Genomic DNA, 60,948 nt, shown 5'->3' with positions numbered 1-60,948 from the left:
CTGAGAAAGAGGCTGGGTGTTTCTTACCCCCATTTTACAGATATGAAAGCTGAGGTTGTGAGTAGGTGAGAGTAGCTGAAGCGCAGGGCTTTGTCCCTGCGTCCATCCCTTGGGCCAGTCCGGTGCCCCCACCCTCCTGCTGCTCAGTGATGTCCAAGTCTGGAGACCCCCTTACAGACACCCAGAAGGAAACGCTGGCTTGGGAATCAAATAGTGAGATTAAAAGAAAAGCAGGGGTTGTGTGTGGGAAGAATGTTCTGGGTGGAGGGTGAAGCTAGTGCTCCAGTTTCCAAAGACTCCAAGCAAACCAGTGTGACAGACAGTGGCCGGGACAGGTGATGGGAGGGGCCCGGCCATGATAAATGTTGTAGGTCATTAACAGGAAACCAGAGTTGAGCATGGCGGATGGGCTCTAAACTCCACAGGGCAGGGGCAGCGTGTACCCCCAGACCCGTGTGTCCAAACTTTACAAAAAGTAAACTACAGTTTAGTTCCTCAGCCACATGTGTATCTAGAGGACAGCACACACTTGGGACACTCGCCCCGACACAGAAAGGGTCGCGAGCGCGCACTGTGCTAGAGACAGCGCTCAAGGCTTACATGGAAAATGTTTTGGAGAGAAAAAAGGAAGCCAGTGGGGACGAGCCCCAGTGACTCAGTGATGTGGTCAGTGGCCACCATGGGGCCTGGTGCCACCATGGGGACTGGTGCCAGCACGGGGCCTGGCGGTCAGCCAGTGTCCTGAGAGACGGAAGATGATGATTCCCGAGATATTTCCAGGTACTCACCCCTCAAATAGTCCCACCCTGATGCCATCTTCCTCCATGAACCCTGGCTGCACGAGAGGTCAATAGAATATGATCAAGGGGGTAGTGGGACTTTCAAGGCCGGGTCAGGAAGGCACAGCAGGTTCTGCCTCCGTCTCTCCCCCGTGGCAGAGGCTGAAGTTGGTGGTCTGGGTCTCGCGCCTGTCCTGCGCGCATGCGCAGTTCTGCCCTCAGCGCCCTCTCTGGAGTCCGCCTGCTTTCCTGGGAAGGTTCCATGTGCTCTTGATGTAGATTCTCCTGTTGCTCACTGCAGGGCTGTGTGGATGGTGACGGTGAAGGGTGGCGGGTGAGGGAGGCTCTGCCTGTCTATGAGGTTCTCCTGCCTTTCTGTCTTCTTCGTCTATCAGTAAGAGGGGAGGGCTGAGTCTCCAATTGCAGTAGAGAACTTATCCGCTTCTTCTGCAAATATACCTGGGTTTGCCTCCTCCGCACTCTCCTCAGCGGTGTAGACTTGGGGGCGCTATGGCTTTGAGCCAAAGGGGAAGCCTGTTTGTCCACGGTCTTTTGCCTCGCTGTGATGGCTGCTTTGCTTGATGCGTCTTTAGCTGCTTGGCTTTTGATTCGTGTGAGCAAACCCGGCGCCTTTCTCCACCCCTTTTCCTTTAGCTTGTGTTTCCCTATTGAAAGTCGGCCTTTTTGTACACAACACGTGGTTAGGTCTTACTGCATTTTAATCCATGGTGCTAGTCTCTGACCTGTGACTGGTACCTTTAGGCCACTCCCGTTTAGAGTTCTGAAATTGAAGGGGGAGACACAATTTGTCAGGACAAACTGCCCGCGGCCACAGTCCACGCGTACACCGTTTTGAAAAGCAGGACAGGCTCAGAATGACAGAAAGATACACAGGGACCCCACTGGAGGAAGATGACGTTTAAGCTGAGTTTTGAAGGCTATGACGAACCTTCCCTGCTGAGTGAACCATAGTCTCTAAGAAGAGCCGTGGGAACCGTCTAAGCCACCATTTTAGGTGACCAGGTTGCTTTTGCGATGAAAAGCAGTTCCGTATTGTTTTATGAGTTGGTGGTGTGAGACTGGGCCTGAGGGCAGGGAGTGGGTCACTATGGAGTAAGTTGGAGAACTCTGAGGGGAGAGAACTCACAAGTGGGGGTCAGGTGCCACTGTCAGGTGGAAGGGAGACGTGGACATGCGCTGTGGCTGAGCCCCCCCCCCCAGATGCCAAGTGTCTTTGTCCTTCCCTGCAGAGAGAGGCTTGTTCTTTTACAAGAGTTGGGAGGAGGCGCCCACTAAGGGCAGGTGAGGCTGGTGTGGGTCCTGTGATGCAGGCCTTACTACGAGCAGACTGGGCAGAGTCAGGGTGAGGGCAGGGAGTATGCAGATGGACTGGAAGGGGCAGCATGGGGAAGGAGAGGGCAGGACAGCCATGCCTGCTTCCAGACATGGGGTGCAGCAGCTGTACACGACCCCTAGAATGGGTGTCCCCTCCCTCCAGTGCCCCTGCTGTGCTTATGATGGCACTGGAGAGGGGGCCTGAGAGCCTGGGCAGGCAGAGGGGAGAGCAGGAACACATGAGACAAGGGGTCCTGGCATGTCTGGGGCTAGGGTGCTGACTTTAAGACACCGTCTCAGGTGATAGCAAGAAGCAGAATCCATGTGTGAGCATAGGAATCTCCCATTCTCATCCCCAGATCTCTCCCCTATGTGTGATGCATGGTGTCTGCTAGCGTCTGACACCAGAGAAACCAACCCAACAGGTAGACGGGGTATCCCGCCTCCCTTCCTAGAGGACATTGGGTGGCAGCCTGGAGAGGGACACCGCACCTCCCTTCTCTGACGTGGCTGGAAACCTTGGGTTGAGTTGTGTGGCTCTGGATGGTAGTGCACTGGGGGCCAGGGCTCACGGACAAGGTCTGGAACTCTGGTTAGAGCTGTCTTCAGAGCTTTCCTATGGGGCCCCTGCCCTGGGCAGGAAAGACCATCCGCAGACTTAACAGATGCAAGGACGTGACTGGCGAGTTGTGTCCCTGTTGAGCTGGAAACTCCTGCTCTGCTCACTGCTCCTCTACTAGCAGTGGTGTCCAAATGCTTGCCCATCCTCTCTGACCCTTGCCGAGTTCTCCCAGGGCCCGGAATGCAGTCTTTTTTATGCAAGGGTCTTGGACACATCTGGGTGTTCACGGCGCAAGTCTGCAAACTCTCTCACCTCTACCAGAGGTAACGAAATCAGTAAACAGTAAACTGGGCCGTTGGGGGTGGGGCGCTCACCCAGGGGGAGGCCTGCAGAATCCAGCAGGGACCCAGAAAGGAACCCGGGTGCTGGGTCACAGAGTGGTGTCTAGTGTGTACTAACGAACCACCCATGCAATGTCACTGGATCCTTGAGATGTCCTGTAAGCTGGAGCAGGGGCAGCTGTGGGATTGCAGCCATCTAGGAGAAGCTGGGGGTCTGGGCGGGGGCGGGGGCGGGGGTGGGGGCGGGGGCGGGGGCGGGGGTGGGTGCAGTCTGTACATATGCTCAGGGCAGCTAGCTCTTTCTACATACCCTAGAGCCCGGGCAGCCATAAGGACACAGGGTGCCCAGGACACAAGCAGGTAGTTTGGAAGTTTGGGGTAAAGAACTGACTTCTGCCTTCTCTTTCACTTGTGTGCCATTGGTCTTGGCCATGTGTGGCCCACGGTTGGCACAAATACTTGGAAGGTGTGAGTAAAGAAGCTGGAGGTGGGCTCAGAATGAATGTGTTGCCCAGGCCCATGTGACAGATGCCTGAGGAAATTCAAGTGTGAGCACACACTCAGGTTGCTGGAATGAGAGGCTGAGGTCTGGAGTGCCCAGAGGCTGCAGATCTTCCCTCTGAGCCTTGGAGGGTGGAGGGCACCTCCCTGAGGGCTCTGAGCTAGAGCAGGACTGGTCCCCTCTTCCCTGCTCCAGCCCCAGAGCTGTCACCCCCCACCCCACCCCGGGAGCAGTATGACCTGCACGGGGGCAGCTGCTGGCTGGGCAGCTCCTGCAGGAGGCAGAAGCCTTGGGAACAGTGCCTGGGTGTCCTCCTGCCCTCACCCTGAGAAGCCTCTGCAGGGGTGGGGGCGGGGCATGGAGACCAAGACAGTGGACACCACTCAGAGACTCTGAGGCAGCTGAACTGTGGACCAGGGCGGGCTGAGGAGGAAACACTAACCCTGTGAGTCTGCCCATCCCTGCCTGGGTGTCTGACCTAAGGCAATAAAGCCTCACGCTCCACACAGCTCTGTGGAGGCTCTAGTTCCGTTACCTCCTAGACAGAGGAGCACCGCGCACCCAGTCGTTGTCCACCGAGCGCGCCGCTGTGCTCAGGCTGTTCTGGGAATAAGTACATGCTGCTCTCAGCTCTCAGCCGATGCCCCCCCCCCCCCCGGTGGGAAGAAGTGAGCTTCAAATCTCCACTTCACATTCTTCTGGGGCATGAAGAGTTAATGGAGCACACACATCATTCTAAGATACCCCTTCTGCAACCCCTTCTCTCTGCCCAGCTCTCTCTGCAGCTGTCTGCGTGCTCACAAAGCCCAGGCTGGCACATGGCCGATGAGGCTCATCCGAGTCTTGGCTGTGCCCTGCCTGGGTCACTGAGTGCCTTATGCTGTTTCCAATAAATCCCCGTACCTATACTTCAAATATCCATTCCACACAAGAGGATCCTCCAGTCAACCCCTGGGGTCTCTCTGGCCTCTCGGGTTTGAGAGTTGGACTCTGTGTGCACTGGCGTGATTCTGTGAGCTCTCGCTCACTTCAGGAACAGGAGGCGGAGGCCGATACTCAATGCCGCCTTCTCATGCTCCAGAATAACCACCATTTACTCAGGTTTTCTGGTGCACAGGGTCAAAGCAGACATGCTTGCAGCACCTGCTGGGGGAATTGGACATGAGCTCCCCCAATCCCTTACCAAATTACAAAAAAAGGGGGTCTGAGTGGAGAAATGAGTTTCCTCCAGTCTCTCTGGGTATATAAACTACATTTAAGGATTGGTCCAATGCCTAGCACCATATGGCCACCAGAAAAGGAACTCAATGGCATCCTTGTAGATTTTTTTGTCTCATGTTTCTTGGCTTGAGATTTGTGTTGTGTTCTCTCTCTCTCCCTCCCCCTCCCTCTCCCCTCCTCTCCCTCCCCCCTCCCTCCTCCTCTCACCTCCCTCTCCTTTCCCCCTCCCTCTCCCCTCCATCCCCCTCTTTTTCTCTCTCTCCTGTTCTCTTCCTCTCTCTGTGTTACTAGTCTTGTTTGCCTATCATGTTTTCTTGTTGCCTTTTTATGTTTGTTTGCTTTTCATTTGTACTTGCCTCTTTGTGAAAAGAAAGAGAAAGGGGGCCTGGTGTTGGAAGAGTCAGGGAGGCAGGGAAGACCTGGGGGGAGATGCCGGAGCAGAAACCACCATCAGCACTTACGGTATAATTTTTGAACTCTGTTGAGAGCCTCACATGACCACCGGGCACACACCCATGCATGCTGCCCTTAGTTGTGGGTATCCTCTCACGGATGCCTCTTGGGACAGGTTACTGCAGGACGTGGAACCAGGGACCCTGTCCGGGAACTCTGCTACTGGGTGTAAGACTTACCCGCTGGCTCCCGACATTGGTCTGAAACTAGAACCGTTGCACAGGGAGGCTTCCCGGCTCGCTCTGACAGGGTGGCTGCCTCTTCGAGGTGGCTGTGGGTGAGTGGAGTTCCCCAAGGCGTGTGGGTTGGGATTGTAATTTGCAGTACCTCATTAGGCCGAGACGTGGGGTGTTTCCGGGGAGTTCTCTCTGACAGTGCGGCTGTCACAAAGGGATGCTGTGGCGGTGGGTTGATGTGAGGTAGAGTGAGCCTGCTCTCTCTCACCTGGAGGCGCTATGGGATGATAGTCTGGGCCAGACTGGTTACCACTGCACCCTCGATGTCAGACGTTCCAGATTCTAGAGATAGTAAGTGTTTTTCACATAAATTCTCCAGCCTCTGGGTTGTGTCACAGTGGGACAGGATGGGCTAAAAAAAACCAGGGGAAGAAGATAGTTCTGAGGACATCACGTGAGGTGCTGTCCCAGAGCTTAAACATGGGCCTTCCCCTTTGGAATGGTTTTTCATTGATGTAGCAGTCTATCAGTGGAACAAACTTGCACACCGATAACTATTATTTCAGGGCCTTCCTTTGTATCATGAGACAGCAACATGATATCAATGTCATGGCTCCACCAATGGCAATATCTGGTGCCTTTTCATGACTTTTTACTTTATGTCCTGAAGTTATTTGTATCCACTTCAGACTGACGCTCTAAGAAGCAGGCACCCTGCTCTGCTTAGGCATCTGTTGGGGAGGGAGCCTGCTGTCATGGCTTCAGTCATGGATGAAGCTCTAACAGTGCTGAAAGGCTAAGGTGATGCTAAGTGCATAGCGGATTGCTTGTTTCAACTATGAAGTATAGTGCAGTATTAATACATTTTATGAATCCTTCAGGAAACTGTATGTGAACATATTCGACCCACACCTCCCACTGACTTCCCAGAGCTGTCCTCTGTCATCTCTGTGTCCCTCTTTCTCTCTCTCTCTCTCTCTTTCTCTCTTTCTGTTTTGAGACAGGGTCTCTATGATGTTGTCTTGGCTGTCCTGGAACATGCTATGTATAGACTGGGCTAGCTTTGAACTGAGAGATCCACCTGCCTCTGCTTTGCGAGTGCTGGAATTAAAGATGCTGCCACCATGCCCAGCTGACAGGATCCAGCTGCCCTTATACTCGTGTGTGAGATCATCCATTGGCTCACAGTTGACGGGCCGGAGATTGCACCCTATGGCTTCTCTGCCTGGTGGGGGCTTGAGAGCCACTCCACACCAGATGGCTTTAGCTTGTGGCGGCAACTGAGGCTGTTTTGGGTTCCGATGGTGCAGTGGTTTCCTCTGCTGCAATCCTCCCCACCCTTCTGTCCTTACAGTGTCTTCCCCTCTCCCCCTTGCCCTCCGCTCTACAACACTGTCTGAACCTCAGCTGCCTGGGAGGGAATGTAACAAGTGTGTGCATGTGAGTGTGAGCCAGCCCTCCACTGGCTGCTGCTCTGATCAATAACGTTAGTCACCATGCATGGCAAAAGGCCTAGCTGTGTGCGAACGGCAACCGGTTCTCTTACCTCGTTGTCTGCCCTCCTCCCGGTTTGCAGCCCAGGCCCTTCTCCAGAGCTTTCTCCCAGGTGTTCCTCCCTCGGTTTCCCAACGGTCTGCTTAAATGGTCCCTTCTCCCCATTTTCCCACTAACAGCAGCTCCAAGGCTATACCAACCATTGCACCCTCCTCAGCTGTGATTCTCCCAGCTCCACTCTCTCCTAACAACATCTTTTGCCCCAGATGCTTTCTCTTCTCTTCTGCTGGCCCAATCCCTTCTTTCTCAGCCTCAAAGGGCCTTTACTTTTTAAATCAATCCCGTTTCCATAAATGTATGGCTATTTCAGGCCAGAAGGTCCTATAACTTTCCCAGTTGACCTTCTGGTCCCACGCTGACCCTGAAATACAGTTATCAATGTGGAACCCACCACGCATCCCATTTTATCTGAGATTTCCAACTCCTAGAAACTGGGTATAAACCTTCTGAAGCACCTGCTCTGAATACTGAGGTGTTTGTGGAGTGATAGTCACGACAGCTCCTGCATCCGCCAAACTCTATTTCAATGTCATTCACTGGCAACTTTAATTTTGGCCTCTGATCATTAACAACTGTTTGCTGGAATGCACGTTTTCCAGGACTTCCACATACCTTCCTGATGGTTCTATGGAGGCAGCTCAGCTCAGCCTTTGATGGAGGAAAATGAATGGTAAGAGCTGAGAGATCCCATCACCTGTGTTCAAATGCAGTGTTTTGGTTGTTTGTTTGTTTGTTTTGGTTTTTTTTTTTTTTGGTTTTTTTTTAAGTAAGCCATTATTTTCATCCCCCCCTTCAGATCTTCTTCCATTATTCCTGGCTTAACAATGGATCCTTGGGAAGTCGAACTTCTCCTCCCCAAGGTCATCCCCACATAAACTCCAACAGTTATTCTACAAAGCTGCATTTCAGGAGATAGTGTAAGACGTTTCTCTGTGGCCAAGTTGAGAGCAGGACTGCCTAGTAGATGTGCGACGCTTCTTAGTTGAGCCTTTTCTGCTTGCTTGTTATTTTCTGGCTGACACGGGGCAAACGGCTTGTACTTTGGCTGTGGGGCCTCAAGCTAGGCCCCCATCTTGTTTCCCAAATGGCAAGAGATTGCCTTGGATCTCTCTTGGACCTACACTCATTGGTCCAATGGTAACCCCTGCCACGTTGCCGGCTCACCCACGGGAGCCTTGGCCTTCTTTATGATTCCGATTTAGAGAAAATGTTGTCCTTGTACACAATTTTGTTGCACGCTGCCATATATACCCTGCGGCTAAAGCACTCTGCATTTTGATGTCTAGAGCCTTTAGTTATGGTTTGCCCAGTTATCAACAGCATAGTGTGTGCTAGAACCCCTATCTGTCGTCTCCCCGATCCACTCTTCCATAGGGGCTACCTTCCCCCCTTAATAGACTAGTAACTTTTTTCCCATTCCATATTTGCATTTTCAAATACCGAGGCACTAGTCTCAGATCAGGGTCTGATGTGGCTTTGTTTGCAGCTGAGCCTAATTTTTGTAAAAAAAAAAAAAAAAAAAAAAAAGTCAGTGAAAACTTACCGAGCCTTGTATAATTTTTGTAGATGGTGCGGACTTCTCCTCAAGTCTGTCCCAAGCTCTCCTTAAAGGTGCTGAACGATGTTGTTGTTCTATGATTGCCTCTTCAAACGGAACCCCCTTCTTACACGACAGCCTACCGACCTTCAGCTATCAACTGACCCCTCGTTTTATTGCTTGCCCTCTCTCTTTTGTGCTCTTACAAATTGCTGGCTGCTTCTCTCCAACATGACAATTGTCATTGAGGATTGGCCTCTTAGTACAGCTGTTTCCAATCCACCCCCACCCCCAGCATTGGGGAATAATTCTATTTTGAGAAGCCTCCTTATTTAGAGTTTGTTTCACACTGGGCAAGTGAGACATCATTGCCTCTTTAAAGCACCTTGGGTCCGCCATTTCTACAGGATGCTGCCCTATCTTGTCATAGCCGTGTGGATCATCCCCGTCGGCAGGCATGCGAGGTGCAACTGCAGGGAATGCTGTAGGTGATTTTCGTGACCCTGGGGCTGCCTGTCCTCCAGGCGTGCTGTGGATTTAACCCTGTCTCCTGAAAAAGGCTGTCTCACCTGACCATACTCTTGCTTTTCCATTTCTTCGACTAGGCTGCCCTCTGACACAGTTCCTTGCCCTCTTTCACCTGGGGGTGGGGTGGGGTGGGGGTGGGGAGGTGGGGACTCCATCTCTCTGGTTCCATCCCTGGGAATTAACCTGTTTGTTCTCCAAGTTTGTCTACCTCTACTTTCGGTTTCTCTAGCTGCACAACCAATGGTTGTTGCTTTTTCAGAAAGGAGAGGAACCGACCCTCTTACTTTCCTTCCATTTCCTTCCAGATTTGATTCCCAACCTTCTCCATTTTCACCTGTTTTTTCCAGTTGTCAGCCACTCTTTCAGCCTTTTTATAAACAAAATAGCCCAGAATGAGGAAAAGGAGGGGAAAAATGCTGCTGAAAACCACTTGGGGCGTGTCCCAATCCCAGCCTTCAGCAAAGGCTTTGGGCTTTTTGAAACAAAGTATCCATCTCTCCTTTTCCTGCCTATGTTAGAATAGTAACCAGTTCTCTTGACTCCTTGCCAGTGATCCGGGTTTGGTTTCCAGCCAAACCCTTCTTCAGACGTTTCTTCCAGCCATTCCCCAACAGTGTGCTTTTATAGTCCCTTCACCCAGTTTTCCCAATACCAGCAGCTCCAAACTATATACCAACTGTTGTAGCCTATCTGCTCAGCTCCGCTCCCCCGGCTCCACTGTCTCCTGATGAAATCTTCTGCACCAGTTGGCCATACAAAGAGGCTCCTCTGATGATGTCTTGAGTGACCCATCCTGTGGGTACAGAGATAAAAACCTACATAGGCTGCTTCTGTATATCAGAATAATAGTGGTATCTTCACCCCTGGGGCCACATTTACAGTACCAGGTATGTGTTTCTTCCTGTGGCCCAGGCCTTAAATCCAATCAGAATGGTTGCCCACTGACGTCTGTGTAACCAATGAACTTAATGGCCATCTCTTGCCTCTTGGCTCACTGCTGTAGTTCATGGGGTTTATGGTTGGCTGAGACTTGATGACATTTTCCTTTCGCTAGTCAACACAGTACCTTCCAGTCCTGTGGAAGCTAGCTTTGGCGATGATTCCTCTGTTAGGATTATTCTAATTTAGCTTTCCAAGCCCTCCCCTATCATTAAAATCTTGTTCTCAGCCAATCCCAGATCCCTGGCACTTGTGTCTCCTGTGCCAAGGGAACTTTGAACCCTGAACCGACCTCTCCCTGTTTCTTAAGATCGTAGGCCCTGGCCAAGACCGTTCTGTTCTCTATCACAAGGAACGTAGTGGCTTTAGATCCCAAATGTGATCACGTCTGCGCAGACGAGTGAGCCCGGCACCCCTGCACCTCATCAGTTCATCTGGCATGACATGCTCCGGGCTCACAGACACTGTGGAAATGAAGGGGCCCCTGCCAATAGCAAGGAGTGGAACCTCAGCATTTGGGGCTAATGTGGTCCCCCCCACACACTGCAATATACAGACATGAATTTTGAAAATCAGCCAATATAGTGGCCTCTTACTCCACCTTTTCCTCAGAGGGCTTTTCTGTGATGTGGGTAAGGGTTTAGGGATGAGTCTGAGGCACTGTGGCCATCAAGGTAAGCCACTGTCTATGCCTAAAACCCATTTGCTACTGCAACTGTATGCCCAGGAAGACATGGCAGTGTTCACAAGTGTCTGGGAGCCCGAAGAAGTTAAAACAAGATGCAAACATGAGTATGGCCCAAAAGCTCAAACCAGATCAATCTGCACAAGGAGCGTCTCTAGGTAAGGTGGAAATAAGTCTTAAAATCAAACTATTACCAATACTTTCAAAGACCAAAGGATCTTGAGACTAAATTAAATGAGAGGCAGCTGAAAACCTGAGGTTGTAAGGATGAAACACATATCAAATAAGTGTAATAAAAACTTGGGGGCTGGAGAAATGGCTCAGTGGTTAAGAGCACTGATTGCTCTTCCAGAGGCCCTGAGTTCAATTCCCAGAAACCACATGGTGGCTCACAACCATCTGTAGGGATCCAATGCCCTCTTCTGGTGTCTGAAGACAGCAACAGTGTACTCATATAAATAAAATCTTTAAAAAACAACTTGGGGAAAAGATCTTTTTTTTAATGTATACTAGGCTATCACGAATGATAAAACGGACCCTGACAAAGATGTCCACTGCAGCAACGGGAAATCCTGGGCTCCAGGGTAAAGGAATAAGCCATTCTTCCACGGTGATAATGGGAGAGAGGAGAGAGCAGCAGCAGAGCTTTCCGGAACAGAATCAGAGCAGCACACAGATGAGGCTCAGGGAGGGGCACAGGGAGTGTGGACTCGAAACCAGCATGCTGGCCTGGAGGTGTGAAGGGTCGACATCCAAGTGGCCATGACCTTGGGTCATATTGCCACAATGATGCCTTCCAGAGGGAGGAACAGGCTGACTCTAGTCACCAAAGTCCCTAGAGCAACAGTGACATGAGACAAGTGACAAGTGCCTACCTGGTAGTTATGTCCAGTAGAGACCCGGCGTGGGGACTGAGTCAAGGGCGTGAAGGCAGGTGACTAAGGGGACAACCGTGCGATCCATGAAGTTCTACCTGTTCGAAGAGTTGAAAAGTTGTCCTCAGATGTGTTTACGCTACAAAAAGGTTCTGCTAGCAGTTGGTGGTAAGCGACTATATTAACTATGTATGAGAGAGCAAATGTATTTGCGTGAAATATATATTCAAATAGAAAAACCTAATGCTCTCGCTCGAGTGCACACGCGCACACACAAAATTGGAACCCAGCTGCAGAGGCCCTCGGGGTGGAACCATCTGTGCTGCAGCCCACCAGTCTTATGCTGTGGCTGTCATACATCCATCCTGTGTGGGTGGATGATTCCAGGTCGCCGTTTGTCCTTTGCGGCTTCTTGTCTGTCACCCACGTGCTCTGCTGCCTTCTCTGGGACCACAGAAGCTGAAGATGTGGACCCGTGAGCTTAGCCATCTTTCCAAATATCTGTGTGGCATATGGCTTCTCGCAATGGCTGTCAAGAACTCCCCGCTAAGGTGTGCTTCCCTCTCCTTTAAGATGAAAGAAAAGATGCAGAGACCCAGAAGGTGACCTCGAAGATCCAAAAGTCACTTTGGAAAAGCACTGGCTCTGAGACACCCATGGAGGTCAGAATACAAAGGGAGTGGAAAATACAAGAGTGGAAATCTTAGTCCTGAAACATTCCTTATCCAATGTTCTAGACACAGTCTCACCCAGTTTATTTAATGTCTAGTGCATGTCTGGTTTCCCCAAAAGGTTTTTTAATAAAAATGTTTGAGAATTTCGTGTATTTACATCATTTCCACCTCTCCCCCTTCCTCATGTTCCCTCCACGCCTCGAATTCATGGCCTCTTTTTTTTTTAATTGACACACATTCATGCACACACCTGCTGAGTCCACGCAGTATCGCTTCCATGCACACGTGTTTAGAGCTAGTTACACATACGCGCTGCCACACCCAGCTATTCCACGGACTCTGGAGAGCCAGACTCAGCTCTCTGCACTCACACAGCAGGCGCTTTACCTGCTGAGCCAGAGCTGCCTCCATGGCCCCTCTCCATGGCTTCACACCAGCATCCAAGCCTTAAAAAGGACATCCACTTCCCCTTCTGACCACTAGATGTCACCCTGTACCCGGTCATGACACTGTGCTTCCTGGTTCCTAGAAACTCAAGGTGGAAAGAATGGGCGGGTTCTGGTAAGCCCACTCCCACCCCCTGTCCAAGAAGGAGCCTGTTCTATGGGTTCTCACGTCGAGGTGGCACAGTAACTCCGAGGCCAGCTCTCAGGATGCTCAAGGCTATTCCACTAACTGGCTCTGACAGCTCCCATAGGCCCCAGGGATTAACTTTCCACCGGGTGTGTAAACACAAACACTACTTGGGTAACATTAACACTACTTGGGTAAAAGTCCTCTCTTGTTCAACAAGTGTGAGGTTCCCTGCTCAACCCTGCAGGAACCCCGCTCCCCAAAGCCAGTGTGTGCACTCCTGAGCGTGTGCAATCCCAGCTCTCAGACTTCTTGGATAGCCAGCTAGCCTGGCATACAAGGTGGCAAAAGAGACACTGGGGCCTCCAAAGAGAGAGCAGCACCGACTTACACCCAAGATCGTCCTCTGACCTCCACATGTGCTGTGTGGCATATGCATGCCTGGACTCATGCAACATCACACATTCGTGTGCACACACGTGCTCTCACGCACTCACAAGCATGTGTGCACTCGAGTGTGGACACACACATGCATGCTCACATGCATGCTCGCACACATGTGTGCGCACACACACCCACACCCACATACACTTACACAGATGCTTATTTTGAAAAAAGTGGGAAGTTATGACCCACACGTACACAGGGTGATCAGTCGTAAGGTTTTATGGGACTCCAAATGCCTGTGATGCCCAGTTATCCTGTGGCCTAGCTATGTGGTTGTTTACTGAGCTGCTAGTCCATGCTGAGCACGCTCCGAGAACGTGAGGTAGAATTGTCCTATAAGGCTGTCCCCCCTGAGACCACGGGACCCAAGCAGGTTGGCGGCAGTCCTCACAATGCCTGTATTCCAGCCACCTTAGTGTGACCATCGCCGACCTTGCTAGCACACGTGTAGGTAGCCATGTTGGCGGGAATGTTTTTGTTGTCGGTAGCAAAGCGTTTAGCCAGGTATGGTGACGCACTCCTGGGGTGTGGGCAGCTGGGCTTCAGAAGTGCCACAGCCTTGTCGACTACACTGGGAGATATACACGAACTGAAATCATAGTGTTCGGTTTGAAAGCGAGTACCGGGAATTAGAGAAGGGATCATGGCCACAGGGGATTTAGGGGGCCAGAGAAACAACATTCCAAACTGTAGGAGATTCCATCTTGTTAACCGGTGGCAACCGGTGTTGGGATTCGTGCACAGTCTGCTCCCCCTTGCAACTCCTTCACAAAAAGACTGCAAACACCCAGGCCACTTTGCCTGCCCCACGCAGGATACATGCGTGCTCTTCCTTAACCAGGAAGAAGGGAAAACTGGCCACCGCTCTGCAACTATACACGTTAAAACTTGGTGGCATGCCCAGATCAGACACCAGCCATCCAGTGATGCCACCAGAAGCCGGCTTGGTGGACCTGGGTGAGGTCCATCACCTAAGTGTCCCACCCCAACTTGAGCAGCAAGCTCGCAGACAAACGGAGTCCCATCCTTCAATGTCTGCTCCCTAGACTCTCTCAAACCCCAGGACCACACGTAGCTGGGGACAGTGGGGAGTGGATAGCTGGGATCTCACCCGAGGTCTCCCCTCTTCTACAGGGACACTCACTTCCCACCATCACCGTGGACAGGGAGGTACCGTCTGTTTATTTCACCATGGTGACCGCAAGGCCAATGTGGCCTGTAGGTCACACAGCAAGCTCTGCTAAGTGGTAGCTGGTGGTCACGCCCCAGCAGGAGATGGCAGTGCTGCTACGGGGGACTGCTGATTGTTCCAAACTTGGGCAGGCCTTTGTGAAGATTCCTTCAGGCAAGCTATCTGGTAACTGCACTGCAACTTCACATGTAGCGTGCACACTCGTGGTTGCGTGCATGCGTGTGTGTTTGTGTGTGTGTGTGTGTGTGTGTGTGTGTGTGTGTGTGTGTGCGCGTGTGTGATTGAACCCAAGTCCATGCCCCATCAGGGGTACAAATCTGTCGAGTTTCCTAGCACCCTCATTTCTTGTCAAGTCAGTCAGAACTCTGAGGCATTGTGCACAGTGCAAGTAAGATTCATCTCTCTCCATTACCTAGATTTCCCAAAAGCTTAATCTTTGGCTCTGTTTGAATCTTAACTTTTCCTCTTCATGGATCCCTGCCTTCAGCAAGATGTGAGACCATTACAACTCTCAGGGTTCGGGGCATCGATAATCACACACACCGTATGCTCAGGTGGCCCAGCAAAGGAAGATCAGCCACGGTGACTTGCCGTGGATGGGACCAGAACTTGCATCCCGCACCCCAGCACAGGGCCAAAACCAAAACCTCCACTGCCATTCATTTCAAAGCCCGTGTACCCTCCACTTCCCACGACCCTGCGGAGCCTGCACAAGACGGTGCGTTCTGGTCAGGAGGCAACCCCTGGGCTGGGCCTTTGTGTCATGACACAGCCTGATGAACTAAAGCGGCAGCCTCACAAGTTATGCCTACCTCAGTGACCAAATGCACAGCGACCAAAGAGCTACCACAGTAGCGGAGCTGATACAAACCGGCAGAATACGGTCCCGCCTCAGCTTCCGCTCACCCAAGCAACCCGGGGAGATGGACCAAGGGACAGCCAATGGGCAGAGAAAATTGTGACGCCTGGCGACCTGCCTTACTCTTGCGACTAAAGGGAAGGAGGCAAAAACAAATCGGGCTGCGCGGTTCGGCAAATGGCTCGGAGACCATTTCATCCTCAGAGCCCTAAAGCTCCCAGACTCATGGTGGAGGCAAGCACGGAACAACCCGCTCGCAGAAGAAGATGGAGACATCTTTTGCAGCTTCCAGGATGGGCAGAGACTGCCCAGTCAGGGTCAGCGGTGCCAGGCAGGTAGGCAGGCTGGAAGGATCAGATCGACTGCTGGAAACCCCTGCTCCCCACTTAAACACCCGTGAGGGCGTACACTTGGGCACTGTGTGAAGGAAGACGGCCATGCCGCCAAGAAAAACCGTATCCACCATCTCTTCAGTCTCTGTGAAATGGAAGTTGAGCATTGAGCACCTGACGCCACGCAGCCATGGTGGCCACCGTTAGATTCCGTGTTGCCGAGGGGTGAGAGGCACTTGAGACAGGAGGGGAAACTGCCTCATCGGCCCCAGAAGGCAAAAGCCCCCGTCTCCCCAGGTGTCGTTCCTCTCTTCGGGGCCCTGACAGAGGCACACACGCCTGGCAGCCCGGGGCTTCCAGTGCAAGTTCTGGGGTGAAGTTCAGCCATTCACACAACAGATGTCTTAGCCAGTGTTCTACTGCCTGGAGGGGAAGCCATGACCACGGCAACTCTTATCAAGTAAACCATTTAACCCGTGAGTGTGTCTGTGTGTCTGTATGTCTGTGTGTGTGGTGTGTGTGTGTCTGTGTGTGTGTACATGTGTGTGTTACAGTTTCGGACGCTTAGTCTGCTACTATCATGTCAGGGCCCATGGTGCAACGGAGCAGTGGCTGGGAGCTACGTCCTGACCTGTAGTCAGAGAGAGACACCCTGTGATTGGCATTCACCCTTCAAAACCTCAAAGCCTAACCCCAGTGACAGACTCCCTCCAACCAGCAACACCCCCGAACCCTTCTAACCCTTTCAAACAGCTCCAGTCTGAGCTACCCAGCGTTCAGATATAGAAGCCCATGGATGACGTTCTTGTCAAGGCCAGCACGCCGCCTCACGTCCAGGTGACTGTGAGCCACCGCACAGGGTGCCGGTAACCGCACGCAGGCAGGCACCCCTAACCATTGAGCCACCCAGCAGTGAGGGACCGGTTTAAGGTCTGCATTCCGAGGTAGCTGTGTGCCCTTGGGCGAAGCCGCTCCCATGGCTGGCGGTTTTCTCTCCTTCCTGAGGTACAGGTAGAAATGCACCAAGGCTCCCTCTATGTAGAGATGAAGAAACTGGTTTGAGGAAGCTGAACAACAGGCTGCATGAGGTGCCCAGGCCCCAGAGCCATGGGGCACCACGCTATCGTAGTAACATCGCCGTTGGTAATTACAGAAGTGACTCAAGGTCAATCGATTGGTGGCCAAGGCAGTTTCTTAGGCTCCGCAGAGACCCCGGATCGTTCTAGATCTCTGCCCCACCCCCACCCCCCACGTAGCCCTGGGCTGTTTAACTGTTCTCTTCCGCACAGGCATTGAGCAGCTCTGCCAATGGTTTTCCTGGGACGATAATTAGATTTAAGCCCCCGGTCCAGTCAATAGATTCTCATCTCAGGGTTACCAAGCCGATCGCGGCCAGTAATTTACAGCTTGAGTTGTTCTGAAATCAATACAGATTCCGCTCTTCAACAAGAGGGCTGTAAAACACGGTGACAGGCAGGCCCTGAAAGCCTTCGGCTCAGCAGCAGCGGGGCATTTACCGAGTCCGCCGAGGGGCCTGGTGATTAGAGCAGAGTGAAGCAGCTGGCCTCTGTCCGTCCGTATGTCCATCTGTCTGCCCATTCACCCATCTGTCCATCCAGTGGGCTGTGGCCAGAGCCAGCAGAAGCTCCCTTGAGGGGGCCCCACCTGCTCTCAGCACTGGAGCTCCGAGTGAGTCCACTTGTTTGACAGGTATGGTGGGAAGGAAACAGGTTCCCAGTCAGGTGGAGTGGCATTTGAACGTGACTGTGCAGCTTTCTACACTGGGGATTGGCCTGAGTTCCTCGACGCTTGGGCCTCTCATCTGTAAAACGGGCAGAGAACAGAGAGACGGTAGCCCAGATGGTGAGAGGAAGCCATGTTTGGCAGCACTTGGGTTACCACAGTGGAGGGAGCTGAGGCCTGCTGCGGGAGGGAGCACACAGGGCTGCGGGGCCCAGTAGAGTCGTGGGTGCCGAGGTCCGTTCCTGCTTCACTACTTGGCTGAGTGACCTTGGGTCTGTCACTTACCCACTGGGCGCCGCCTCCTTCTACTGAAGGAAAGATGGAGCACCCATCCAGGGCTGCTGTGATGGTCTCATGAGGTAATTCACACAGCGATCAAATAGCCCAGAGCCATGTGAGGCCTCTGCAGTGCCCAGTCCTCACAGTCCAAGACAATAGCCAGAGGAGAGCAGGACTTTAAAAAAAATCGTCCTTTCCAGATGTGTCAACTTATGCCTGTAATTTCAGCACTGGGAAGACAGAGGCAGGAGTCTGAGGCCAGCCTGGGCCACACAGTGAGCTGCAGGCCTGCAAATACTCCAAGTCTGGCGCTGTCTCCTTGGGTGCAAGTATTGGCCCCATTTTCCTGATGGGAAAATCAAAGGAAGAAAGGCAGAGGGTTTTTTGCCCAAGCACAGGCAGCCATCAGAGTGGTGTTGTGGTCTGGATGTGAAATGTTCCCCCGGGGATTTTAAAGTGTGCAGAAGCTGGGCCCCTGGCCAGCTGTGCTCTTTGAAACATCATGGGGCAGAGCCTCTGTGGGAGAAAAATGAACAGGCCTGGGTGCTTTGCTGAGGAAACAACATGGGGAGAGGAGAGGGAGGTGTCACTCCCCAGAGCCTCAGGGCACAGGAGAGGACCCTATGGCTAGCACACTCAGAATTGGTTGGCATGTGTTGGCTTCATATTTTCATTCACTCACTCATTCATTCATTCATTCACCCATCCATTTACCAGGACAAACACAGCACGGCAGAGAGCCAGGGTGGGTCTCAGAAGGGCACCCAAGTGAGGAAGCCAGGCTGCAGAGTCACTGGGAGATGGGACAGGACAGGGCTCAGGACAGGACAGGGTGAGAAAAATGGTGGCCCACACGTAGAGACAGAATACAGCTGAGGAGGAAGCTGAGTACACGTGTGGAGCCTCAGCCTCTCCATCTTGGGCACCAGGAAGCTAGAAGAGTCAGCGGGCTCAACAGGGGTCAACAGGAGTCAGCAGGGGTCAGCAGGGGTCAGCAGGGCACTTTAGAACAAGACAGAGAGCTGGGACTTTGTGCCAATGGCAGAAGGGAGCCATGAACAGAATCCCCACTGTGGGGAGAACAGAACAGAAGGTCCAGGGTAGAAGAAAGAACATGCAAGTGGCCACCATGGGGCTCCAAGCCCAGGGCAGCATAGGACTTCACTTTGTCTGACCCCCTGTAGCTCACCACGATTTTTGTTGGCCTAGTGTTCCTCATATACGCTCCCCCTGTGATCCTTTCTTAGCCCGGTCCTCTGTGTTAAAATTTCCTCGACCCTTGAGTATTTCACACGCATGTGCAATGGACAGTGAACATACCAACTACCTCCGTTCCTCCCTCCACCCCTCCTCACGGCCCTCTCAACACAGCCCACTCCCAACTCCATGTTGTTTTTTTAAATAACCCACTAGGTCCAGTTCCTGCTGCCTCCATGTATATGAGTGTAGGGCATCCACAGGAGCACGGGGAGCACGGGGAGCACGGGGAGCCTACCAGTGACCACACCCTCAGGAAAGAGTAACATTGCCCACAACTATCCACTCCCAACAGCTCCTCAGCATGGTTGGGGCCTGGAGCTCATCTGCTTCATCTAGAATCTCACCCAGCCCGGTCTGTTCAGGTCCTAACAGCGGCTGTGGGTTCCCGGCTACTGAAGCAGAGTCACAGTACTCCCTGCCTTCTAACTCCTTTCTTCTCTCACCTTCTCTTGTTCAGTGACTCCTGGGTGATGCAGATGTCCCATTTGGGGCTGAGCATGGTGTCTGTCGTCCTTAGCATCCATTTCTTTCAAAAAAAGAAAAGAATGAAAATCTTATCCAGTTTCTAGTCATGACGCACACACACCCCTTCCCAGCACCCACAGAACTTCCTCACAAGCAAAGCCTCCCTTCCCCATGAGCCCCACGAACGGAAGACTCATCCTACCAAGCCCGTGTGGGAAGCAGTCAGGAGGCTCCTGGCAAACCTTCACTGGCTGACGGTCATTGCGACTTAAGCTTCAGGCTGCTGACCTAAAAGATTTTTCAAACAGTTGAATCATCTGAGGCAATGGTGGGCGCTGGGAACAGCACAGAGCAGGTAAAATTCACGCAGAACCTCTATGAAACAGAGGAACACTCACCCACCCTCCAGATGGGAAACTGAGGCAACTTGCTCAAGATGTTCTGAGCTTGTGATGGGGTGAAGCTTCGTGGCGCGCCCACTGGGGCATCAGACCCCAGGCTCTTCGCACTGCCTCCTCAGGCAGAATCTTCCTCCAACTGAGTGTTCAGGACGCACCAGAGGACTATGGGTAGTTATCTTTCCAGAGAATAGCGCAGTGCCGGAAGCCGAGTGCTGGTGAGGAGGGTCCGTGGGATGCCTAGCACAGAGATCAAAAGAACACAAAAGAACGGTGTAAACACGGGAGGATGAGTCTCAAGTACCTCATGCTCACCCACACGCTCACGCCCCCACCGTGTGAAGCTGTCTTGGTCTGTGAGAGTCTCTTAAGTAGCTCATCACAGACTTCAGGCCCCTGAGCCCACCCTCACCTCCAACCGCCTACTCTAACCCGTACACCCCATTCCCTCTTCCTTTATTCTGGAACACTCTAACGCTTTCAAATGGTTGACGTCATCAGACTAACTCCTCAGACATCTGAAGAGCAGCACAGCCCTTGCTCCAGAGAATCACACATGAGCACGCGGCTACACCCATCTGGCTTTGCCTGGTCCGCACCTATTCCTCTGAGCAGCTGCCACCCTTCGTAAGAGTATCACAGTGGGGCCCTTGGACTGTTGACATCTCCCCACAGAAGGAGGGGTGGGGCAGGTCATGGAACCTTAGACAGAATGTGGAGCTTGACCCCGATTGTGCTCGGGGTCTCAGGGAGGTGCTAGAGGACACAGGTAAGAAAGCTAACAGGAAGGAGCTCCATGCAGGTGGTATGGGTAGGGGGGGCGGGGGCCGGGGGCCGGGGGCTGGGGGCGGGGAACAGGGAGCGGGGGTGGGGGCAGAGGACAAGGAGCGGCGGTGGGGGCGGGGTCAGGGTCCTCCATGCTGGACGAAGACCTCCCAGTGCTTTAGGGTTACCCAGAGTCCTTTCTATGACCCTCTACTCTCGACCTGTAAGCGACCTAAGAAACAGGCTCTCCAGGGTGAACCTGGGTGAGGCTGTGCTTTGCCCCTGGGAACTCAGGAAGTAAATGACGGTTCTATCTCCCTAGGGAGGGCTTTTTGAATCTATCGCGGTCAAGGCAACCACAGAACCTCTCAGTGTTACCCACAGTTTCTGGGGCAACAGCCCTGTTTCGGTCCCTTGAACAGTGGTCACCTCCCCAGCATTTGCTCAAGGTGTATAACTCTCCCTCTTCACTCGTGCAGGAGAATTTCAGAAACTATAAAAAGAGACAGCCCCCACTCTGCCACACACACACACACACACACACACACACACACACACACACACACACACAATCACCAACCGCAGACCACACTGAATGCTTCAGACGCTAGCCTTTCTGCATGGCTCGCAACCTGAAGGGCCTTTTATCTTCCAGGGAGCAGAGAAAGCCCGCCATCAGGGAGCAGCCAACAAAGGCCAGTCACTAGCTGCTGCCCTGCTTACTGAAGCAGCCGGGGGAGAGGGATTGCTCTGGCCCCCTTGTTGCCAGACTGGGCTCAGGTTCTCAGTCCTCTGGGGTTGCTTTAATCTACTTCCACACAGGCCAGCAGTTCCCAGCCACCGCGGAGTCACTTAAGGGTGGCCGCCGCTCGTCAGGAGTGTGAAGAAATAGTGTCAGCCACGTACTCCCCCTTCATCCATGGGAGATGAGTTCCAAGACCACCAGAGGATGGCTGATGGCGAGATTGCCTGCTGTCTCTCTGTAAGCATGGTGAAGCCCTGTTCACACTCTGGGAAGAGGTAAAAGCCAACACCACAGTGATTACAAGACACCAGCTAACACGCTATGCTGTGAGAAAGGGGGCGACTGTGGTCCCTCTGTGTCTCAGAGTATCTGACTTCACTATCGAGAGGGCTCTCCCTGTGTCTCCTGAGGCGACATTGAGGCATGAGGTAAATCGAGCAGGTCGTTGACAGCCATACTGTGACTGTGGGGTGGTTAGCTGAGAACCTGCCACAGTTGCTACCACGCGGGTCCCACAGACATTGTGGACTCTGCGAAGGGATGGCTATCTGCTTTCATTTTAAGATTTATTTATTTTTACTTTATGGGTAATGGGTGTCTTGCCTGCATGCATAGCTGGTCTCCTTGTGCATGCAGTACCTCATGGGACCAAAAGAGGGCGCTGCATCCCTTGGAACCGGAGCTACAGAGAGCTGAGCGCCACCTTCCCTGTGCTGGATTTTGAACCTGGGTCTTCTGGAAGAGCAGCCAGAGCTCTTAACCAGTCTTACCAGCCTCCAGAGGAATGATTCCAGCCGTAAGCTTTTACTCATTCTACTAGAATTGTGTACACTGTGTGTAAATTATTGTTGAAACTTCCCATGTGATATCCTCAGCCCACTGTTGACCAAGGGCCAGTGAAACTATAGTACAGAGAAGGTTCCGAGAGGGACGCAGCGCACCAGGTAAAAAACTGGAGTCAGAGAAATTATTCAACTAATAAACGAGTTCACCTTGGAGGGTATTATTTCCAGTGCACAAGTGACTAGGGGTATTGCCTAGGTCACATACAGCCTATTACCCCCAGGGGACAGGACCAGGATTCTATCTCAGGGACACTGACTGATCTCACCTATCCCAGCACTGAGGCCTCAAAAGTGGCCTTGGCTCCTCTAAGCCACCCAGGAGGAGACATCTTCCTGTAAAAGATCTCACAAGCAGCCCAGATCTTTTCCAAGGGTTCCTCAAAATCCAACAGAATACACATCTGAATTTTTACTGCCCATCCCATAATAGGAATATAACTTATGATTGCTGGCAAGCCAGGCTTCAGCCGCCTCCATAAATCTGGCCCTCTGATCAAATCCACATGCATTTCAGCAGAGCCGGGCCCTCGGAGGGGAGCAGGGAAGGAACTGGAGCGAGGGCTGAGGCTTTTTTGGGTTAATCACAGCCGGAATATTAACCGCGAGTCCTGCTGATTTCCTCATGAATAGATTCAGACGTCCCAGCATGCAGGCCTGACTCGGTTCACGCAGTCAGAACCTCAGAACCGCAAGTGTCCAGAACACAGGCTTCCAGAACGGGGTGAGCTTCAGCTGAAGGCCAAGATTCATTTCCCCTGAGAAAAACAATGTCTCAACCACTCCAGGGGAGGTTGGGGTGGTAGTGGGGAGCTTGAATCATGGCGGAAGCCTCCCTGTGCGGTTGGAGGCAAAGGGGAGCAAACCACCGTTTGGTTGGAGGCAAGGGGGAGCAAACCACAGTTTGGTTTCTCACTTCCAAAACAGGCCCACAATTTTCAATGAACACTTGAAGGATTTTTTTTTTGCCTTATAACTTCATTTCTTCCTTCCTCTTTGTTTCTTTTTAAAATGCAACATGCCAGTCTGTGATTGGCTTTACTGGGTAAAGGAGGGCAGACAGGAACGGAGAAGGAAATAGAAATTGTTCAAATGAAGACTAAGATCTAGAGAGGAAAGTCCCATGTAGCGCCCGGGCATTCCAAGGTCATTTTCCACGAGAACGGACACCATCTTGCCCCAGAACTGCTGCTGTCCTTCACAGAGCCAAGCTTGCCTTCTTGTGCCTCCTGAAACATGACAGCTCTGAGGGGGCACCAAGGGTCCCCATTTCTCAGATGTGGAGATAGAGCCCAACCCCATTCCCTTTCCTTTCCCTCTTTTTAATGTGGCTTCAAACTCACAGTTCTTCCTCTTCAGTCTCTAAGTAGCTGGGATTATAGGTGTGCCCTTCTGGCATAGGTATTTCCCTCAGGACTGAGGAGCCCAGAGGGCCAGATCTTTTTAATTGTTGTTGGTGCATCTTCATACCTTGCAAAGAGCTTTGTGGATACTAAGTGACCAACGAACTGCCAAGCAAACACAACAGGCGCTGAGTTGAAGCCTTCTTGAGCCCGATATGCAGCCTATGCCTCAGAGTTCACCAGTGAACAGTGTCTCTGAGCTCTGAGCTCCTTGCAAGGGGAGGAGACGTGGCTTGGGCAGTGGACTGGGTGAACGTCCATTTATCTCCACATGGCTCCCCTGTCAGTGAACAGAACACCCACGGTTCACACAAGATGATGCCAGGCATCTCTGCCTCTCCCCTCCCTCAGCACCTCAGCGCTCAACTGTGTGAAGGGATCCCTTCTTCCCAAGTCTATCTCCATCTTCCCAATCAGGGATTGAATTCAGTAAGCGCCCCCTACAGACTCCTGTATAATACAACCAGTCGCCAGCAGGTGGGGCTGTTTGGAGGACGATGTGGGAACTGTAGGATTTAGTCTGGCTGAAAGAAGTCACATGGGGGTGGGGCAGCTCTTGCCCGGTACATTATCCCGGGTCCCTTCCTGTCTACCATGATGGTCACATTCCTCCAATCACAGTGGCCACCAGCTTTCTCCCGGATTCCTCTAACCCTGTCGTCCCTCACAGCTCTGCCTGCTTCTAGCCCTTCAAGCCCTTCAGGTCTGACTCTTCCCCACTTCGGCCTGTGTCGTAGTTCTGCTGACCTCTCTCAGTAGCATCCCAAGTGGGGTGCCCCAAATGGGAAGCACACAACGGGGCCCCGGAACGTGAAAGGAAGCTGGAAGGTTTCCATCCCCACCTTACCCTTTAAAGGTTGCATTATGTGTACTCCCTAAGGTAGTGTCTCAGACCATGGTTTGCAGAGCCCTAGGCAGGGATCGAGTGTGTGTGGGGGAATCAGTTGGGGGGTCTGACACCAGGGAGACATCAGTGAGAGAGGAAGGGAAGTAGATCACGAAGAGGAAAAAACACAAAAAAGGTGAACGTAGACAGCACCTGTGGTGTCTGACACAGGATAACTGAACATCATTCTCCATAGCCGCTACTACCCCCTCAGGTGATTGTAGCTCGATTCAAGTTAGCATTAAAGGAGCGAGGCTGTGTGTCAGCTGGTCCACACAAGATGCTCTTCTTTGAGACAAGGCTTCTCATTGGTCTGGGCTTGCTGGGTTCACTAGGTTGACTGCCTGGCAGGCAAACTCCAGGGATTGCCCTCCCTGCCTCCCCAGCAGCTAAAAACGACAAGAGCACATCGCAGTGCGTGCCAGCTCTCTTCTTGTGTGCCAGAAGCTCAGAGCTCCTGGCCAAAGAGATGCTCCTCAGGCTTAGCCAGAGCACTCTTCTCACAACAACTGGAGGGACCCCTGGAATCTCAACCCCGGGTCACTGTAGCCTCCTTGGATGGAGGCTGGGAGCCCCAGGCAACGACTGCACCGTCATAGCCATCACAAGGTGCTGCAGGAGAAGCAGAGCTGGAGCTACAGGTGCTTAGTGGCCTTGGGTAACTCCCAAGGGAGACACTTTGTGTGGGGCAGTGGGCCCCCATCATCATCCCATTTTACAGAGGAGGAAACTGAGGCTCAGGAAAGTAAGAAGTTCATCCGAGGCCGCACGGTTAGGAGGGATGTGAGGGTAAAGGCTCATGTTGGTTTGACGTCCTTGGGAAGACAGACAAACTCAAAACACCTATTGTAGTCCCACACTGTGGGCTGGAACCCAGTTGTCCCGAGGAACCAGCTGGAGCAAGGCTGCACCATGAACCTGGATGAGCTGCAATCTAGGCAGTACAGGGGTCACAGAGGCAGGGAGGCTTACCCAGGACCGGGCAGTCGTGTGCCCCAACTGCCACCTCATTACCCAGGAATGCGGAAGAATGATTCCTCTAAGGGGAGTCGCTCCCCTCCGGCTTTACTGGATCTGGTGATTATGACTTTTCCTGATCTATTACACCTAGCACTTAAGGACCTCCTACAGCTGCTACAAACCCGAAGCCCCTACCAAGGCTGACAGCCAGAGAGGAATGCCAGCAAAGGAAGGTAAGCTGCTGCTTCTCCATCAGGGTTCAGCTGTGTGTATGGCTGGCCCCGGGTGCAGAAGACTCTGATCCTAGCAGCTGAGCCTGGGGCTGGGAGACCTGAATGCAGCCCACCTCTGCGAGGGGAGTGCATGGAAGAAGACGGTGTCCTGGCTAGTTTCATGTCAACTTGGCACAATCTGAGAGCAGGGAACCTCGAATTGAGAAACTGTCCCCATAATACCCAGCTGTAAGGCATTTTCTTAATTAGTGATTGATGGGGAGGGCCACACCCACTGTGGGTGGAGCCATCCCTGGGCTGGTGGTCCTGGGTTCTATAAGAAAACAGGCTGAGCAAGCCACGGGGAGCAAGCCAGTAAGCAGCGCCCTCCGTGGTCTCTGCATTAGCTCCTGCCTCCAGGCTCCGGCATTGAGTTCCTGTTCTGACTTCCTCCAGTGATGGATCATGATGTAGAAGAGCTGTGAGTCAGCAAAACCCTTTCCTCCCCAAGTTGCTTCTTGGTCATGGGGTTTCATCACAGCAATAGTGTCCCTGACTAGGAGAGAGGGATTCAACTGTCTGTTACCGGGAGACAGACACAGCTTAAGTCATGAACTGAAGCACAGTCCGTGAACTGAAGCCAAGGCTGTGTTCATGAGCAAAATACGGCTGAGATTGTGACGACTGAGTGTTGTGTGTATGTGTTCTCTGTGTGTGAGTATGTGGGAGTGCCTGTGTGAATTTGTGTCTGAGTATGTGTATGACTGGGTATCTGTGTATCTCTGTGTATCTGTGTGTGTGAGTATATGTGTGAGTCTATGTATTGTATGTGAGTATGTGTATATGCTTCTGTGTAAACATGTGTGTATGAGTGTATGTATGTGTATGAGGGTGTGTTACGGTCTGTGGGTGAGTGTGTGTATTGTGTATATGTGTATGTATGTATATATTGTGAATGAGTATGTATCCGTGTATGTCTGTGTGTGCATTGTGTTTGTCTATGTCTGTATGTGTGAGTGTGTGTGTCTGTTTGTCTATATGTCTATGTGAGTGCGTGTATGTGTTTGTGTATGTGTGTGTATGTGTCTATGCCCCAGATTCCTGAGCAGTACCTTAAGCCAGGATGAAGTTTGAATAAAAATATGCAAACACATGTGAATGATCGATGAGTGTGGTATGAGAATGTGTGGGCGTGTGTGTGTGTGTGTGTGTGTGTGTGTGTGTGTGTGTAGTGCAAACTTTAAGGAAAGTCTTTGGAAAGTCAGTTGTGTTGGATGTTGTTTTGCTGGGGCAAATATGTAAAGGAGTGTTTTCCTGAAATGAACACAGGTGAAAGACTGAGGCAGACTAATGAAGGAATGTTTCACTGAAGCAGACACAGGAGAATGGATGTTTTGCTAAAGCAAGCATGTGAAAGGACACATGATGAAGGATTCTTTACTAATAATGCACATGTATTGGTCTGCCTTACACTGCATAGTTGAACTCCATTTGTTGGACTCCATAGAGAGAAATGTACCAAAAATCCTCTGGTGGTGTACTGCCGTTTCTCACCCCATTCGTGAACTTGGGCTGATTGGCAGAGTGATGTCAGCTGAGACAAGACTTGTGGAGGACACGTGATGTTTGGAGAGGATATAAATAGAACTCGACAGACAGTAACAGAGGCTGAGCTAGGCTTGCGTAAGAGCTAGCTGTGCAATGCTTGTTGGTCTCGCATCTTTGCTGATCTTCACTTCCCTGAGAGGCACAGTCAAGAACGTCTCCTGGTGTTCTGTTGGTCCTGCCTGCTGCCTCATGCTGAGGCCTGGCTGTGTCTGCTAGGTCGTGCCACTGCTGCTGATTCATGTTTGCTATCCCGACTCTCCTGAACAAGATTGTCCATGAAGTGTTTAGAACTAGCTGCCACTGCTGACCTGTGAACCGAACTGCTGATTTCCAGACAACACAGACAGGAGTTGCTCCAAAGAAACATTTCTAAACAGGTCCACTCCCCCTGTATCCTTTCTCTCCCACTACCTCTGGTGGGTGGTAGGCTACAAGGGAAGTTAAAGCATTTAAGAACCATCATTAAAAGTAAGGTTTAAAAAATATGTAAATTACACATGTGTGGGTGGATAGACATGTATGTGTGTGAGGTGTGTGTGGGCATGTGTGTGGGATGTGAATATGTGGGCATGTGTGATGTGTGTGGGTTGTGAGTGTGTGGATGTGTGTGGAATGTGTGGACATATGTGTGGGGTGTGAGTGTGTGGGTGTGAGTGTGTGGGCATGTATGTGGGATGTGAGTATGTGGTCATGTGTGATGTGTGTGGGGTGTGAGTGTGTGGATGTGTGTGGAGTGTGTGGACTTATGTTCGGGGTGTGAGTGTGTGGGCATATATGTGGGGTGTATGTGGGTATGTGTGTGGGGGTATGAGTGTGTGGACGTGTGTTTGTGCGTGTAATACGAGTGTGTGATGTGTGAGTGTGTAGACATGTATGTACAATGTGTGTGTGAACATGTGTGTGGAGTGTGTGAGTGTGGAACATGTGTGCGGGAGAGTCTGTATCCTGAACCCAGAGGAGGCATCAGGAGTCCTGATCCATTCTCTCCTACCTTTGAGTCAGAGTCTCTTCTCTCACTGAACTCATGAGTAGCAAACCTCGATGATGCTCACACCTCCTCCCCCACAGCTCTAGGGCTGTAGATGAGCACCCAGCCCTGCCCACACTTTAGCTTCTTAAAAGGAAGCTGAGGATTCAAACTCAGGTCCTCAGGCTGTGTATCAGGCGCTCTTGCCTGCGGAGTCATCCTCCCAGCACTGACATGTTTTTAAGACAATCTCTAAGAGTTCCTTTTTATTTCAGATAGGTCTTCTTTGATTTCACAAATACCTCTTTCCACCCGCTGCTGTATTCTTGTTCCCTCCACGGTGTCTTTTGATTATTATTAACGGCAATGGCTGTTTTCCAAGTTTCCAACATCCCTCTTTAGTTAACACTTTGGTGCGGTGTTTAATGGTCTTTGCTGACTGCAGGAACACAGCCCAGACCTGTGTTGTGTTTGCCTAGAAGCTTCCCTTTGTGTCTGCACGTGTAGAAATGTAATCACCAGGAATTGACTTTTGTGGCTGGGGTGAGGCAGAGCTCAGAATGTTCCAGCCTCTGTCCCCACCCCATGCCAATTTCCACTTAAGCCAACACCAGCCTTTTGGTTCAATCTCCTTTCTCCCTGCTTGCCCTGAGACCTTGCAGATGCATTTGCGTGAGTCCGTTTCTGACCTTTTTGCTCTTGCTCAGCTGGGCCACGTGAGCCTATCTTTAAGAAGGTCTATTTGGAAGGGAGAAGAAACACCACCGCATCTGCTGTGTCACGAACACAGCCCTGGTCAGAGGAGGGCGAAGAAAGCCACCCAGCCTCCAGAGACAGCAGCTGTTCAGTGGCCTACGACCTTCCTAACTTGACTTTCAGAGTCTAGAACATCTCTGGCATTGACCGTGGGGTCTCCCAGGGGCAGTCCAGTATACAGTGGGCATCGAGCATCCTTGGCAGTGCAGGCTTAAAAGTTCATCCTCTCCACTGGACTGAGTGCAAAGCCCTCGTCGCTGCTTCCGTCTCCCCTGCAAATAGCTTCTCCCCCGTAAGCTGGTGAAATACAAGGTCTGGCTGTAGCCATCTCCTCCCCGCTCACTGCTGTTTAAAATATGAGACACTGCATCATAGTGTGGAGGTTCAAAATTACCCCGAAGCAATCATTTCCTAGAGGGCTGGTAGTAAACATTCTGTCACAGGACTATAGATTTTCTCCTGTCTCCATCAATCACCCCCCTGGGAGATATTAGGGAGAACGAACAGAGCCCGGGAGCATCCCCACATGCGTTCACTCCTGCCAGGTCCCTGCCGAGGGAGGTGTGCTTGATGGCCCATGGCAAACTGGCTCAAGGCAGGTGGGGTCCTTCTGCCAAAGGGCAAGAGATGGGATTTTGGGTGCTGTGTGTGGTCTGTTGGGTTAACCTTGGCACACCTGAGACCAGGCTAGCCCCTTTGGGAGCACCACGTGCCTATTCATCTTTCTCATGTGCCAACTTAACCTTTAGTCTCCTCAGGGCAGAGCCGTTATATTAGCATGCTAATACTGCTTCACAGAGGAGGAAATGGAGGGTTGGAGATGTTGGGTGTCTCGTGTTGCCAGAGCTCAACCTATTGGATCTGGTATGCCCTATTTCCAGGGGTTGAGAGCTATCTCACGGCACACAGCTGTAGGCTTAGTTGTTTTTTCTTTTCAAAACCTACTTTTAATAACGGTTTTCAAACACTCCCGTCCCCCTTCTAGTTCACTGTCCAAAGGTAGGGGAGAAAGGATGGTAAAGAGGACAACGGGATGTGGTCCTGTAGTTCTTTGGGTCAATTCCAATCTCCATTGTCAGGATCCCAGCAGTCCAGTTCAGCAGTGTCAGGATACCAGTTCAAAAGTGCCACCAAACATGAGTCAGTAATTGTATCACGATCCAGCAGAAACCGCCAGGCCTCCGCCAAATCGGCCAAGTCAGCATGAACGACCAGGACCAATCAGAATGCCACGAGTTCCCTGCGGCACCTCTCTCAATGAAGTGACAATCGGTGAAGAAGACGTGAGACCAATGAATGTTGCATGGCTAGCTAAGTAATTACCGTCTCTCCCCAAATATCACGTGTCCTCTCACGGGTCTTGCCTCAGCAAAGCACACGTGAGTCTGTATCACATGACACAACCAGAAGCTTTCCCTCCATACAGCTTCTCTCAAAACACCCAGCTGTGTGCAGGCTACCGGCTCCCGTCCTCACTGACCATTGAAGACCTTTTGTCTGCATGGTACAGACAAGAAGGATGGAGGCTCCAGTGTGGGGAGCTGCCCAGTTAGGTTCAGCAAGAAGATGCTGGGCTACTTTCCGTTGTATGATAAACACTCCACCAAAGCAACCTGGGGGGGGGGTCGGGGAAGAGGGCTCTTTGGCTTCTGCTTCCAGGTCAAAGTTCATCTTTGGGGCAAATCAGGGCAGGAACTCAAGCAGGAGTTTGAAGTGGAAACGGTGGAGGGTGATGCTGCCTTGCTCACTCATTCACAGACACCGAGAGAGCGTGGCTGCAAGGAGCTGGGATGCAGGACACCTCTTGAAGCTCGGTTGGAATCATCTTCCTATGCTTCCCCCCCACAGTCACTGTCTGAGGCAAGCCATGTGACAAGTTCAACAAAGAAAAAAGGAGTTTAGGCTCCTCCCACAGCAAGCACTGTCAGGTCACATGGGCACGAGCTGGTGCCTAGGATGCTGCAGAGGACAGAAAAGCTGGGAGGAAGACCTAATCTCTGAGGTTGTTAGGCATGGAAGTCAGGGTGCGTGTGCGTGTGTGTGTGTGTGTGTGTGTGTGTGTGTGTGTGTGTATGTGTATGTATGGGTGTGAGTGTGTCTGTGTTTGTATATGTTTGTGTGAGTGTTGGTATGTTTGTGTGTATCTGTGTATGTGTTTGTATATGTATGGGTGTGAATGATTCTGTGTATGTGTTTGTATATGTGTGTGTGTGTCTGTGTACGTACTTGTATATGTATGTGTGAGTGTGTGTGGGTATGTTAGTGTGTATATGTGTGTGTATGTCCATATGTGTATGTGAGTATATGCCTGTGTGTATGTGTGTGTGTGTCTCTGTCCGTGTGTCTCTATATGTGTGTGTGTTTCTGTATGTATGTGTGTGTTTGTATATATGTGTGTGCTAGTATGTGGATATGTTAGGGTGTCTGTGTGTGTGTCTGTGTATATGCCTGTATGCATGTCTGTGTGTATCTGTATATGTGCTTGTATATATGTGTGTATGAGTGTGTCTGTGTATGTGTTTGTATGTGTGTCTCTGTGTCTGTGTTTGTGTGTGTGTGTGCACGCGCGCACATGTGTTTGTGAGTATATATGTCTGTATGTCTCTGTCCATGTGTTTTTATGTATATGTGTGTATGAGTTCATTTCTGTATGTGTGAGTGTGTGTTTGTATATGTGTATGTGCTAGTGTCTGTGGGTATGTTAGTGTGTTTGTGTGTATCTGATTATATGCCTGTGTGTGTCTCTGTGTACATGTATGTACTAGTATGTGTGGGTATGTTGGTGTGACTATATGTGTATGTGTGTGTGTGTGAGTATATGCCTGTGTGTGTATCTGTGCACATGTCTCTGTGAGTATATGAGTGGGTTTCTGTGTGAGTGTGTGTGTGTGTGTGTGTGTGTGTGTGTGTGTTAATAGCTCTAGCTAGACACTGGGCTGGGGAGCACAGAATGCCACAGCTTCACAGAGGGCACATGGCCAATCCTTTCAAGAAGGTTGTAGGACACCACCCTCTTGTCCTGGAGCATCAGCATCCAGGGAGAGGAACTTTGTTGTACTGCACCAAAAGCTTTGAGTTCCTAGGAAGAAAGGTTCCCAGCTGGAGACCTGAGAAGTGTTTAGCTGCCTAAAGACCCACTCACCCACCCACCCACTGCACCCTCAAGGAGTTCTCTTCAATTTTAAGGAGTGTTCTTCACGGGCCTCTGCAGGATGGTAGGGAGGGAGGCTTCATTAATGCAAATTGTGTGGGTAGCTTTAAGGGAAAAATCTACCTCTCCCTTTTATGCAGCACGGCTCTCCTTGCTTAATGAGCACTCTCCGAGTCCATTTTCCTTAAGGGTTTTAATGAAAGTATAATTTAAAAAATTAAGACAGAAGGAGAAAGTGTTGAGAGAAAAGCCATGTCTCCAGGAACGAGCCCTCAAGATGTTCTCCACGCTGCAAGAGTGGTGGGGAGCCACCTCTGGGAGTACTGAGGAATTTTTTTAAGGTTCCATAAAACTCCAGCCCTTGTTGCTACGGCCTAGGGATTCTTGGCCAGCAGATAGGAATTGGATTTACGGGTAGGGTAATGTGGCGGTTACTCAGTGGCAGTTTAATTAATGCTGATATAAGAGCTTGCTTCCTCTCAGACTTAAACTATGAAGCACAGGAGGGAGAGACGGCTCTGTTTTTAAAGCTGTCTGAAGGCTCTGGTTGCTTTGGTGGGGAGAGGAGGATGGGCTCTTGGGAGGTCACTCTTGAAGGGCAGCAGTTGGTGAAATTGAGGTTTGGTCCCATGTGCTACTATGTGTGTGTGCATATGTGTACACGTGTATATTGTGTGATGTGTGTGTATATGGGTAGGTGGTGTGTGTGTGTGGTGTGTGGTATGTGTGCATGTGTGTGGTGTGCATGTGTGTGGAGTGTGTGTATATGTGTGTGGCGTGTCTGGGTAGTGTGTGATGTGTATTATGTGGGTGGGTAGTGTGTGTGGTATGTGTATGTGCATGTGTGGGGGTGTATGTATGCATGTACATATATGTGTGGTGTATATGGGGGTGTGGGTATATGTGCGTGCACATGCATGTGCATGTATGTGCATATGTGGTGTGCATGTGTGTGTGCTTGTGTGTGGTGTGTGTTTGTGGCATGGGTGGGATGTGTGTGCATGTGTGTGTGTGTGTGGTATGTGTGCCTCTGTGTGGTGTGTGTATGTATGTGTACATGTATGTGTGTGCATGTATGTGTGTGCATGTGTGCATGTATGGAGTGTGTGTATGTGGGTGGGTAGTGTGTGTTGTGTGTGGTATGTGTATGTGTGTGTGGTATGTGGAATGTAGGTATGTATGTGCATGTATGTGATGTGTGTGGCTTGTGTGTGTGTATGGGGTGTGTGTGGGTATGTATGTGCACGTGTGTGTGTGTGGCGTGTGAATATGTGTGTGTGGCGTGTGAATATGTGTGTGTATATGCATGTGTGCATGTAATGACCAGCACTGAGCATCTCTCCATGACCTCATTGGCCATTTGTGTATCTTTCTTAGTGAAGCATCTATTCACACTCTTTGCTCATTTATTTAATTAATAACTTTCATTGTTGAATTGCAAAACTCTTTGCATATTCTGGCTCGAAGTCCATCTTCACGGCTCTCGACGTTCTCCCTCCATTCTGTGGTTTGTCTTCTTGCTGACTTGCTGGCATCTTTTCAAAAAGAAAATAGTTTTAGTTTGAAGAGGAGCCAATTTCCTTTCTCTTCTCTCGCTTCTGCCGTGGGTTTCATGCTCATGTCACTAAGCCCGAGGCCATGGCCATCTTTGTCCCCTCCGAGAATGTTATGATGCCAGCTGCACGGCAGGGGAAGGAGTCCTTTTCACTCTGGGAACATGGGTTGATCCCATTTGTTAGGATGCTCGTTGATCTCTTCACCAACTGTTCTTGATACCCTTTATGAAGATGTTTTGTTTTGAACTGTGTGTGTGTGTGTGTGTGTGTGTATTTGTGTATATATGTGTATGTACCTATGTGTAGGTATGCATGTGTGTGAGTGTGTGTTGTGTGTATTGTGTATGTGTATTGGGTGTAATGTATGTGTGTCTATGTGTGCCTGCATATGTGTATGTGTGTATATGCATCTGTGTGTATGTGTACATATGTGTATGTATGTATATGTATAGATGTATGTGTTGGGTGTGTACATATGTGTATGTGTGTATATGTACATATGTATGTGTTGGGTGTGTGCATATGTGTATCTATGTATATGTACATATGTATTTGTTGGGTGTGTGCATATGTGTGTGTTTATGTGTATGTTGGGTGTGTACATGTGTGCATGTGTGAGACCTAGGCTCAGAGACACAAGAACATTTGCATGGATAGTAAGTTGCAGAGCTAAGATTTGAACCCATGTCTCTTTGACTCTGGGGATGTGTTTAATTGTATTACTGGGTGCTTTTCTACACAAAGAGAGGTAGCTTCACAACCCACGGGGAGTTCGTGAGACAGATTCTGAACCACTGAGGTTTCAGCTGCTGCCCTTGTAGAACGAAGCCTGCCCTACTGTGTTCCTGTGGGAGAAACTGAGCGGCACAGAGATGTCAAATTTACCTGACCCAGGTTTCACACTGGGCCAGCTAGGCTCATTCCTGTAGCACAAATTGAGAGACACCTGGGAGACGAGTTTTCTTGTCTTGCCTGGCACAAGGAGAGCTAGGGAGACACTGGCTGTAGCCATTCCTCTCACAGCCAGATAGCAGCAAGCCATTTAGAGGGGACAGTGGCAGGGAGATGAAGGAAGCCCATTCTTCGACGGCGGTCAGCCACAGTGAAGAGGACAGGATGAGAAAATACTGCAGGGGGCATCCCTGGCCACAGGGATTTCTCGGATTCATATTAAAGGTCATTGTTCATAATCATAAGCACTTTATTTTATGAGAGCACTGTTGGGCATCTTGATGGACGGGGCCCAGTAACACCAGTAGGAGTGTGTGCTGTATGTGTGTGTGCTATACACACTGCATGTCTACATGCTTATACATACACATTTTGTGTATGCATGTGGGTGCACATTGTATGTGTGTGGCTGTGTATATCTATACTGTGTGTACATGTGTGTGCTGTATGCATATGTGTGTATGTGTCCTATGCATGTCCATGTGTACCATGTATGTATGTTGATTTCTGCGCTGTGTTCATATGTGTGTTATATGAATATGCTGTGGATTGTGTGGGTTAATGTGCATGCTCCATATATGTGTTGTGTGTGCATGTGCTGTACCACATGTGTGTGCATGCACTCTGTGGGTGCATGTGCCACAGGTGTACTTTGGATGATGCACTGTGTGTGCATGTGTGCTATGTGTGTACTGCATGTGCATTCCCTGTGCTGTAGCCTCCTATGGAAATCATCGTTTTGACCCCACAGAAGCAGTGAGGCTGGGTGAGATTGAGTCTTCAAGGCAATCTGCCCCTTGCTTCCGGTGTGTGGTGATGCTCATGGTGTCCCTCTCTGCAGCTGGAGATCTGGGAAGCAGAGAGCAATGGTTCCGGGGGAAGGGAAGCCAGGTAGAGCCTGGAGACGGGAAGATATGGCTGTGTGTCATCAAGGATGTTAAGAACTATGTGCTTCTAGGTAGAAGCTAAAGGAACAGGACACGGGGTTCAGGACCTCTGCTCCTGTGCTCTAGACTTCTGTTCAGATCTATGTGGTCCTTGAGGTTTGTCTGCCCAGTTTGTCCCTTGCAAAACTCATGGTGAAGTCTGCTCCCCAAAGTCACAGTGTCGAGATGGAGCAGAACTGTCATTTCTCATGGGTTGGGTCTGGTCTCACGGTAGCGAGTGTGTCCAGGCTCTGTGGGGATGGTGCTGTGACTGCTGGTACAGGGTGTCACATGGAGTCAGCCAGTATCTTCCATTCTGCTTTCTGCCATTTACTGAAGCAGCAGGAGACTCTCAAATGCAGCTGCCCCATGGGGGACTTAACATTCACAATGTAACATTCTTTCTTTTATAATGTAACCAGTCTCAGAGAAAAAAGAAAAAAAAGAGCTAGACTCAGACCAGGTGTGTAGTGCCTTGGCCTGGTTTGTTTCTTCCTTTCCTGTTTGTTGACCACTTGTGAAGCCCACAGAGCTGTTTCCTTAGACTTGGCTTTCAGAAACTACTTCTTCAGAACAGAGCTGAGCAGAGCTCAGCAGTTGTGACTGAGCCACAGTGTCATTTGCATGCGCAGTGATTTGCTCAGTTAATTTGCATGAAAGCCGCATCAGTTTGGTTACATAATTGATCAAGTTAAGACAGTGAGCCGATCTGAGGGTATTTTGAAAATTCTTCTCTCTTACCCAAATCAGCTTATTGGTTTAATCTGGTTTTGTGGCTACTGAAAACTCTGATATCTCCATGAGAAGTGGTTTCCCAACTCTACCGGGTTAAACCCTGATCCCTCACAAGCCTCCACCAAAGCCCACAGCTGGCGGCATCAAGAGCTTGCTGTGAGCCTCCATGCAGCCAAGACTGCAGGAGAGAGGAGGAGACCTGGGACTGACTGCACTGTGCCCCACTGTGGGGCTGAATATTATGTTGCTCCAAACCGGTGAGCTCGGAATTGTAACTTGTTGGAAGATCCTCAGAAAACACCTGCTCTAGCTAGCAGTGTGTGCCCTTCCCACAGAGCACCACCTATGGGCATGATGGCACCTTCACACATGGTCTCAAGGACATGCGGGCTTTTGGCTACTCCGTGGTCAACAATGAACTCATGTCCAATCAGAGAGCCAGTTGGTAGGCAGGCAAAAACAAATAACAGTGTACATATCAACAATGCTGGGAGTGCGTGGGTGTCCTGGCATTTGCCTGTTCTGGAAACGAGGCTTTGAGAAAGCCCCTCCTGCTCTGTTTCAGTGACCCAGGCTTAGAGGGTTGGACTATAGAAGCCAGTAAGATAACCTTCACTGAGGCTGCACACACTCAGTCCTCAGTCAGGACTGACCATCCTTATGTGTTGTCACCACATCCACCATTAAGAGGGTGGGGGTGGGGGTGCTGGGGATGCTGGAGAGATGGCTCAGCGGTTAAGGGCGCTGACTGCTCTTTCAGAGGTCCTGAGTTCAATTCCCAGCAACCACAGGGTGGCTCACAACCATCTGTAATGGGATCTGATGGCCTCCTCTGGTGTGTTTGGAGACAGCGACAGTGTACTCACACACATTAAATAAGTCTTTAGGGGAGTAGATGAACCAACTGCATGGGAATCTTCCAGTCTCAGGGATGCTTGTGGGAGTCGGACACTGAAGCTTGCCGAGCAGCTGAAGCTTGCTGAGCACAGCACTGGCTAGTGACTTCATGGCATCTGGCACACGATATTAACTGGGGTTCATTTCAGTTGGATCACAGATAATTGCACCATCTCTAATTGATGTGTGGACACTCTGCTAATAAACGAGGAGGGGAGAAGGGAGACTGAGAGACACAAGACTCTGCAGCAGCCTCCCTGTGTGGATGTGACCCACGGCCACCTCTGCTGTCATTCTTCCCAACCCAGACAGTGACTGGGACGTTAGATATCAGGTCAGGGTGTCTCAGGCTGGATGCACAATGCTATTAGGTTCTACTCCTTCCTCTGCATTCCATCTTGAAAAGTAGGGGAGCCTTGTGCCCAATGTCCATTGAGATGCAGTGGCCACCAAGCCTGGAAATGGTCCAGGGGTCTTTGAAAGCATTGTGAGGGTTGAGATGTAAATGCCTGGGCTGATTAATAGTCATATATACTAAGTAGTAATTATTAATTATACATTTCAATATTTAATTATGTGATATGACATTAATAACAATAACTTGAAGCAACTTACCTCATCTCACCCCTCAGTTTTCCCTTCTGTTAAATGGGGATTAAAAAAAATCACACACTCATGGGGATATTAAATAAATTACATGATGGTCTACCTCCATTGTCAATTTGACCAGACTCAGAATCATGCCACCCAGAAGGGTGTCTGTGAAGTTGTTCCCAGACTGAGGACAATGACTTCTTGGAACCCAAAAGGTGATACCAAATACCAGTGAGATCCCCCTAGGGGTAGCCAAGAATTTTCCAGACTTCTCTTCCAACCACCCTCCTGTCAGAAAAGCAAACCCTCCATTCACACTCAGTTGTACTCCTAACACTTGCCGCTCTCTGGAGTCTGCCTAGGGGTGTCATGCTGGGTGTGTTTCAGGAGACGGTGCAAAGCCAGGCTCCTTCTCTGCTTTGTGGCAAAGTGCGGTGAGTGGCTGCAGCAAGGTGTGGTTGGAACAGGAGACCCCTGTTAGAGAGTCGGAACAGCTAAGCCTGGGCCAGCATGATGTTGCCTTTGGTTTAGATAGTATCCTGCAGGCAGTGGGGAGCCATGGGAGGCTTTGGCGTGATAGACTGCCGTGAGTTATGAGCGAGCCCATGCTGGACCCTTATGGATGACTGGGCGATGGGAACAGCTTCCTGACCCCATGCATCCAGGATTCTGTTTCAGGCTTCACTGGATCACGGCGATTAGCCCTCGACTTAGACAACTGGTCTGTGCCCTGGAAGCCCGGAAGGCAAAAATGGCCTCTGGACTCCTTTAAGACTCCATACAGACCCGAGTTAAGAAACAACAGCGTGAATGGACTTGACAAGGCTCCAGTCTCTGCAGCTCACATCTGTCAATTGTACAGCCCAGCCCAATCCCCCCCTCAGCTTAGCAGATTGCTCAGGTAAATCCATTAATTCCTTGTGCCAGAGTAGCCGATGCAGGGGCGGTTGGGCATAAAAGAGCATCGTTAGCTTTAAACGATGGTGTGGCCTGTTTGTAGCTGGGTCACAACGTCTCCAAGGAATAGAGGAAGTGTCTGTGGCGTGGCTTCTCTCTCCTAGCTAAGCAGTGCCTCCCAAGGAGCTCCAGGTGATGATGTCACAGCTCTGGGACGATTAGAGAACCCTGGTTGGCCAGCACCCTCCACGATTTCACATCAGAACTGTCTTCCTTGTCAGTCAGAAACCAGCACTATCCCAGCAGCCCTCTCTGCCAAGTATTATTGCATTGGGCAACTTCTGCTACTGTGATAAGATACCAGAGCGGGGCCGCTTACGAAGAGAAAGAGACCGATTCCACCCGGAAATCTTGAAGACTCAAGGGCATCGTGGCAGATTGCATCCTGGCGTTCGTGCATACAGAGACGTGTGTCACGCATCTCAAGACAGGAAGCCAGGGAGACCAAACCCACACGAGTCCTTATGAACTTCCACTCAGTCTTACCTCTTAATATCACCATGTGGGGTGGGGCTGGGGATTTAGCTCAGTGGTAGAGCGCTTACCTAGGAAGCGCAAGGCCCTGGGTTCGGTCCCCAGCTCCGAAAAAAAGAACCAAAAAAAAAAAAAAATATCACCATGTGGGAGATCAGTCTCCATTTACACGAGCCCTTGGGGAAAACCCAGGCCTTGTCCAAACCGTGGTAGCTGTCAATCACCAAGCTTGCCTTGAGTCCTCCCCATGAGCCCTCCTCATGAGCCCTCCTGATCCCTCCTTTCACTCCAGCTCCACAACCACCACCGAGGCAATATTTTCATCAACAAAGGCAGAAGTCCCTGCCCAGTTCTCTCTTTTCTTCCCCAGTCTCTCCCGCCTTGTTCTCAACTGAAGCTGGGCTAGTTTTTCGAGGGCTGAAGTGTGTCATGCCACCCCGTGAATCCGTGTCCTGGGTTCAAGGCTTCTCACAAGCTGGGCACCCGCCCTCGCCTGTCCTGGAAATGCCCTCCCATCCTATACTCCAGCCAGTCCCTCAGAAAATCAGGATCTGCTCAGCCTCAGAGCTCCAGGACACACCCTGTCCCTGCCTGTCACAGGGGCGGGCGGCGGCGGCTGCGGGGGGGGGGGGGGTTACAGGGAGGGGCTGGTAAGTAAGGGTCATGTTTCCCCGGGAGGCTCCTCCAGGCTATAGACCTGAGAGATTGATGAACTTGCAAATGATGAGACTTCCGGGGGCATTTATTGACATATAAATCAAAATCCAATTTCCGTGAGGGGAGATCCCGGCAGGGTTATGAAGTAGTCTCTCACAGCTCCTCTCATGATACAAAATGATTTTGTCTTCCTCGAAGAAAGCCTGACTCTTGAACTTCGTCAGGCATTTTCCTGGGGGTACGCCTGGCCCTCTGTTCCCTCTGAATACTTACCATGGGCGTCCATTAAGGAGGCGATGCTGGTGACTTCTGACTGCTGAGAGGGGGGTGAGATGTGGGATGTGCTCATTATGTGTCAGGGACTTTTTTTTTTTTTTACAGTAGTCTGTAAACCTCAGGGCAGTGGCCCCGTGAAAGAACGCAGCTTGATGGCATTTTTATTTTGTTGGAGGGGGAGGGGGAAGGAGGAGGGGAAAGGAGGAGAGGGAAGGTTATGGGGGAAGGGGAAGGGGAGGGAGAGAGAGCAGAGGTTTGCACTGAGCATTTTTCTCACCTATTCTCCACCTTGTTTTCTGAGACAGGATCTCTCACCAAACATGCAGCTTGCAACTTGCCCACATGGGTGGGCCAGCAGGCTCTGCTGGCCCACTTGTCTCTACCCCCCCACAAGTGCTAGCGTTACAGATGTGTACTACCGTGTGCTTGTCTGTGGGTGCTGGCGACCCAAACTCAGGCCCTTAACGCTTGAGCGGCAAGCATGCCACTGACTGAGCCATCTCGCCGGCCTGGTGACAGCCTATCAAAGACCTTAGTCTCAGCCGTGTGGCTGTCTTCCCAACCACTCCCTAGGAGGGACGTTATCTTTTCTGGCACGGCAAATGGTCACACCTGGCCACTTACAACAGGCTTAGTAATTAACTCACCATGTCTATGGCTCCAGGTGTGGGCAGTTAATTAGACTCTCTGCTCGGGTCACCTAAGGTTGGCACCAACGTGTTGGCTGCAGTCTCTTTTGAAACTTGACTGGAACAGACCTCTTTCGAGCTCATCTCTATTCCTATGGGAGTGGACAAGGGAGGGCCTTTGTTTCTTGTTTCCTACTGGCCAAAGACCCTCAATTTCTTGATTCAGGGGGATGATCCAACACAGCCACTGAGTTCTCCAAAGTCGAGGAGATTGGCTTTAAGCAAGATAGATATTCCAGCCTCCAGGATGCTTGACAGAGGTGCCACCATTCATTCATTTTTTTTACATGTATATTAGTTTGATATCTAAGAGGGAGGGAGAGGAACCACACAGACCCGAATGCTAGGAGGGCGGGTCAGGGGCCACCTTAGAGCCTGTCGGGGTTCCGAGAAGTGAAGACGTTGAGGTCACCAGGTTGCTTGGCTGTGCGGTTGGGTTTGACTGTCAATGGCTGTGGTTTCCTGTTTGCTGACCCCACATCCTGTGAAACCCAGAACCTAAGGTTAATTTAATGGTAGTCTGGAGTCTTTGCACCACATCATTAAGACAGGGAGGAGAAGAGAAGCGACTCTCCCCAAACCCAGAGGTCGTGACTCTGAGGAGTAAAGCCTGGTGTTTGTAGCCTGGTATTTGTAGAATGTTCCTGCTGGGGACAGGCCCTTACAGCTGGCATTCTGTAATGGAGTCCCCAGTAGCCTCTGGGGAAATGTCACCCTGACCACAGGTCACTCTCCTTGAGATCACCCTTTATGAGGCAGGACCCCCTCACACAGCTTTGTAAGTCACTGCTCTGTTTCTCAGCCACCAACCAGACACTTGGGACTCCTCCGGATGTTGAATACCGAACAAAGCGTATTAACTCCTACGTGGCTGTCATGTGCGGCTGTGTGGGTTGCACACTGCATAATGGATGCTAGCTCTGGTTAGCGTTGTTCTGTTCTAGAACACCATCCTCAGCTACACTTTTCTTCCCACACATAAGCCTGGGGAGGACTGTTTTGGGCCATAGACAAGTCCGTGTCACACACACAGGCCCACCTCAGCTTGCAGCAACTCTGGTGACTGTTTTCAAGAGGCAGCCTTGTTTCTGTCACACTGGGGCATTGACACACCCACCCAAGCTGACACTGAAAGCTAGAGACTCACAGTTACCCACAGCTATCCAAGCACAGTGGGGGCTCTTCTTCCCACACGCTGCATGTAAACCCCTCAGTCCATATGCAGAGCCATTTAGCTTTTAGAGCCAGCCACTCCAACTGTCGTGTGCCTTTAAATAAACCTGCAAACCGTCAGCCAGGATTGGATTTGATGCTGATTTTCAAACATAAAGGCTGCGCTGGGGGCGGGGGGATGAGTATTGAACGGGAGCATTGAAATTACGAAGTCAACATCAGCTGTGGCCCAATTAAACCCAACTGACTGCAGGTGTTTATAGAGGTGTGTGTGTGTGTGTGTGTGTGTGTGTGTGTGTGTGTGTGTGTGTGTGTGTGTGTGTGTGTGTGTATGCCTCCTAATTATTCAGTTTGTTAAACAACAGAAGTGCTCAGGGTAATAACTCTATACTGTTCACCCTGAAACAAAAGGATGGATTTTGGGTCCCACCCCACACTGGCTGGATCCAAGTGTTTGTTCTGCGTTCCCGGAGTATCTTTACCACCCATAGCCATTATAGCCCACTGTTCTGTGAGACCAAACTATTTTAAAGGATCCTTAAGCTCGGATGCCTCTGTCTCTCGTCTGAGAGTAAGTTCAGGGTTTTAACCTGTGAGAAGCTTCTGGAGACACACCCAGCAGAGCGGATCTCCTCACCCTTCACGGCCTCCTGATAGCTTCAGATGGCTTCACTATAAACTCTGAAATATATTTCTATCAAAGTCTGGGCGGTCACCAGCGGTGTGTGTTAGATTTTAAGTGTTGCATACCTGGGCTCCAGATTTAACAGTGAGTCAATTTGACTGTATTTGGTCATCATCAAAGAGAACCTAACGATGATCAAGTCGTGGTTGCAGCTTCCAATGTTAAGAAGTCTTGGGTGTGGGTTCCAAGATTCACACAAGGGTTCATGACTGGATGTTGTGAGACCACACATGGTCATGGAGCAGCTGCTGCAATACCAAAACTCCCATTTGTACGCCACTACTGCTTTCAAAAGATAGGTTCTGGAAGCTGTGGGGAGACCAGAAGCTCAACTGAGACTCATTTTTCCTGTACTAGGAAGGGAAATGTTATATAGGGACCATCTTACAGTGGTCATTATATGTTCAGTAAAAGTGTGTCACCTCTACTGCTAGAGAGCCTAGCTAGAGTCTAGCTGCAAGGGAGTCTGGGAGCATAAAGATCTATTAGAGACCTTTGGTTTAAACCAAGCTACCCCATGATGCCCTGGGACACACTTAAACATATGTGGGGTTCTCTGGTAACACAAAAGTGGAGAAATGTGTCACATGACCCTCTAGCAGTAGAGGGTCAAGCTAGAGTCTAGCTGCAAGGGAGTCTGGGAGCATAAAAAATCTATTAGAGAGACAACTTTGGTTTAAACCAAGCTACCACATGATGCCCTGGAACACACCTAAACATGTGTGGGGTTTTCTGGTAACACATAAGTGGAGAAGTGTGTCACATGACCATCTAGCAGTAGAGGGTCAAGCTAGAGTCTAGCTGCAAGGGAGTCTGGGAGCATGAAGATCTATTAGAGAGAAACCTTTGGTTTAACCCAAACTACCAATGCCTTGGAACATATGTGGGTTCTCCGGTAACACAAAAATGGGTATGTCCGGTGAAAATGGAGTAGATCAGATTGATAAAGGACCAAAGGAGATGTTGACTTAAATGTTAAGGTCGAGTCAGAATGCCACCCCTTCCATAAAGCCTTTACCATATTTCCCACCTTAGAAGGGATCTTTCTCTTGGCTCCCTGTTAGAGTCACTCTTTGATAGATGCTGGGGATGGCTAGAGAGGTGGGCCAGACTTTCAGTGCACTGGCCGCTCTTGCACAGAACCCAGGCTCAATTCCCAGCACCGAGATGGGAGCTCACAACAGTCTATAACTCCAGCTCCAGGGGATCCGGTACCATTTCCTGAGCTCTAAAGGCACCAGGCCTGGGTACATTATACAGATGTGCATGTTGGCAAGACATCCACACACATAATCTTTTTTTTTTTAATTTATTGAGATGTAAAAGGACACCAAGGTAAAAAGGCTAGAAGTCTTCGGGGCTGGGACTGTTTATTCTTAGAAATTTCCCCTGAGGAATTTATATTGATGGCTAGGATTGAAGCCATTGTTCTAAATTGTATTATTTCACCACTTAAAAGAAAAGTCACGGGGTTGGGGATTTAGCTCAGTGGTAAAGTGCTTGCCTAGGAAGCGCAAGGCCCTGGGTTCGGTCCCCAGCTCCGAAAAAAAGAACCAAAAAAAAAAAAAAAGTCACTCTAGCTAGAAAGATGGCTCAGTGGTTAGAAGAGCTTGCTGCTCTTCCAAAGAATACAAGTTCCCAGCACCAATGCTGAACGGCTCATAACTATCTCCAATGCCAGTCCTGGGTTTCTGATGCCCTCTTCTGGCCTCTGAAAGCACTACAAACTCTCAGCATATTCTGTCTCTGTCTCTTCTCTCTTTCACACATCCATAGACACACATTGTACAAATGATTAAATTAGGTTATATAATAACATATTTTACAAATATATACAAATTCAGAGGACCCACACTCAAATTATTTCTTTTTAAAAATATTTATTTATTGGTTTATTTATTTGTGTCTGTGCACCACATGCATGCAGGTGCCCCTGGAGGCCAGAAGACAGCATTGAGTCCCCAGAACGGAGTTACAGATGTTCATGAGTCATTTAATGTAGGTGCTATGAGCTGAACCCGGGTGCTGTGTCTGTGACAGGACATCTAAGGCAATGAACTCGAAGAAGGAAGGAGTTCTTTTGTTTCATAGTCTTAGCAGCTTCAGTCCACAGTCACTTGGTTGCATTGCTGTTGGGCCTCTGGTGAGTGAGAAACATCATGTTGAAGGAATGTGACTGAGGGATGCTGCTCTCTTTGTGGTAGCCAGGGAGCAGAAAAACAGAGGACTGGAGAAAGTGTGCCCTTCAGGGACACCCCCTGGAGACATGCTTCCTCAGTCCCACACTACATGGGGTCCACCAGCTCTCAACAGTCCAGTCATTGGGAATTCATCAGTAGAGTATTCAATTATGTAAGTCCATGTACTGGAGACACCGCTTTCAAATAGGAACCCTTCCTGGGAGACACTTAGTATCAAAATCATAGCAGAAATGGAAGGGAGAGGGGAGCAGAAGGGTAGGGGAGACATCATTCCAGACATCAGGGTAGACACAAACTTGCAGTGGTGTGAGCTACAGGGTTGCAAGTGTTTCTACAGTACAAATATGCAGCAGCTGCAGAGCAGGAAGCAGCTTCCAGGCAGGGGAAATTAAATGTGTGAGTGTCCAGGAGAAGCTTCTGGGAGGCTCCCAGAGTGGCTTGTTTACAGGGGAGCTTGTTAAATATGCAGACAGAGCTAATCTTCTTGGTACACACAATGAGAGGAGGGTTATGCTAATTCAGTGCAGATGGACAGCCAGCTTCGTTCCTCTTAGTTTGCAGTGGAGAAGCAGCAGAAACAAGAATGAGGCTCTGTCTAGAAGTGTGTGTGGCAGACCACAAAGAAGGTAGCTGCTCTGAGCTGTGTCTTGTCCACATTTATCTCCTTCTCCTGGAGGCTTGTCTCTGTTCAGGTGATGGCCAGGAAGGCTTCCCAAAGTGTACACAGGCTCCTGAAGCTGAGCCCAGGAACTGACACAACACCACTTCTACCACATTCTGATGCCCAAAGATAATCACAAGGTTAAGCCCAGATTTGGAGTGGAGGTAGCAATGAGGCCAGGCTAGGGGCAGGGGTGAGGTGGGGTGAAGGTAGGGATGGGGGCAGACGGGGTGGGGGAAGTGCAGGGGCAGGGTGGGGTGGAGTGGAGGTAGGGACAGGACCAGGCTAGAGGCAGGGCCAGGGGTTGGATAGAGGTAGGGATGGGGCTATGCTGGGTGGAGTGCTGAGGGGAGGGTAGATGTAGGGATGAGGCCAGGCTCAGGGCAGGGCAGGGGGCTCAGAAAGAAGAAGAATTGAACCAATTTTGGCTTAGACTCCAGGGATCCGTGCACTTCCAATCTTATCAGAAAAAAAAAAAAAGAATCATACCAGAGGGCTTTGATGAGTAACTGTGAGAGGCAGGGGCTTCTTTCTGACCTTTGTAACTGATCAGGAGACCTCCTCTGTGTCATGAGGAAATTCACTGGCTCAGTCAGCTTTGGCTATTTTAACTTCCTCTCTTCATCTCCGGGATGGGGTCCTCCGAGCCAACGTCAAGAAGTGAAGCATCAGCAGTGTTGGCTCTAGCCTGAGGAGACTGCTACTCTCTCGGCCCACACAGTTGCCTTTGGCAGGACTGCTCTGAACTATTAATAAACTGTCTCCTCTGCACTCTCTCCTGAAGGAAGCCATCAGCTTGGCTCCATCATGCCCTGCCCCACCCCACTGGGCTGGGGAGAAGGCAGTAAGAATTCCCAGATGTCACTAGCTTGGATGGAAAGCCCCCAAATCCATTTTTCCACAGGAAAGCTCACCTTGTCCATGTTTTGGGAAAAGAAGAGCCGGCATGCACTTTCTAAATGCCAATGGCCTCGATGTCCCTGATAGGATGCTAGCAGCAGAGGAGAAAGGCTCTGGGAGCTGACTGCCAAGTGTGGGGAGAAAGGCAACGAATTTCCAAGAACTTAAATGAGAAGCTGGGATTAAGTTGATTCTAAGTTACTGAGACAATCACTTAAAAAAAAAAAACTATCTCTCTGCACTGCACATAAGCAACAGCAATGGCCGTCCCTTCCACAGACAGAGGAGACAGGGCAGGAGAATCACAGAACGGCCACAGCAGTCTTCCCTTCTGTATGCCAGATACTGAGCTTGGCACTGGGGCTGAAGAAAGAGAAACAGCATAGAGTTAGGCTCTTTTTTTTTTTTTTTGGTTCTTTTTTTCGGAGCTGGGGACCGAACCCAGGGCCTTGTGCTTCCTAGGCAAGCACTCTACCACTGAGCTAAATCCCCAACTCCTAGAGTTAGTCTCTTAAGAGCTCACAGAAGGTAAGTCTAGACAGAAATGGGGTGGGTCAGAAGACCACAGATAGTGGTTCTTTATACAGAAGAGCTCTGAGGATGCCGGGAGTATCATTTGAGGTTTTGGATTGGATGTGCCTGAATCCCCGATGCCCAGCACTGGTATCTTGGGCCCCATCCTGGTATCCTGGGTGGGTAAGATGCATCTGCAGGCTCACTTCAGGAGCGTCAGACTTCCACAGACATCCCACGTGTTTCTACGCATGTGTGTGGAGACACCATGTTTTTAGTTTTAAGATCTTGCTCTCTCCATTGATCTTCCTGGAAAACTTTTACGAACTGTTCAAAACTTGGGTCCCAGTGCCCTGTGCAGGATATTCTGAGAAGTCTATCCAGCCTACTGAGTTGGTCCGACCCTTGCTTCAGAAGACCTCAGCACACCTGCTTGTGTACCCACTTGACGCGGAACAGATGAGGACTTTGTTGTAATTACTCACTGGCTGTTTCTAATCTCTTCTTCAGAATAGCATCCAGGTGTCTAGAATCTGTGTTTCTGGGCTTGCGACAGCGTCTCAGGAAGCAATCACAGCTGGAAAAGTTGGTGCACTGTGCTAGGTACCACAGGTCAGGCAAACCATTACGACGTCTGGGTTCCCAGCTCAGAGAGCAGAGAGCATGGAGGCCCAGCAGGGGCTTCAAGAGGCGAGACACTGGAGTCCCTTCCCTTCTGCTGCAGGGACAGCAACTCTGGTTTCTTACCTTGGGCTCAGAGGATGGTCAGGACTGCCTGTGTCTGAGAGCAAGATGATACTTTGCCTACTACAGAGAGTCTCGTGGAGCCTTGATTGAAAGATACTAGAGTCTTGCCCTCAGCCATTCACATCCCGTGGCACATGCGAGAATCTCATGAGTTCCCCCTTCAGAATATTTCCAGAATTCTGATGCATCTCACTGTCAACTCTGAAGATGCCACCCTGGTCCTGGCCTCGTTCTCGTCCTGACTGCATGATGGTAACAACCTATAGCTGGGCTCTCTGCTTCAGCCCAGGCTTTGCATCCACCTCCATCCCGTCAGGCAGACTCTAAACCCAGCAGCTAGAATGGTCTTGGGAAAATCTTGCCGGTCTTACGTTACAACCAGGCCCGTGCTTTCCATGGTGCTGAAAGACACCGCCTGTGCTTTCAATGGTGCTGAAGGACACTGAGTGTTCTTATCACAGTTCCTGGGGACTTTCTACCTTTCACCCTTCACAGACCTTATGGTGTTCTTCCTTTATGCCAAGCATAATCCTGCCCCGGGGGGCCTTGTGCCTGCTACTCTTGCTGAACAGGTGACCTCTCTGACCCCAGCTAAATGTCCCCAAGGTTCCTTCCCTCATCTCCTTTCAGTTCTTTACTCAAATGTTATCCTATCTGAGAGGTCGCCCTCAAGCATCCCGTGTAAACTAGCATGCACCACAACCCCAGGACCTGCCTGACATCTTATTCTGCCTGGTTCCCTCATAACACTTTATTACCAGTGACATGTTTATTTATAAATATGTTCTGTCCATCTTTCTCTGCCAGGTTGAAGACAGCAGCAGCTGGGCCATGTCTGCCCACTGATTTACCTTCCATGCCTGAAACAGCTCTGGCTCTCTATGTTTGATGAATGAAGAAATGCATGCAAGAGGGAGTGTGGTTCTTGAGACACCAAACATCCCTGTTAGGGAGACATGGCATGATTGTTCCATTTGGGGTGAGGTCTTGCAGGCTTGGGGTGGGTGGGGCTTGATGAAGCTGCTCTTCTACTGAAGAGCAACTTGGGCGGCCAGGATTGTAGAGAATGACTCTTTCAGACTGCTGAGGTAGTCAACAGAAACTCGAAGGGAGTGTCCACACTTTACAGAGGCCAAGAAGGGCAGGAGGCAGGAAGTGAGGCCAGTGAGAGATGCCTAGCAAGGTGTGTGGTTTACAACTGATATTCTGTTTGTGGGAAGTGTGTAAGCCAGCTTACATGGTCAGTTTTGTTCTGTGGACCAACTGGATCCAGTGTGGCTAAAGAAGTATGGGGCCATCTAGAGGGAAACACCTGGAGAACAGGGCCACCACTGCCTTTGGGACATCTGGTAGACCTCATAGGGGTAAAGGATTGGGACATCTGGTGCAGCTCACACATAGGTGGGAGGGAGGGTTGCACAGAATCTTACAGGGGAAACAGAGACTGGGGTTCTTGAGGGTTCAGGTCTAAGAGGAGGGATCTTACCTGGACAGGTCTGCAAACCCCAGAAAAATTGAGGATCTTGAAAGGGAAATTTCCAGAAAGACAGAATATGGCTATAAGGCTGGGGCAGCGCCTTGATCCCAAGGCTTATGAAATGTCCTCTGTTTCTGTCTTTCCTACATTGCATGCTTCCTGTGCCTCGCTTCCCCCTCCCTCTCTGAGTGTGTATGTGTGTGTGTCTCCCTCTGTGTCTCTGTGTCTCCTAGTTGACTCAAGGAAGACACCCATTTCTCCATAGCAGCTCAGCTGCTTGGCCTCATCCCCATTGTCAACCCCCTAGCGTCCGTCAGTTTCAACTGGTCCATTCTGGAAAAGACAATCTGATTGGTCCATTGGTGCCCAGCGGCACATACCTGGTCCAATCAATCACCAGTGGTATGGGGAGGGGAAGGGTATAAGACAGTGTGAAGTGACTCCTCTGCAAGAGGAGAGAGTGTACTGTGGGAGGACAAGCTCCAGTGTTTAGTATGTTGCTAGCTGATGCAGAAGAGGGGGCCTTTCAGCCTGAGCATCTCAGCATCCGGGTGTGTATCCAGAGAGGCCATGTACACATGAGCTCCTCCCTCCTCAGACCCTACTGAGAGCAGAACCACAGGCTACTGATAGTGCCTTGGGGCCTTGTAAGGGATGCCAGTCACTGGCAAGCAAATCTTGCTTTCTTTTTGTTGGTTGACAGGTCTCAAGGAAGTGGAGACATGCTGCCTGTGGATAGGATGGCACAGCAGGCTACCTGCTGACATTGAAGCATATGGTATTCATTTAAAACTGGGAAATCTGGGTCTACAGGATGACTATGTGGGTAAAGAACCCTGCTGCAAAAGCTGGTGGCCTAAGTTAGAGATCAATGGCTCACACGATAGAAAGAGAGTCAACTTTCCAAAATTACTGTCTGGCTTACACACACACACACACACACACACACACACACACACACACACACATTATAGTATGTGACTACTCCCTCCACAAATGAACACACAAGTCTAAAACCATTTCAACTGGGAAATTACATGTGAGGGAATGAGATTGGTTGGAATACTAGACCCCCTGGGCCTACAGGACACTTTCTTTCAGACTAAGTGGGCAGGGTTTGTGACCTCCTGGAACTGAGCGCCCAGGGGCTGTCATTAGCCAGCCTGGACTTCTGCCTTGGTGGGTCTGTCGCTATCCCAGGCCACCTGTTACTCAGCTATGGAGGCCTGGAGCCATGCAGAATTAGTATAGGGCTGTCTGGGAGAGCAGTTGAGAATCTGGGGGCGGGGAAGGAGTGACCAGAGGGCATTGAGAGTTAACTTTTCCTGTCTGGAGGGCTGTTGCAGCACAATCACGAGAGGAGGGTGGCAGTTCCAAGAAGGAATATGGAATCTGATGTGAGAGGGACTTTCCCAAACAGTAGTTCTTGTACACCCAGGACTGGGTGATGCTCTCCCTAGTTCTCAGAATGATGAAGAATGGTTGATACAATTGCCCTGTGAAAGTGAAAAACAAGTTGGTGACTGGCCTAGGACATTCGACCATGAGTAGTTGGGTGTAGCCTGGAAACAGTGGTCACTAGAGGGCTGCTGACCACCTTTGTAGACAGTGGTCTGTCTGCACCACCTCTGACCTGTATTTTTCTTCCCCTGTTCATTTCTCCCTTTTTATCCACCCCCACACCTCCTTTCCCTGTCTGATTTGTATGCCTCTGGGCCAGTTTGAATGTGTGAGCAGGGTATCGGGCCACAATGGCTGTTCAGCACCACGGACAGTGGCCCGCGTCCTCCCAGGCCTTTGTCTGCACTTGCTGAGTGATGAGGTCAGGCTGCACCCAGCTGACAGGGACTGTGCCTAAGTCTAAGTGGTGTGGCTTCTGGCCACCACTGGGATATTTTATTTCCTGATCTACACTTCTGCTAGTCCATGTATTCCTTCGGTCACAGTTTCAGATGGACAGGGAATGTTGTGGTGACATCTAACTTACAAATTCTAGTGGTTTCCACCAACATCAAGACCCATGAAATCCCCCTTTCTGTCCTCAGTGCCCTTTAACTGGAGTCAGTTTAAGGATGTTTCTGGTCCTTGAGATCATTCCTTGGGGAGTTGGGGCGATGGCTCAGAAAGGTAAGAACACTTGCTGTTCAATCATAAGAACCTGAGTTCAAATCCCCAGGACCTACACAAAGAGCCAGGCATCATTGTGAACACACTTGCAACCGCAGCATCGAGTCCTGGAGCAATGACAGGTAGGTCAGCATGGTTTGGTGACTGCCAGTCTAGTTCTAGTTTCCGTGAGAGATGCTGTCTCACAGTAGAGAATGGTGGAGCGGAACATGTGACATCCTCCTGTAGCCTGCACATACATGCATACCTCTCTATCATGCACACTCTCTCTCTCTCTCTCTCACACACACACACATGCACACAGTGAACAGATACATGCAAACATATATACACATGCACACAATTGCAGCTACATACATGCACACACATGAACACATGTTCATACACACATGCACATACACACATGCACACACAATGAAACAGTAAAAACAACACCTTTATATTAAGAACCCTCACCCCAAAATAACCAGTGTGGCCTTTCTTCCTCAAGGACTTGGATGTGATGAGCTTTGGTGTCCAAATCCTCACTGCATAGATGGGACAGAGCTCGGGGAAGCCCTCATAGACCAGTACCCGCTCCATGAGCAGGAATGAGCCTCTCCCCAAGACTTCAAACATGGGGGCGACCTGGGCACTTCTGGGAGGCAGATGCCAAGCCGTGTGAATAGATTAGACCCAGAGCCTCCTTACTCAAGCGCTCAGTCTAATGAGTCTTTCTTCACAATTCTGCTTACATTGCCAGCAAATGGGACCTGTTTGGTGTGAATAATTCAGCGTTCTATAGCGTTCTGCCTTCTACTGTGAGCACAACACTGCCAGAGACTGTTAACTACTCCCAGGGAGCAGAATTCGCTCTGAATTGCCTCTCAGCCAGAAAGCACTTGGGAAAACTGAATAGAGAATAGAAAAGGAAAAAAAACTCCCCCCCCCACAACACTGGCAGAAAGTGCCCCCACCTTCCCAGCATGCAGCAGTGCACAGCCTTTCTCTCCTCAAAGCTTCAGACTTTGAGGAGACTTCCTCCAGGGAGATTTTGGCTTTGTTTGTTGGTTTTTTAATCTAAAAATGCAGTTTCATGCAAACAATGGACTTTCAGTGAAAAATCCCGGCTCTGGGCAGATGCTCTACTGTCTGTCCCTAGAGAGGCCTGGCCACTTACAGCCCAGGGAAAGTGATCTTTCTGTGTGACCTTGGTCACTTTGATTCCATTCTTTGGGAACTCTTGTAAACTAAGGTTTAGAGGTTCCTTTTCTTTCTTTTATTTTTAGTGGTGTGTGTGAGAGAGCAGTGTGCATGTGTGTGCATATGTGGTATGTGTTGGATATATGAGTGGATTTTGTGTGATGTGTATGTTAGCATGTGTGTATGTGTTTGCATGTATGTGACTGCATGACATGTATGTCATGTGTGATGTGTGTTAGTGTGTGCATGCATGTGAGTGTTTGTGTATATGTGTTATGTGTAGTATGTGGTATGTTTGCTTTTATGTGTTCACATGTGTCATGTGTGTTAGTGTGTGCATGTATGTGTGTTATGTATAGTATGTATGGTATGTTTGCTTGTATGTGCATGTGTGTATGTGTGACATGTGTGTATGGTGTATGTGACTGTGGATAAATATGTGCTCATGATGCCAGAGAAGAAAGGTCAAATGTCTTCCTTGTTTTCTAAGACAGTTTCTCACTGGCCCAGGTGCTCCCATAGCTACTCCTGTGTCCTCCTCTGCAGCACTGGGTTGACAGCCCTCTGTCCTCTAGAGACCTAAGCACAGGTCCTCATCCCTACATGGCAGGCTTTACTAGCAGAGGCACCTTCCCAGCCCAGAACTTCTTCATTTTAACTGTACAATCTTCTGGGGTGTGGTGTCTAAATACGTGGACACACTCAGCATGTAATGTCCATGTCAGGGTAGTACATTTCTGTCTCCTGAAACTTAGGATTTTGATTGTCATATGCTATCATACATGAACATGGGCTAGGATGAGACAGGTTAGTAAAACTATGTAGTGCATTCTGATCAGATCAGGGTGGAACCTTTGACTCTTTTTCTAGAGGTGTGGGCATGTATGTGAGTGCATGTGTGCATTCATGCATGTGTGTGCATTTGTAGCCTTTGAGTCTTCTAGGAGTGTGTGTGCATGCATGCATGTGTGTGCATGTATGTATGCATTTGTGCATGTATGTGTGCATATGTAGCCTTTGAGTCTTTTCTACTAGGAGTGTGTGGACATACATGCATGTGTGTGCATGCATATGTGTGCATGTATGTATGTATGTATGTATGTGTGCATGCATGTATGCATATGTACTAAGAGGCTACTATGAAGGCAGTTAGGCCAATGTGCTCAGCACAAAACCCTTCACTCTTTACAGTCTTTGGGATTCATTACTACACACCCCAATCTATTTTCTAAAAACACACCTCAGAGGGATCATGTGGCATTTGCCTTTCTTTCATTGTTTGTCTTGCTTCGCTTAACACAATGACCTCAAGTTTCATCCATTTTGTTGCAAATGGTGACGACTTGAACATTTGGAGTTGAATACTAGAGGGTGAAGTGAATACACATTTTTAAACATGTTCACGGACAATGGGCACTGGGTAGATCTTAGCTGCCAGGAGTGGTAGGGCCACATCGCAGATGCAGGCGTTTCTAACCTGCACCTCCAGTTGTTTGAGACTCAGTCACCCAGGAGAGGAGCCGCTGAGCCTATTGATGGAGCCTGTCCTGTCCACTGTACTGGCTTTCTTAGTTTAACTGTCCCCACCAGTGGCGGGCAACGCCACCTCCCTAAGGGCACTTTGCCGTTTTGACTGTCAGTGGTAACCCTAATCCCACTCCGAGAGCACGTTTCACGGAGGTTTCTAGTGAAGTCAGACTTTTTTTTATCATAAATTTGTTGCCTGTTTGAATTTCTTTTTTTTTTTTTCGGAGCTGGGGACCGAACCCAGGGCCTTGCGCTTGCTAGGCAAGCGCTCTACCACTGAGCTAAATCCCCAACCCCGAATTTCTTCTTTTAAAAAAAAATTTCTATTTATATTGGTTTTTTTCCCATTTTTAACTGGGTTTATTATTGATTTCTCAAGTCCCCCATACAGTCTGGATAGCAACCCTTTCTCAGACTGGGAGTTTGCTGTGACTTGTTTAAAATCCTGTAGGCGTCGATCTGCGTGTAGCCGGTTGAGTCTCCGGGTGGATATAATCGTCTTAGATCATAGTCATGTATGAATCTCACAAAGGATAAGAAAACATAGATACGCTGACAATTAAAACTCAAATAAACAACAAAGCAGCAAGCTTTGGCAGAGGCCCAGGGACGGGGTGCAATGAGGGGCGTCTCAGATCGGGACCGGTGCAAGGAGGGGCGTCTCAGATAATAACAGGTGCTCAAGGCAGAGCTGCACAGGGAGTGTTTATCCTCTCGAGGGACAGTGCTCACTTGGATGTATAAGCCAGCACCGGGGGGAGGGGGGAAACTTAACAGCAGAACAGATATGGCACGGAACAAAACATAATGGAGCCCGCGCACTCCATCGTGAGGCTTCTGGTTCCCAGCCCACAACAGGATCCAACGCTCTAAATAAAGCACGCAGGCAAATCCAAGGAACAACGGAGCGAGCTGGAGGCAACGACATCCATTTGCTCTCTCGTTTACACAGCGATGGCTTTAAATAGCATCTCTGGGGTCTTTACAGACCTGCAGCTGCTGGCTTAAGAGTCTGAAGTTACAGACCCTGAAGCAAGAGCCTTAGGATTTGCAATCAGCTGATGGCCATTGGGGCGGGGCTGCAGCCTGACTAGAAGTCATGAACCAGAGGGATAGTCTCCTGCTGTGAAGAGAAGGGGTCTAAGGTCTTGTCTGAGGGGCTGTCATTTGTAATTAGCAACATCACCATTCTCCGACTTCAATGCTGGGGTCCATCGACAGCTCAATGCTGTCGGCACAGACGCCACAGTTCATGACCCAGTCCTGCAGGACCCACTCAGCAACCACTTACCCCAGGTGGCCACAAGCCACACACACCTCTGCCCAGACAATTACTAGTTTGAGGATTCCCACAGTCTCTGCGGCTCCGGTCACTCTTGGGGGAGCACTGGCAACGTTGTGGTTAATGCTAATGGTTCTGCTATGAAGAGCACAGCTCGGTAACAACCACAGACAAGCGACATGTAGAAGGTCTGGTGGGTAGGAAGGGGAAGGGGCAGGACTCCACTCTATGCCCCGTGGGATTTCCACGCCCCACCCTCCCTCCACCGAGCCCCACACAGAAAGGAGCCATGTGTCTGGGCTTTGTTACTCTCCCACACCCCATCCTGCTGCCTCAGGTGTGGGGATAAGACAGCCCAGCTCACCCCGGTTTCCAGGTCCAGGGGACATCATCTAGTGATGGTGGGGACAGACCCACACAAGACATTAGTTTGCAGAAGGAAAGCCCCCACAGCCACCCGTGACTCATTCCCAGAGCAGCTGTGGTCAACACCTGGGGGAAATCACGGGCAGAGAGTCCCTCCTGAGGATGGCTTGGGGATTTTCGGATTTTGAACACACACTGCGGGGTACCCTGACCCAGATAGGAACACAAAACTCATGTTCATGGCATAAGCAAATTATGCATGGGGCCTGGAGTGAGTTTTAGGCTTTATGCAAAATTGAAATGATTTTGTGCATGAAACTGAATTTCATGGTGAGGGTTTGACAGTGGTGGTATTGTGTCCGGATCCCAGAAATCCAAGACTGTGATGAGATTGATTTGTTTTTTTTTTTTCTTGTTGTTGTTGTTCACTCTGTTTTTAGAACATATGAACAAGCTTTAGAAAGACAATTCCTATAGACACATACTCTCTCACACACACATACTCGCACAGACACACATGCCCCCACACCACACACTCATACCCACCACACATGCTCACAGACACACACACCACACACATACAGACACACATACAGACACTCACACAGACACATATACACACATACACAGACACAAACACCATACACACTCACATACACATACCACACACAAACACATGCACACACATATTACACACATACCACCCACATTTACTCACATACGCCACATACACACTCACACATACAACACACACAGACACACACAGGCACATACACACTCACATACAAACATCATACACACTCACATACATACTCACACATATACATAGGTGCTCATACACAATACAAACACTCACACAGATGTGCACACACTCATACACACATACCACATACACATACCACAAACATTTACTCACACACACACACACACACATACACACCTTATACATTCACACACACACAGGCACATACACACAAATACCACACTCACTCACATACATACACACATACATAGATACACATACACATACCACACAATACACATACCACACAATACAAACACACAGATGGACACATACTCATATATACCACACACACAAATACCACACACACACTCACAGATGCACACACACACACACACACACACACATACACACACACTGCTATATGGCCATGCTCTCTGTGGGGTGAGTTGATGTAATGTAAACATCACCACCTGATCATGACAGGTCTCCGTGAGGTTCTGGGCTTTGCTCATCAGGTACTAAGGTCAAGAGGACAGTGAGCCAAGAGACAGTATTCCACGTGCTGATGTCACTTCCTCCTGTGCCTCATATATCCTCCATTGGTAATGGAGACTATAGACAAACTTACGTTCTCACACAAGACACCCCTGTGCATCTTCATTTCCTCTGGATACTGCACACTTTGCTGTACCTGTTGTCTTATATATGCACTTTTGTTTTCTTTTAAAACATTTTTTAATATTTATACAGGGTCTCACTGTGTTACTCTGGCTGCTCTAGAACTCACTATGTACGCAAGTCAAACCAGCCTTGAACTCACAGAGGTCCACCTGCCTCTGCCTCCAAAGCTTGGGGGTTAAAGGTGTGCACCACCACACCTGATCACATTTTTCCTCATGTTTGTTTATTGTGTGTGTGCACATGTGTGTGCCACAGTTTGTGTGTGGAAGTTAGATGACAGCCTTTGGGAGTTGGTTCTCTCCTTCCAGCATATGGGTTTCAGGAGTTGAACTCCGGTCTCCAGGCTTGGTGGCAAGACCCTTTGCCTCCTGAGCCGTCTTGCCAGCCCATACTTTCATACAAATCACCCCAATGGCATCTTAAAAGCAGACGATGCACCCACAGAGTCTGCACTTTGAGCCCTTCCTTAATTTCAGCTTTGGACTCTTGTGGAGCCTTGCTGTCTTGGTCATTTTTAACTGAGGGGAGTTTTATTTCTATTGGAAGGGTTTCCACAGGAACCACAAGCGGCTGAAACTAGGCACACTGTATGGCACAGGTCTGACCCTGATGTTTCTCCCACGAGATAGTCTACCATTGGTGATATGGAGTGGCTTACCTGTTAAATGGGCTGATGGGCCTTTGTTCTAATTGCCTCTTGTTCCTGCAGGGGAAGCCTTGCTAGTCCCCTGCCTGGTCTTCATAGATCCCTTTGTGATGGTTTGTATATGCTTGGCCAGGGGAGTGGCACTATCAGGAGATGTGACCCTGTTGGAGGAGGTGTGGCCCTGCTGGAGTAGGTGTGGCCTTGTTGGAGTAGGTATGGTCCTGTTGGAGTAGGTGTGGCCTTGTTGGAGTGGGTGTGGCCTTGTTGGAGTAGGTATGGTCCTGTTGGAGTAGGTGTGGCCTTGTTGAAGGAGGTGTGGACTTGTTGGAATGGGCGTGGCCCTGTTGGAGGAAGTGTGTCATTGTGGGGGTGGGTTTTGAGACCCTCCTCCTAGCCACGAGGTTGTTTGCCTTCTTAGCAAAGTATAGAACTCTCAGTTCCTCCTGCACCATGCCTGCCTGGACGCTGCTATGTCCCTGCCTTGATGATAATGGACTGAACCTCTGAACCTGCAAGCCAGCCCCAATTAAATGTTGTCCTTATAAGAGTTGCCTTGCTCATGGTGTCCTCACAGGAAGGAAACCCTAGCTATGACAGCCTTCAAATTGATGTAATTCTGTCCTCCTGGCATTCCCTGGACAATGACTCTCTTGATTTGAAATGTTGCCATGTCTCTCAGACCATTTAGCCTGCTGAATTTCTCTTCCTTTCTGCAAACTGGGACACTCTTTGTTTTAGATTTCGACCCAAGTTATGTATCTGAAGCTTTGGGGTTTGCATGTCTATGTGTTCAGAGTGGGAGATGGCAGCACAGTCTATATTTTATGGGTACTTCTGAGCTCTGTCCACACCCTGACACTCATGGAGGGCAGCCAGAGTTGGAAGAGCAGTCCAAACGACGGTCACAGCAGCAGCTTGCAAGGCAGCACAGGGCACTCATGAGCACGTGGATTGGTGAACATGAAGTTTGTTGGCAAGAATCATAGTTATGTGGTAGGGGAAGAAAACCAGTCACAGCTCTGCCAACAAGCAACAATCATTCAGCTGCCCAGAGCTAAGTGCCATGCGCTTCTGCCAGTGCATGACAGACTAGCCACTGCCTCCTCACAAAATGTACCTGTGACGAGTTGTCTCAGTTAGGGTCTTACTGCTGTGAGCAGACACCATGACCAAGGCAACTCTTATAAGGAGAACATTTAATTGGGGCTGGCTTACAGGTTCAGAGGTTCAGTCCACTATCAAGGTGGGAACATGGCAGCATCCAGGCATGGTGCAGGAGGTGCTGAGAGTTCTACATCTTCATCTGAAGGCTGCTAGTGGAAGACTGACTTCCAAGCAGCTAGGATGAGGGTCCATAATCACAGTGACACACCTACCCAACAGAGCCACACCTCCTACAACAAGACCATACCACCTCCAAAAGGCCACACCCACTCCAACAAGGTCACACCCACTCCAACAAGGCCACACCTCCTCCAAAAGGCCACACCTCCTCCAACTAGGCCATATCTACATCAAAGCCACACCCACTCCAACAAGACCAAACCTACTCCAATTAGGCCATATCTTCATCAAAGCCACACCAACTCCAACAAGGCAACACCCACTCCAACAAGGTCACACCCACTCCAACAAGGCCACACCTCCTCCAAAAGGCCACACCTCCTCCAACCAGGCCATATCTACATCAAGGCCATACCCACTCCAATAAGACTACACCTACTCTAATAGGGGCACACCCACTCCAACAAGACCACACCTCCTCCAACAAGGCCACACCTCCTCCAACAAGGCCACACCCACTCCAACAAGACCAAACCTACTCCAACTAGGCCATATTTACATCAAAGCCACACCCACTCCAACAAGACCACACCTACTCCAACAGGGCCACACCTTCTAATAATGCCACTCCCTTGGCCAAGCACAAACCATAACATGAGTCATTCTACAAATGAGGAAACGATACCAGAGCTGTTGAGCAACAGTGTCCTGTGTGATGTGGCAGAGACAGGTTTGAGGTGCTTTAAGTTTCTTCCTCAGGCCTCAGCATCCTCACCAAAGACCCATCATTACAGAATGTCACCAAAGAGAGATCCTTGGTGAACTGTCGTGCTCCATCAGGCTGTGACACCATCCTTACCCTCCTGCTGCAGCACAGAGGAGCCCAGGAGATCTAATTATTTACCAGGGATGCCTTCCAGCTCAGCCTGAAGCTGGCTGTCCCGGCTTGTCCATGGTACCAAAACACATTACAGACACCATGTGTCCCTACACTGCAATAGCACGGGGAGGCTTTAAACCACACTGTCTCCTCGATCCCATCCCCAGAGACATACATCAGTTAAACAATTTCAACCAGGGGCCTAGGGATTTGGAGAACTCTTTGTGACTCTAGCCTCTGGCTGAGGCTTACAGTGCAGCAGGGAGCTGGCCGACTTCTCAGGGTGCTGTTGTGACTGGCAGAGAAAGCCTGTGGCGGTTTGAACGAGAATACCCTCACCCCCCAAACACGTATATTTGAACACTTAGGGAATGGCACTATTAGAAGGTGTGGCCTTATTGGAGGAAGTGTATCACTGCTGGCAGAGGACTTTGGGAGTTTCAAATGCTCAAGCCAGGCCCAGTGCTTTTCCTTCCTGCTGTCTGAGGATCCAGATGTAGGACTCTCAGCCGCCTCTCCAGCACCATGTCTGCCTGCATGCCGCCATGTTTCCCACCATGACTGCGCAATGGACTAAACCTGTGAGCCATTTAAATGTTATCCTTTATAAGAGTTGCCTTGGTCGTGGTGTCTGTTCACAGAGACGGAACCCTGAGTAAGACGAACCCCCCCTTCTTGCTGAATGAGCCCTGAAAACATTCAGGGATCTAACCCTACTTGACCATGAACAACATCTTGGGAGCCTGAGTGCTGGGCTCCATCTCCAGAGCCTTGGGGTGGGAAGGCCATGGCTGGGGCCTGAGAATTTGTGTCCCCAGCATCAATGTTGTTCCTGCACCTGGCTGGTCCTTCAAGGCTGCCATCTGGGACCATTGCCTTCCTCTGTCCCAGGTGAGCACCTTTCGCCCAAGGTGCTGATTCCCCGTGCCTCCCTGTTTTCTGTTGACGTCTTGTTCCTCAGAGTTACAATAGTCTCTCCTCCTTTGGGCTTCCAGGACTAGCCTTGCTGGGTGGCATCTTGTCTATTTTCTATCCAAGCTCCTGGGGCTACCTCTGCCCTGGACCACTCACAGTGGCAACAGATCACAGACTTTAAAGCCACAAAGATGTTTAGAGACCGGCAATTTCAGAAGCTGCCTTTTAGATAAAAGAATT

The 60,948-nt window shown here is 50.1% G+C and overlaps 2 long non-coding RNA genes across 19 annotated transcripts; one reads left to right on the top strand and one right to left on the bottom strand.

The window, feature by feature from the left end:
* Positions 1–3,823: 3,823 nt before the first annotated feature.
* Positions 3,824–20,787, bottom strand: LOC102551333 (uncharacterized). 17 transcript variants are annotated; one of them, XR_010056592.1, is made up of 8 exons: positions 20,309–20,525; positions 19,710–19,949; positions 19,514–19,599; positions 19,290–19,372; positions 17,593–17,932; positions 17,230–17,386; positions 11,488–17,098; positions 9,646–11,341 (listed from the first exon to the last, which is right to left on the bottom strand). It is a non-coding gene; the product is annotated as an uncharacterized LOC102551333 (long non-coding RNA). The 17 variants fall into 17 exon arrangements; XR_010056582.1 differs by lacking the exon at positions 17,593–17,932 and having other exon boundaries at positions 20,309–20,787; XR_010056591.1 differs by lacking the exon at positions 17,593–17,932 and having other exon boundaries at positions 19,714–19,949.
* LOC108352468 (uncharacterized) lies at positions 20,608–36,848 on the top strand. 2 transcript variants are annotated; one of them, XR_010056594.1, is made up of 3 exons: positions 20,608–21,647; positions 21,856–22,015; positions 22,695–36,848. It is a non-coding gene; the product is annotated as an uncharacterized LOC108352468 (long non-coding RNA). The 2 variants fall into 2 exon arrangements; XR_010056593.1 differs by having other exon boundaries at positions 21,856–25,543; positions 25,930–36,848.
* The last annotated feature ends 24,100 nt before the right edge of the window (positions 36,849–60,948 follow it).

The sequence above is a fragment of the Rattus norvegicus genome, chromosome 12, assembly GCF_036323735.1.
Source record: "Rattus norvegicus strain BN/NHsdMcwi chromosome 12, GRCr8, whole genome shotgun sequence".
In the NCBI taxonomy this organism is placed as follows: domain Eukaryota; kingdom Metazoa; phylum Chordata; class Mammalia; order Rodentia; family Muridae; genus Rattus; species Rattus norvegicus.
This window is presented reverse-complemented; position numbering and strand designations above follow the sequence as displayed.